Here is a 60,997-nt window from a genome sequence, read left to right as displayed (position 1 = left end):
GAGGATATGAAAAAAAGCATATCAAAGAGGGGTTAAGTATACGGAAACACCATGATGTTGAATAGGCAGAGATTCGAACACATGATATACACGACCTGGCAATATAGTTATTACTTTGTTTTGATTTCACGCATAGGATCAAGTCAAACATCAGTCAATGCTGTTGAGTGAGCCAGAGAGGAGCAATGCTCATTAGCCAAAGGTTAACACATTTTGGGCGGGAACCCCTTTTGGTATTACGTTATGCTTTAGCTATTGAAAAATAGCAGATCTACAAGCTCATAGCGCGCCACCGAGTGGCGCGCTACGAGCTTGTAGGTCTGCTATTTTTGAAAAATCGAAGAACGACTGACATAGAAACATAGGTTTTTCAGAAAACTGTCAGGACGTAGAAGACATTTTTAGAATCTGATCTCAGGTCAGAATGGGATAAAAGTCACCTTGCTCCAACCATCGTCAGGGCCCACTGCCTTATCCTGTCACTTACTGCTAACATGGTGTCAGTTAGCCTTCATGCCGGGTCGCGCTACATTTCCTGGAAGGCCACATTTATGCTGCAAGGCAAGCAGAGATAACTGGTGACAGTGACATGCTGTTCAGGGAATCTTGACAGAATTAGGGTGAAACTGAAACATCTTTTCTGCTCCACTGACTTCACTATGCCATATACCTCTTCTTCTCCTGAAGGCTCATTTATAGCTTCACAACCCAACAAACGAGATATGTGTTTTGTACTGAATTCAATGCACGTCGAGCATCAGTGAGATGATCTATTGCAGGGGTTCTCAACGTTTTTGGCCGGGGACCCCCCGGAAATGCTTTGGCAATGTCTCGGGACCCCCGCCCCGCCCCCTCCCGACCCCCAATATAAATTGACTGCTACAATAACCTTAACCCATTTTGGGCGGGAACCCCTTTTGGTGTTTTAAGCATTGTTATAATTTAGCTATTGAAAAATAGCAGATCTACAAGCTCATAGCGCGCCACCGAGTGGCGCGCTTTGAGCTTGTAGGTCTGCTATTTTTGAAAAAAAGTGAAAATAAAATTTAAAAATCTTTTTTCTTTTTTTCTTTTTTTTTGAAAATAATTTGGGGACCCCCTAAAATAATTTGGCGACCCCCCGAGGGGTCGCGACCCACGGGTTGAGAACCCCTGCGAGTCTATTTGTGATCCTCATCAAAGTGTGCCATGCATCATGCATACCTGCTAATTGTAACCCTGCTCAGCAGGCTGACTCCCGCCTTAACGTGACAGTCTCTGAACAGCATCAAGAGTCCCAGTGGACTTTTCTGACCTATGAATACTAATTATCACAGGCGTAAGTCTTCATAAGAACCCCTCCAGCATCAGGATACTCGCTTTGTTATGCTAATTCAATCCTTGTCCTAAACTTTCATGCCCTAAAGTTTGATAACATCACAGCTTTTTGGTCTCAGGTTACCTATATGCAGTAATACGTGCTTACACACACTTAACTTAAGTCCTGTATTCAACGCACGCACGCACGTCACACACACGTCACACACACATGCACACTCTCATGCACGCACACACACAGCAAGCCAACTCATTCTCACTACAAACACAAAACTTCAACTTCATCACATCCCGGGGCGTCACTTTCTGACACCACCGATGCCCTCTAGTGTCTCTATTTTGATGGCAGCCGTGCCCCAATTCACAATTTATATCCGCTGCCATTTTTTGATGATGAATGACATTCCTGGAAATATTATGAAATTAGAAAAACTGTTTTTTTTATAGGCTTGGAAAAGGTTTGGAATGTTTTGGAAAATATGCATTGTTTTTGGTTATTGATTTTGTTTCTGTGATGTACTATTAGCTTGTTTCTTTCTCGAGTATAAATCAAGCAGTGGGGATGTTTAAAGTTTACAATGATGAGTGAGTGCAAGCAGGGAGCCGGCTAATCCAGTGCACTATGCCAGGGGTTCTCAACCCGTGGGTCGCAACCCCTCGGGGGGTCGCCAAATTATTTTAGGGGGTCCCCAAATTAAAAAAAAATATTTTCACGATTTTTCAAAAATAGCAGACCTACAAGCTCGTAGCGCGCCACTCGGTGGCGCGCTATGAGCTTGTAGATCTGCTATTTTTCAATAGCTAAATTATAACAATGCTTAAAACACCAAAAGGGGTTCCCGCCCAAAATGGTTTAAGGTTATTGTAGCAGTCAATTTATATTGGGGGTCGGGGCGGGGCGGGGGTCCCGAGACATTGCCAAAGCATTTCCGGGGGTCCCCGGCCAAAAACGTTGAGAACCCCTGCACTATGCAATAGAATAGGTTTTGTAATTTATGAAAACGTTTTTTAAAATGCATTGGTAAAAATGTGTGGGAACTCACTGATGATCACAACTTTTGTAGAGCTACTCATCATCTTGGGTTTGCTTTTAGGTTATTTTTTAGAGAAATGCAAAAAAATGATAGATGCTTGATCTCAACTTCAAATCTACTGTAGGCCGAACTTCAAATAAACCACAAAGATTGAGAACTTACGTACAACAGTTTCTTGCTCCTTATTGGACCCCTATACCATTACAGGCGTGGCAGAGGGTTGTGACGCATAATCACCCTCCTCCCTATTGCCATCCATCTGGCCTGCCTGGGGCGATGTACAACCTACTCACACTTACTTACGCTTCTGTCCTATTTGAAAGTCATTGCCGACCCAAGTCAAAGTAAACCACGAATACCCTGTGGCTAAGTGTTATATCAATGCTTACATGTTTCCCAAGCTTCAGTAACTGGATATTATGATGTAACATTAGTATGTGATTATGTGCCATTCTGTGCATGATACATTTCCTTCTGTTAGTGTGCGACGCAGCGCCAGTGGCATCAGGAGTTTCCACATGTCCATACATAGATGTGCACATAGTACTATAGGGCTGGGCGATATGACTTCAAATCAATATCACCTACTTTTACCTCAGATACAATTAATGAACGCACGTTAATGAACATAAATTAATGTAAACTACGATTAATAAATCATGAAAATAGCAGATCTACATCGTGTTGTGAGCATGTAGATTGGCTATTTTCACTATTTTAGTAGGTAAAATACCCGGTTAATTGGTAAATCAGACACATTTAGTCAAATATAAAACAATATAAGAAATTAAAATAATTGTCCCCGTCCCCCCCCCCAAAAAAAAACTGCTTCTGAGCAAGATGAAGCTCTCTTAATTACAACAACATTGTTCACATGAAGCAGTTTGTTTATTTATGCTAAAAAGTGCTATTGTTATTGCTCTGGGTGAGCCCCTCTGGCCAGGCACATACATACATACATACATACATACATACATACATAAATTTATAGTTTGTTTAGAAACAAGCTGCGGCAGTCCTTTCCGCCCCGGAGGTCCCGTGATCTCGGCGGGAAGCAGTTTTCCGCACCCAGGCCGGCCGGGCAGAGACAGCCAATCATTTGATTTGATGCACCTCACCAGCCCGGATCCAACAAACCCCCCGCCCCCGCCCCCATTCCGTTATGACCCTGCACCGTTCGGGCGTTATCGCCATTTTAAACCGAAAGTGGTAGATCTACACCACCTTTTGGGTGGTGCATGTCGTTGATGATACGCTGAGCTTTGACTACACACCGCTTCTTCTATAGCTCCTAGAGACCTGCAGATGGCACTGACCCACTCAGAACGTCTTCAGGTGAAGCTGGAGCTGTTGTAGGCCTAGGGCCTGACTCCTTGAGAATACAGGGGCCCACTCAGAACTTCTTCAGGTGAAGAAACAAGTATAGTTCCTGCTGAACCTTTTTAGTTGACGTTTTAGTTGACGTTGAAGGAAAGGTTGTTCTCCTGGCACCAGTGTGCCAGTGCATGATATGACCTGTAGTTGTAGTAGGCAAACAGACAGAGCTTTCTTATTTACTCATTGGTGTAAATTTTAATCACGCCATGTACTTTGTCATACGACAAATGCAGAAAATAGACAATCTTTGTGAGCTTGTCGATCGGCTATTTTAGCCATATCAGAACATTTGCTTCTGTCCAAAATAAGGACGCCAGTCTGAAAGAATGCCAGGATAAACAGTGAATTGAGAAGCAAAAAGCAGGAGGAAGGAAAGGTGCTGAAAGTAAACTGAAAACTTGCAAATGTAAAATGATAGATGCTTGATGTGTGTGAGTGTGTGAGTGTGTGAGTGTGTGTTGCTTGCACCGCATAAACATGTATTATCAGGGGTATTTTATGTTGTACGACAAGGTAGAAGCTTTATTCAACATAGATTAGTTAGAGTAACTGATTATTCTATTAAAGATTAATTAATAAGCTTTCCCAGTCTAATACAATCATGTGTAAGGTACATCAGGCAGGCTCTGCAATGCACTTCATGGTGCACAAAGATTCACAAAGTAATCAATTTCCCATTCATTGATTTTCAATTGAAGACACATAAACCACACTTGAATTAACAATATCCTGAAATGAATAATGTACTGTGATTGCACCTTATATCCTTTATTTTTAGAAGTGAGTGTCGCTGAGTGCAGTGTGACATCGTAGGCTTCAGGGTGATTGCGAACGAAGTGAGCACTAACTATAGAAGCTGGCCACTTGTCTCTGACTAGTGACTACATTGATTAAGAATATTATTAAAAATGTGATTATGGTTATGGCAAAGATAAAGAGAGGAGAGGATTAAAAATGTGCAAAGATCATTTTATGATGGTGTGCTGAATAGCAGTGTTGTTTTTGGCAGCACATTTCTATTTTTGTTTAGTCATAGTCTTTGGACTGAAACTTCATTTAGTTTTAGTCATATTTTAGTCATCTGGAATGTTTTAGTGATAGTCTAGTTTTAGTCGACTAAGTGTCATGCGATTTTAGTCGACTAAATCTACAGTTGATTTAGTCGACTAAAATGTATTTTGGCGGGCCTTGATGCTGTTTTACACTTGCTGAAAGTAGCCGATCTACAAGCTCACAACGCGTCGCAGCTATTTTCAGCATTGCAACCAAGTGTACAATGACTTATACTGGATATCTTGTCCACTAGTCCCTTCCTAACATTTTAGTCTAGTTTTTATTTGTTGACAAAAGTGTCAATATATTTAGTCTTAGCTTTAGTCACCAGAGCTTAGTTTTCATTTAGTTTCCATTTAGTTTTAGTCAGTTAGTCAGTTAGTCAGTTTTTCCCTTTTTACCTCCATTATGATGAATTCCTGTACTGTTCTTTGTCTATATAGAAGTGTCTATTTGTACGTCTCTAAATGTTTTGATGAATTGAACATGGTGGACCCTGTTGTAAACAAGTGTAATGCTTAATTGGGTCGTCCACTCACAGTTAACAGCCTTTGTATTGAGTTTGTGCTTGAAATGTACTGTAATTCTGCAAACTGTTAATACAAATTTCAATCAATCAAAAAAAAAAGTGAAAAAAGGTAGTCGACGAACATTTTTCGTCTTAGTTTTAGTCGACGAAAACAACACTGCTGAATAGCATCAAGGACATGAATACAATTTGGTGTTGCTTCACTTGAACTTTCTCTTTGACAAAGAACAAATTTGACATGACAATGTATATCACAAGTCTGTGTTGATGTTTCACTCATTAAGACTGTTTTACATGCACACATTGAATCGCTCACAAGCATCACTGATTTCACCACATCTTCAGTGGGCTGCATGCATCCGGTCGGTGTAATCGGAGTGAGCATAACAATAGCAAACACCAAAAAGCAGCGATCTGAAAGGAGTCCTGGGCATAACGTGTAGTGTGAGATTCACAGAAACATGCAGGGCAAAGGTTTCTTGGAAGTTGGACACCAATTATGTCACTATGATAAACATTCTTTTTTTTTTTTAATGTTTTTTTTTGTGGCTTTCACCTTTTATTTCATATATTTTATGGAGGGACAGACAGTAGGCAGGGGAGAGAGATGGGGGGAAGACATGCAGTAAAGGCCGTCGGGATCGGGAGTCGAACCCGCGGCACACTGCCAGACTGGATTACCAGCCAAGGTGCCTGGACCACTGAGCCATGGCCCAGGCCTATGATAAACAGTTTAGGCTTTTGATTGATTGATTGATTGATTGAATAAACACATTGCAAACAGTATGGCTGGTACAATTTAACAAACTATGCTAAAAGGATAAGACAAAAAACCCTGGAGGCTTGTTTCCAATCAAAGTTTGCTCAGCTCTATACTGTAGTAGATCAATCAAGTCAGCTCAGCCATTTCAGATGCACAGAAAAACTAGACGATGATAATATATGTACTGTATGAATCAATGTTCTGTGGGGAACTGAGAGATGCTTGCCCACACTGAGTGGAAGCAAGGGTGATGCCGGAATGCCACTCTTCCCCCCCTATATGGTTATGCAACTTGGATGGCGCTTTAACGATTGTCCCACTGCATGAGCACTCGCTGAGAGCTCTCGCCATTGCCTCACTCTGGTCCGCTTCACGGGGGTCAAGCCAATGTCTGTTGTTCAGTGTTTTTAATGTCAAGTTGTCAACATTGCCTTGTTTTCAATGTTGACTCAGTCTACATTGTCCATAGTCTGTTGTTCCCTGCTGTTGTGAATTAAGCGTAATGCTTCTGTTGAGTCATGGGCGCACAGAACAAGATGTCACCAGGCAGTAAGGAAATGAACAGAACGAGTAGGAACTAAACAAGCATCTTGTATCATTGTGCACGGACGTCAGTCTATCTGATAGTAGCAGTATGTGGCTATGTGCTTGCTTACGCAGATGAGAGGGATTCAACAAGCAGATATGGTCAGTAATCATAACATAATTGGTCAGGTACACCCTGCGTCGGTACGTCAACAGATGAGATGGAGCTGAGATGACTTGATCTCATCAGCATTCCACTGGTCGATAGATGCATCTTAGTGCCACTGACAGGCTAGCCTATAGCTGACTATATTCTAACACTGCATAAGAAACTAGATAAAGTGCCCCTCGTGGCACATGTCTCCACCAGGCCAGGTCAGGTTGTGGCCTCCAAAAATGTGTTTTGCAAACATCCACCTGTTGGTGGCAGTATAACAGGTCAATGTGAAAAGGGTGGGATATATTCCTCAGCCTCGTTACTAGTAGGAAAGTCTGTGAAAGATTTCACGTAAATTGCATACTGCGTTCATGATTTGAGGCTTTTTGTTCAAAATGGGCCAATCCTGCAAACTTTGAAAGCCAATGTTAGCCAATTAGGATGGAATATGAAATATTGGACAGATCCGTCTTGAACACATGACTATAGAGATTGTGTGTAACGATTTGCTGGATTTTTTTAACAGAATCTGGAGGAGTAATATAAAAAAAATGTTATTCAAAAGTCGGCCTCCTGGTGGCGCTATAACAAGCCGTTCTGGAAAATGTGGGCCAGAGGTTCATCGTTGGCATCCAGGGAGTGTGTGTGCAAAATTTGGCATCGACCGGATTAACGGTGCCGGAGATTAGCTGTACACAGACGGACGGACACGCACACACGGACGGACACACGGACGGAGTGCAAAACATACTATCTCCTTCGACCTGGTGGAGACAATAATCAAGTTACATAATAGTAAGGGGAAAGACGCCTTTAATGTGAATATTAGGGATTTTTGTGTAATTGTCATTTTGTTTTCTGTGACCTTGGGTTCTTTATATTTCTAAGCATGTCATCCAATTACTGCTGACACTATGTTTTGATAGAAAAATATCTATACTCCAGGTCCAAGTTCTATTTATTGTGCCTTACCAAAGAGCGGTGAAATTGGTCAGCAATTTTGGTGGAATGACTGTGGCCTAGATTTCTCTTTCGAGTAGTTTTTTCCCCTGTGATTCACCTCACCACTTTCATAATATATGATTTAAATTAAATCTAACTTTTACACAGGCTGTTCAAGGTGTAAATGTTGCCCCATTATTCTGCCTACAACCGGCATAATGGGACAGGGTTTGATTCTAGGGTCTGCCCATCTGTCTGCCTTGAACCACTCCCTGCTTCTCTTCAAATTCTTCTCCAACATAATCCTGATCACACATGCACATGCTATTTTCACAACCCCTTGTCACTAAAGGGGCATGAAACCATAACCCTATACCTCTCGCATCTTCCCTCCCTGTCTCTGTCTCTCCAGGACTCCATCCCCTCGCCCAGGGACATGGGCTACCGTGTGTCCATTGTCCTTTGTCCTGTTTTTGGGTACTACAATAATCTCCTGTGGCGATTTCTCCATGGAGCCAGGCAGCCAGCAAAAAGGCAAAGTTCCGAAAAGTTCAACTTTTCTGCTGACACTCATGAAGAATGGGAGCAGCAGCCAACCCTCTGGTTTCTGTGTTCTGAATTAGACGTGGACTAGGCGTACACACGAAGGCGACATGGGTGTTAGAATTCAGTGTTGGATTTAGGTGAGGAGTTTGCATGTTCTCCCTGTGTCCCCTAGGGTAGGTACCCTCACAAAAACATGCAGTAATCCTGGTCTCTAAACTGCCTCCCCCTGGCCAGCCGGGGCGCCTGATGGAGGGGAAAGGAACTGGTTGGAATAACGTGTTCCTTCCACGCGCTACGTCCAACCAGGGAAACTCCCCTCCTGTAAAGGAGCAACTTGGACACTCAGGCATGAAGGAAGCATGAGTTCAAGTCCGTTGCTCTCCCCATGTCCCCCATATACAGTATGGGGACTAGGTTGGCGGAGGGTGTGTAGAGCCCAGGATCACATTAGATAATTGACACAGGGGTGAAAATGGGTTACAAAATCGTGGGATAAAAATTATATAACAGTTGTGTGTGTGATGGGGGGAGGGGGGCAATCAAACACAAGTGTTTGGTCAAACCACGTGACTTCCATTGGAAAAGGGCGGCCATGAAACACAGGCAGAGCACAGCACAGTTGTTCTTTATGTGTGTACGAAGCCCCAAAGCTACAGTCCGGGACTATTATTAAACTTTACTTTAACCAATCTGTTGGGAGAGTAGACTAGGGTGGAGTATCTGCTGTGGTTGGAGGTCTCCCTACTCGAGTAGGACACCTACTGGTTAACATCCATTATGGACACTAGTGTGCTGAGATATTTAATGTAACGCGAACATCATTGCAATTACCTCTCTCCATTGGGAGAGAGATATATATTTTTTTAAATGTGAATATTAACAGGTTTGAGAATAAATAGCAGAGGTAATGAATTAGTTGCCAAAAGAATACAGCTTTTTGTCACATACTGGCTATCCGTCCATGATATCTACTGTATAGGGGATTAGCAGGCACCAGGGATCAGAATAATATTTGATTTAACAAGTTTATTACACCTGAGCCCAGCTGAGCTGTATTGTAATTGCCAGCATCTGTCGGTTTGTTTTGCTTGTAACATCAGTAACTCATACAGTTTTTATCTCAAACTTAGATACATTTGGGGGTACATTCAGAAATTATTATCAGTTGTACTGATAGTCGAATCGTTCAAAGGTCAAGGGCACAGTGGTAGGTCAAACTTTATCGTTATGTGTTTAATATACACAGCATGTGACGTGGGTGCAGAATCTCTCTGATTGCATTTCTAGTAGATGGCATATGATCTACATTCATATAGACAGATTTGTCCTTGAGGGCTTTTTGGCATCACAGTTACTGTTGCCTCACATACTCTCATACTGGCAAATGAACAGTTCAAGCGCATCCAGCACTCTCACATCTCTTTAATGGCCTTATTTACAGAGTTTGAGATTCTTCTTATTCTTTATTAGGTGCAGATTAATAGAAATATAGTGTGATTCAGACAGTTCGTTCTTTTTTTGGCTCTCATACAGCAGAGAGCAAAGTATTCCGAAGAAAGAAGAGCACAAGTGTGGTAAAGTGTCGCTGTTTTTTTTGTTTAGCAGCTTGTGCCAGCTAAACCAGCTAAATGTTTTTTATTCGTATATATTTATATATATATATATTATTTATATTTATATTGTGCCGCTTCTTGACCAGGTCCCTCTTGTAAAAGAGATTTTATAGCCTATCTCAATGAGGTCTGCCTGGATAATTAAAGGAAACTTCTGGGGGGGCTGGGGGTCCACTAGAGGGGGTGGGTCCCCCTCTAGTGGACGCTTAGCCCCTCCTAAGCCCCCCTCCACACAAAGCCAATTGACTAAACCAAACTTCATTAGCCCCCTCTCTAAATAGCCCCCATAGTCCCCCAGGCCAATTTTCTAGAGCCATTGCTGCTTATAAATAGTTAAACGTGTCACTAATTGAGAGTCCCTGTTGTATGATGGACTAAAGACGTTGGCTTCTACAAACTGTGAAAGTAAGCATCCAACTTTTTTCACGTTCCACTTATTCCTAATTTATGCAATGTTGTATGACAGATGTACGAGGCAGCGGCTCACTATGTGAGCTTGTAGGCCTATACACCTGCTATTTCCGGTGTGTAACACTGTTGTATGGTAAAGTATATGAATCAGGCTTTAATATCACAGTGAGTTAAGCCTTTTCACTGCCAACCTGCGCTTGTAGATGAAACAGTGGCAGGAACTGCCTCAGCTGCCACAGCAGCAACAGAAGAAAAATAAATAATCTTATATTATTCTAGTGAATTAGCTGCCAGATGACAACACGCTCTGTAAAGGTGTGCTCTCTCTCTCTCTCTCTCTCTCTCTCTCTCTTTCACTCGATTGCTCACACAAAAAGTGTAGGTGCGGTCTAGAGACGCCTCCTTCGGCTCTGGGGTGTGTTTCTCGAGAGGAGGCAAGCTTTCCAGAGATTCCTTGCGAAGCATAGCGGAAGCTTAATTGCCAAGCTTCCACGTGCATCACAAAAGGGGACGTTCAGTAGGCAATGTAAACGTTTGTTTTCGACACACATGGCTCCAATGAACTGCATCGGCCAATGAGGCATCTCTTTTTTGAGTGGTGTAAACCACTCCTACAACTGGCTTTGTTAGTGCAGAAAAAATGAGCATGGTTGCTATGTTCACCCTGTTCACCCGGGTGTGATTTCATTACGTCAGACATGATTTCATTACGTCAGACAGGCTATATAAGACCTTACACCACTCAGTTCACACGAGTGTGTTTTTTTATATCTATGGGTATGACTATGGTTCAACTTTTCATATTTGTGGCACCCCCTAGGGGGAGACGTGAAGGCCCTTGCAGATGAGAAATATGCCCCTCTCAGGCTCTCACTGATCAGACATGATGCACATGCTGATCAAGATCGTGGTGTAAATCATTTAGAAAAGATTGAATAGACGAAAACATGTTTCTGCAACAAATAGTGACTGACATTGTTGCAGGGTAAATCTTCCTTGGTCTACTGGCAGTATAACCAGAATCTGAGGGAACAGCTTATGTCTCAGAATGGTGCTCAAAGCCATAGAATTTGTACAATGGCTGTTTCCCCAATTATGGCCAGTTCAATTGCCCCTTGCCACTTCTTCTATGGTAGTAATTTACTGGAGGTATTTTCTCTGTAGACCTTTCAAAGAGAAAACTTCCGCACACCCAATTGTCAGCACGTGCGTTGGCAGCAAAGCAGCAGACGTTAGATAAGGAGGGATACCTGCACACTGCCACTTGCTGGTTCAAGAGGTTTTTTTATTTTAAGAGTCAAGGCAACGTTTCGGTCTTGCGACCTTCTTCAGGAATGGTTTGAAAATAGGCTGACATTGTCACAAAATACATTACAGTAGGTACGGACAACCAATCAAAATGCATGTGCTATCTGGTGAATGATTATCACATGCATTTTGATTGGCTGTTTATACTTACTTCGTGTATATGTCTGTAATCTTGTCATAGACCCCCGTACCTGTAACAGTAATCCTCCTCGGCTCGAATAGACAACACTTTCTTTATTTCGAAGTACGTCCAAATCAAAAGACATCTTTGTGAAATGCAGTATTCACTGTATTTTGCATGCTCTGTTTTCCAAATCCCCACATGCAAGAGATACTGTGCTCACTTTACGAAAGCACCCTAATACATTACAGACATTTGGCGGGAGAAGAGTTATGTAAATTATACGTAAGGTTATACAAGGGCTGAAGTGCCCTTGAACAAGGCATTGAACCACTACGATGAAATGTGTTCTATGAGCAGGGCCTGGCTGGAAACAAGTTCTTGAGCTTAGCCCAGATACCCTGGGTAAATATAGATTTCATTTCATTTCATTCACAAGGTACGGTACGTAACCAAATAAAAACGAAGTTGACACCGACTCCTGTTCCCAAATTACGCCAAAATTAAACATGTGCCAGTGCAGTGGATTAAAGCGCAAATAACATGCATTTTAAAACTGCTTTTAATATTTAATATCATATTGTCTATGTCCCTCAAAGTTATTTCTAATGGTTTGAGCCTCAATCACCACTCTGATATAACCAGCTCTTGTCATTTCTTTCTGGACTTTGAAAGCAGTTTTAGCTGCAGTACCACAATGTCCTGAGGTGGTGGGGGTGCTGATATGCAGTTTATTTAATATTTGAGTCATTATAATACTGATGCTAGATAAAACCAGGCTTGTTTCCATTCCATGCCAGCTTGGAAAATCAACAATGGTGGACATTGTAAACAAAGTGGAAATGCAAATTTGGAACTGAAGACTGAATAAGGAGGAATTATACTCATCACGATGAGGACAAAATCAGTTGAGCTGTTCCTGAGAGCAATTTTCATTAAAGCACCCATATGATATGAAAGCCTGATTGTTCAAAATTGGTTATTTGTGGGGATAGAAAACACATATGGGAGCCCCAAAAACACACAAGAAATTGAAAAAGTTGAATTTTATGGTATAGGTCCTTTAACATCTTTGTGCAAGTAAACTATTCAAATGAATAGTGCAGATAGTGTGTCAGTGTGTAAGGTCATGTTACGGGGCAGGAAGGTCTTTCTAATTGAGGAATGGATGAAGGGCTACAGCCCGGAGCCATTCCGGTCTTTCCCCCGATGAGAGGATTCCTCTCCCCGAGCCATTCCGGTCTTGCCTCGACGAGAGGATTTCTCTTCCAGTGACCAGTTTGGGGACATTGATTTGAAAAGGAGGTGACATGAGTTGACCACAAGCAGTTACTCCCCTCATCTGGCAGAGTTTTCTATTTGTGTCAGCCAACATGTGCTTCTTGTGATGGGACCTGACACCTCGCCTGGAGGAACATGTAAGAAAATGTGATGGGAGAAACTATACAGGAAAACCAATAACATGCTGGCTGACAATTACCTTTTTCATCACCTCAGTCTCAGGATGGATGTTATGAAATGTAATGGTTTTATAACTTTAAGATATTTTGCTGACAAATCCACTGGGTATGAATGAATGAATGAATGAATGAATGAATGAATGAATGGAACACTGGGTGTTCCACTATATACTGTATTTATGGAATCACATTAAACGTCACATTTTCATACCTTACTTCTGAACACAAATTGGTCTTTCTTTTCCTTAACCCATTCTGTACGGGAACCCCTTTTGGTGTTTTAACTAAGCATTATGTTATACTTTAGCTATTGAAAAATAGCAGATCTACAAGCTCATAGCGTGCCACCGAGTGGCGCGCTACGAGCTTGTAGGTCTGCTATTTTTGAAAAATCGTGAAAATGCGGCACAAATATTTGAATATATATTCTTTCAGAAGACTTTTTTATTTATTTCGATGTCAGGTCTAAATGTGCTACGTCAACCTCCCAGTCTATACACATAAGTTCACAACATTCTAAGGATTCTATTACAGGATACTTTATGCTTGCATAAAATTCATTTACTTTTGAAGATTAATTTGAAGTATTATTATTTATTTTTTCATAGATTGTGATGAGCAACAAATATGCAATGCAAAAAGCAGAGACAATCAGGGGTTTCTCCTTTATGTCAGTACTAGTATTCCTTTTGACACAATTTGATATAAAGACAATAATCAAGTGATTCATGTGAGAATTTGCTGCATCTTTTGTCAAAGGGAGGAAGAAAAGGAAAAGCAAGAGCTCCAGTTTGTTGTCCAACTGGTTAAGATTCCAGTGATTTTTGATGACTTTAGATTAAGCACCTCATCTTAGAAGATTCCAGAAGATTCTAGATTCCAGAAGATTCTAGAAGATTCCAGTGATTTTTGATGACTTTAGATTAAGCACCCCATCTTAGAAGATTCCAGAAGATTCTAGATTCCAGAAGATTCCAGAAGATTCTAGAAGATTCCAGTGATTTTGATGAATTTAGATTAAGCACCCCATCTTAGAAGATTCCAGAAGATTCTAGATTCCAGAAGATTCCAGAAGATTCTAGAAGATTCCAGTGATTTTGATGAATTTAGATTAAGCACCTCCTCTTAGAAGATTCCAGAAGATTCTAGATTCCAGAAGATTCCAGAAGATTCCAGAAGATTCCAGAAGATTCCAGTGATTTTGATGAATTTAGATTAAGCACCCCATCTTTAGAAGCGTGACATGGCCGTACTGGGTGAGGAGGCATGGAAGGTCCATTGGACCCTGTGACCGTGTGACGTACATAGATAGCAATACTGATGAATCATTCACAAAAAAGAACACACACACACAGGGCGACAATCTCACCGTGAGATGCTTCAAAATGTGTTCTACCAGAATACAACAGAAATTGGCAGGGAAAAGTACTCTGACATGATTACTTCAGTGGCCAGGTGTGTTGTGTATTTGCAGCAATGGTGGAGAAAGTATAATCCCAGTACTTGTAACTAATAATAGATAGTCTTGGTGAAAGTAGTACTGGAGTGCATGCTTTTACAAACACTTCATGGGTATTCAAAGGTACAAATTACAAAGTAGCCTACCTTTAATATCTTAGCATTACAATACAATTTAGACATTTTCCAAACAACTATATCAATAATAGTGAAAATAGCAGACCTTTATGAGGACCATTTAAGATCTGCTATTTTCACTATTTGAAATACGGTATAGCTGCATGGGCTTAAGCAGTTCCATCCATCCATCTTCAACCGCTTATCCGTAGTCGGGTCGCGGGGGCAACAGCTCCACCAGAGTGCTCCAGACTTCCCTCTCCAGAGCAACATTAGTGACTTCCTCCTGGGGGATTCCGAGATGTTCCAAGGCCAGTGAGTCGATGTATTTCCTCCAACTGCGCCTTGGTCTGCCCCAGGGTTGATTCATCAAAATTTCAACATTTGTCTTTGAAATGTAGTGGAGTGTATCCAAACATACTCAAGTAAAGCACAGATACTAAAAATGTTTTAATTAAATACAGTATACTAAATGTACTTTTTTGTTTATTTTTACTGTGCACCACTACAGTATATAATATACACTGTATAATATACTGCAGTGGTGCACAGTAACTTTTTTTAAAAAAAGTACATATAAGCATCAAGGTCAGTCAGTGACCTTAAACGTTATTCTAACATTTGGAAGGATTATTATATTTGTGTCAATTTTAACATTTTAATATCTGGTGATTTTGAGACCTGATTCTCATTCTAATTCCATTGCTGAACTCACACTCGATGTATTTCCTCCAACTAGACCCCGGGGCAGACCAAGGCGCAGTTGGAGGAAACACATCGACTCACTGGCCTTGGAACGTCTCGGAGTCCCCCAGGAGGAAGTCACTAATGTTGCTCTGGAGAGGGAAGTCTGGAGCACTCTGGTGGAGCTGTTAATTGCCCCCGCGACCCGACTACGGATAAGCGGTTGAAGATGGATGAATGGATGGAACTCAAACTGTATAGAATGTAATGTATTTTGGAAAAATAGAATAACAGGAATTACATGTTTTAAAGTTGTCTTCAAAATTCATTTTTAGATTGAAATAAGCAGCAGGTTGCATTTATAGGCACACACACACACGCACGCACGCACACACACACACAGACACACACACACACACACACTTATGACTCATCTCATCTCTGCTAAACTAAAGCACTTTGTCGTAGGCGTTCATTCAAGTTACACCCTTCCTTCTGTGCACTAACGCGCAGACTCATTCACACTCGGAGCGGGGCACATGGCACATAGTGGGGGTCTTGGCTATAAGTACAGAAGTCCAGTGAATCAAGCCTTAAACTAACTTCTTGAACGGGTGAACGAGGACGACATCTCGCCCTGCAAGGGAACTCTAGGCTATTGGAGTTTTAATAACGATTAAGGTAAGGAAAAATATTAAAATACAAGTAAAAAAATAAAACATATAGGCCTACATTATATATGTTGGCTATACAAACAAATATTTTATCTTACATGTGTAACTTATTATATACGTTACCTATTTAATGAAATTACATTCCCTGCACTCTCCAAAAGATAAAACAATATTCGTTTTTGCTTTTCTGCGTTTCAACAAATCATGATCTATTTGCATAGGAATATAGGCTATATATATATTTGAGAATGCACTTGTTTTTTTTTATTTTATCGTAGAAGTAAAGAATACACAGAAACTATCTAAGACAATAACACATGTATCACCTGAAAATGCGTCTTTTACGCACGGGAGGATTCCACAATATTGGGCAGAATGGGCACTGAATTTATACCGTGCACGCGTGAATGTTCGCCATTAAATTCATTTCATGATAATCTTATGAAATGAATTAAAGTAATCATCATCCTTCTTCTCTCAGATTCTTGCTGATATCCTGACATGAAGCTCAATCTTCTTGGCACCACCGTTATTCTGCTAGTTGCCTTCTTACCGCGCTATGAATGTAGGGCTATTGACAGCCCTGGCGCAGCGCAGCGCACATCATCTCCTCCCCAACGACCCGACCGCCAGCTCCAGCAATCCGTTCCCATCTGGGAGAGGCTTGGAGAGGAATATTTCATCCGACTCGGCATGAACAACGGGAACTCGAACTCTTTAGGGTTGCCGTCGATGTTGCATCCCCGCGGGTCACCTGCTGCAGTCTACAACAGAGCCTCACAGCTCCACCTGACGCAGCGGCTCTTGCAAGGGGAAGCTGGGGGGAGCCTCAAGGCGCTCGTGAGCGGCTTGGTAAACCACCTGAACGACTCAAGGGAGAGGGGAAGGAGGTCCGAGGAGCCGCCGATATCGCTGGATCTCACGTTCCACCTGCTCCGCGAGATGATGGAAATGTCCAGAGCTGAGAATCTGGTCCAGCAGGCGCAGAGCAACAGACGAATGATGGACCTCTTCGGGAAATGATAGGATCTCGTTCCGTCCACCAAAGAGTTATTTTATTTGTTTTATTTTATCATAATTATAAATATAATTTTAGATTACTTATTTTTTACCGTATCTACTTAATCACCACCGTTAATTAACTATTTATTCCATAGCTTTTATGCTTAAACAACAGAGCGTAGATAAGGCATGACTTGTAATTATCCGATTGTAGCTATGATGCCTGAAATATCAGTTTTTATTGTGGTCGGGTTTTTTATATAGGTGACTATTATTTTTCACATTATGTTTCAGTGTATTTATGGTATTTATGTTTGTCAATAAACTTTATGAGCAACCAGCCATTTTCGTTGTTCAAGAGAACGTCTTACTGTATATCTATATTTTTAAATAAAATATGAAAAGCATTGTTTACATTTCTCTGAAAATCATTAAAGTCAATAATGAATTATTGGAAATTTATTTTAAAAAAAAACTAAGATTAATTTCAAGTTATAAGTCATCTGTGTGATTTTTATATATATTTTCCATTCAGAATGTTGGCACAGGAATTTGTCTTGCCAAGTTTTGGCTTAAGGATTAGTGGTTCGTATAGAGATTGCGAAAACATGAAAGGCCATTATCTCACAGCTTACATGAACGTTGCTTAAAAGGGTCTGTCTCTGAATGCACAAACCATGAAATATTATACATTATATAAGAATGTCACAAGTATCTTCCAAATGTGGGACTCCCAGGTTATCTGTTAAAACACTTGAACCCTAAGGCTTCCCTCATGGGGGAACATTTGCCAAAAAAAGAAAGCAGCTCTACTAGCTCATCATAACACAATGTGTTGGAGCTAGATCTGTTATTTTAGGCGAATAGATTTGGTGTATAGGGGGGGAAACGCCGGTCCAGGTTTATACTATATAGGTTTAATAAATGATATGCCCTCTTTACACCACTATCAAGGCTCAAATCATAACCTGCTAAAGAGACACTGCACGTGATAAAATGACAGATAAAGTGTGTGACAATGACAAGTATGTGCAAATGGTGAGTTTTTCCAAAGCATTATTCTCTCTCTTCTGGAGCCCTTGATCACATTACACCTGCAAGGCAACCACTGAGGCCGCTAGAAGAGACACAACTGGCAACTAATAAGTGTGAAAATAAGCGTGTGTGTGTGTGGGTGGGTGTGTGCGTGCGTGTGTGTGCGTGCACGCAAGTACGTATATAGTGTACGTGTGTGTGTGCATGCAGTGCTGATCCTTGACCTCTGGTGTCAGGGAGAACTAAGCGAGTATCAAGGGTGTGAGTCATCCTATTCTGTTTGCCCTACTTAGCAACTGGGGGGCTTAAAACGGCATTGAATCCATCTGTAAAGGATCCGAGCGACTGAGAGATGTTTGGCCAATAATTAGAATTGACTCCATATAGCACACAGAAAGTTGTGAAGGATCTATCAAGCTCCACTGCAGAATAGAAATGAAGACAACATCATAAAAAGGGGGAGTAGAGTAGTGTAGAGTAGAGGGCAATAAACTTTATTCCCTTTCGCTCTCTCACTCATTGACACGCACGCACGCACGCACACGCACGCACGCACGCGCACGCATGCACACACACACACACACACACACACACACACACACACACACACACACACACACACACACACACACACACACACACACACACACACACACACACACACACAGCGAACTGCAGGGTGCAAAAGCAATCATAGCCTTATTATACACGATTCTTTTCATTGTTCCGTCTCTCCATCATGTGAACAATTCCCAATGAGTGTGAAAAAGGTGCTTGTGCAATTAATTTTTAATGGCACAAAGGGGGAAAAAAGTAGAATATGGCACCACAGATGTTCTCCACTCAAAATAATAAAGCAGAGAACGGTGTTCAAGGCTGCCACATATGAGCTGTTGAAATATAGAACACCAGCTTCATGTGTATAAAAATCACATGTATTTTTCTCCCTGTTGACGCAGCATCCTATTTATGAAATAATAACATCAGTGTGTATAAAAAGTAAACAACACGGAGGGGGGAAAAGGAGGCCTTCTCGTTTGAAATACAACAATGTATACTCAAAGCACTCAATAGCTTAAAAAAGACAAAAGGAAAGAATAAAAACACAGGAATTCTTGTCACCCCACAGACACTCCTAGCCAGCCTGTTATCCATCTCCCTGAAGCCATCAACTACTGAAGAACACGTACGTTATCAATTCCTCCGTCATTAACATGATCTTGATAACATTCAACCAGCAACACTGGGGAAAAAAACCAGCACCTTCCATTTCCATGCATCCCATCGCCATTGAATCCCAGCCATCAAAGTGAGAACAAGGGTGAGAACTTGCAACTTCATACTCACCTTAACTCTGACCCGTAAAGGGTCCATTTCCATACAATCATCGTTGCTGTCAGGCAGAAACCTTTTACCCAAATATTACTCGTAAAAGAGTGTTGAGTAAATGGTAAATGGTGCATTTATATAGCGCCTTTATCCAAGGCGCTTTACATAGATTGTGCATTACATTCACCCATTCACACACACATTCACACACCGATGTCGGAGGAAACCATGCAAGGCACCAACCAGCACATCAGGAGCAATTAGGGGTTCAGTGTCTTGCTCAAGGACACTTCGACACTAACTCTGGGGGAGCCCACAGGGTTCGAACTGGCAACCTTGCGGTTACCATCCAGCCACTCTACCCCTGAACCACCGCCGCCCCTGTAAAAGTAAAAAACTAAAAAAAGTTAAAAAGCTTGTAGATCTGCTATTTTCTCTCGTTAGAAACATTTTGAAAATGAAAGTGGTTAAGTCTGTCTGTATGGTTTCTTCATATTGAGCCAAGGTATTAACACGAGCTTGTGAGTAAATAATAACTACAGAGGATCTATTGAAACACGTTTTTCCACTTCCTGAAAAGTAACGGTTTTGGTCAAGGTTCCTGCCCAACAGAAGCGAAGAGTTCAGTGAACATAAGTGACCTGAAAATAAAGATCTTGGAGCAACACACCATTCATCCTGCTTCCATCCAGCGTAAAAAATGTCTGGGCCAACAAAGGCCGACAGCTAAGTTGCGGCAGCGCTCTTGTCCACAGTGGGGGTGGGGTTCATCAGCGTGGGGACACTGGTTTGGACTGAGGTTGCATTGCCCCCACCCAAAGAAGCCTGAATTCCCTCTCCTTCCTCAGCACCTTCCTCTTCGTCCTCATCTTCTTCATCGTCTTCATCGTCTGTGGATGGAAGGACATATGGGCAGAAAATATGTCAGCTGTTTTTTGCTATTCCAATATTTGTTTCAACCTTGTTACCAACCCTGGTCACCAGGTGGGGCCGGTAACCAATTTGTCCACACCTTTGTATCTTTGATATATAAAGATGTAATTTCCTGCTCTTGACCTAACCTGAAAAAGACTGCAAGGTCAAAACGTTTCTACAGTTTTGCTGATGAAGTTGGATCATCTAAAGTGAGTTGCGACTTGCGAGCCCGTTGTTTTGCTTCATGGTTTGGCTGCTTCTGCAGTTTGGCTCAGCACTAGCCTCGATACCCAGGCTTTCATTTCGTCTGCGCGAAAAATGAAAGCCTGGATTTACGCATGGGCTGCACTGGCCTAAACGTGGGAGTCAACCCTTCCGCGTAGGCGTCGCTTCAAATGATATGACGTCAGGGCTCTGAGCGGTGTGCACCCCTCAAAATAACACCGTGAGGAAATCATTACCAGTGGAACTTCAAACGAGGCTATGTGAGGAAAATGAGGAGAATGGCTGAAGAACCCACCACACCGTCTCAGAAAAAACCCAACGTGTGCCGAAGTGGAAATAACTTTGACAGTCCGTTAGAATGGTATACTCCAGCAACCAGTGGTTTCTGCTTCTGGTCGACACAATAACAGTGCTGCACTGGGGGGGGAGGAGAGACCGGGGCTGACGGACAGATCGGTGAACCAATCAGGGTGTGCGTAAATCTGAGCCGCGGCCCTCCCATCTAGGCCAGAAAGGTCTAGCGTTAGCTCAGGCTAGCTCAGCACCAACGACGAAGGATGCCATTGTTTTTGTCTTTGAAAAGCAAAAATGTCAGACCAGATGAGACCACACGAGAGTGTACACACAGTCATGGATTAAGAAATTCCCACGACGGAATCTCTGTGCCGTTTACCTTGGAGGAAGTCGATGGAGCGCAGGGCCCTTCCTTCCCTTGTGAAGTTGACACTGTAGTGATCCATGTTCTCGTAGCCGCGTTCAACCTTGTCCATGTGGGCCGTACTTGACGCTTCCATAATCCTGACAACAGTTTTAGATTAAGAGAAATGCCAGCCTTTTAGATAATAATGTATTTGGTGATACACATTGGTGATACACATTATAAAACACACATACTCACTTTTTGAGGAGAGGCGTTGAGGCCTGTTAGAAAGGTGAAGGAAAGGAGACAAACTCAGGAGAAAGAAAAACATCACAAAGTTGTTTAACAACTCCTTCGCAAAAGCTTGTCTTGTGAGTCAGGCTGTCACGGATGACCGTTTCTGGCTCTACTCACAATTCTACACATACAGTATGTGTAGAATAGTCCTACCTAAAATTCAATAGCCTAATATTTGTCTTGGCCAAGGGAGGATTCACCTTTGGTTGAGCGCGGTATATGCTTGGTTTACCGTGCGGGAGACATGGGTACTTCAAATCAAGGTGGTCATTCACTCACCATTCCCTGGTTCTGCTGACTATACAAGTACAGTCAACAGCACCACATTCTGGGCCCTGTGACAAGGATTCACTGTGGGGCCCCCTATCGATATTCTTTGATAGAGGCGGGGCGCTCAAAGGCCCAGCTTCCGACCTTGGGTCCTAGTAACTCACCCCTCCCCCCCCCTCACACACACACACACACACACACACACACACACACACACACACACTCTCTGGCTTACCTATCTTCTGTAAAACGTGAATGGGTTTTTTTTATTCCAAAAGGGTTTCTAACATTAACACTTAACTTAACTTAATTAACATTAACACTTCAGTCTATAAAATAATGGACGGGTGTTTGTTATTGCTTCCAAATTGAACTTTATCATTTTGTGGGACATAATTTGCTATGTAGTTATTAAAAATCACACCTGTGTGAAGTGAGGGGTGCTCTTATCATCGTACATCATCATGTCGTAAAATAGACACTATGCCTATTTGCTCAGACACTATGACGTACAATTCTCCATTTATTGTCAATGGGAATTTAATGTTTATAATATAGCACTAATAAGCTATAAGCTTCCGCCTATGCCTTTTCAATCACCTTAAAATAATTAGTTTAATTTGTAATGTCTCTCTGAAAAGAGAGACATTACATAATGTAACGTAAAATTGGAATTTAATGTTTGTGTAAGATGGAAATCTACACTAATAGTTGGGGCTATCGCCCCTCAAAAAGTTACATTTTAAGTATTGAAGGATACCAACTCTCACCTGCAGGAAGACGGCCATCTCTGGCTCCTCCATAGTCTGAATTCCTGTCTCCACTGTCTTACAACTCTCCTCTAAATGGTCTCCGTACTTGCTGGTTAGGCCTCGAATGTAGTTGAGCTTCTCTTCCTGTTCATGTGTCACCCGCTGGCCCATCACCCTCTTCTTTTCCTCCAGGACAGCATACAAGTGATCAAACTTCTCACACACCAGGGACTTTTGCCTCCTGCCATTCTCCTGTACAGTAACATGCATGAACATGGTCAGCAGAAACGTTTGAGGAGACGGGTGCACAAATGCATACTCTCAAACACATGCAAACAATATGAGTCATACATTCTGAATCTCTTTAACCCATTTTGGGCGGGAATCCCTTTTGGTGTTAGCATTATGTTATGCTTTAGCTATTGAAAAATAACAGATCTACAAGCTCATAACGAGCTTGTAGGTCTGCTATTTTTGGAAAATCGTGAAAATACGGCACAAATCTTTGAATATATATTCTTTCAGAAGACTTTTTATTTATTTCGATGTCAGACCTTAATGGTTAATCAGTTATCACGACAATGCATGTGAAAGAGTCTCTGCGATGTGTATGCTGAGGAACGTGAAGTAAAAGAGTCAATGTAGTTGATGTAATAGAAGTAATTTCAATGCAAAAGTGGCGTTCATCTGATGATGTCATCCATACGTGCAGGGAGGACATTAGGGCATGTCCTGCTAGTCCATCCTAACCCCAAGCATTGAGTGTGTCCAGTAGGACATAACAAGCCACGTCCTCCAGGCTAAACTGTAGCTTATAAACTCCAGTACAGTATGGACTAAAGCAGTGGTGTAGTGGTGATATTTGAACTAGTGGTAGGCTATTTTAGTGACATCACGCGCACGTCGCTTACACCTACACTGCAGGATTTATCTATTTATAGGTCCATTGATAATATGCATCCAGGGTCATTCCTATATGTTAATAATTCACACTGGTGACACTGAGCAGTCGGAAGCTTTTGTAAGCTTTGTTTAGAGGTGTGAATAGGGTTGTTTTTGATCGATACGCAAGGTAGCAATCACGCAATCACGCGTACGCACGTGCAAAAGAGCGCTGTTCTTGTACCGTCGATTATGCATGTTTTGTAATGTCTGGGCGGGGTAAGGGACAATGGCAGGGCTCTATTCACGGTAGCAGCATACGCGCGTGGTGACTACAGGGGAGAGGGAGATAGACTCAACTCAACTCAAATTTATTTATATAGCACATCTTACATGACCAGGTCAACCAAAGTGCTGTACAGGTTCAGAAACAAAAACAATACAATATAGACAGGCATTTAAAACATGAAAACAAACGAAGAAGAAAGAAATGAAAGCAAGAATATACAATATAAGCAGGCAATACAAAGGAGCAAACAAAGCAAACTATTGCACTAGTGAAGTGGGCTACTTCAACTGTTAAAAGCCAGGGAGAAGAAGTGGGTTTTAAGCAGAGATTTAAAAGTTATGATGGACTGGGCAGCTCTGATATGAAAGGGCAAAGTGTTCCAGAGCCTGGGGGCAGCCGCTGCAAAGGCTCGATCACCCTTGGATAGACAGAGACATTGACAGAGACATTGAAGCGGGTCTTTACTGTCCAACTTCTCTTGCCCTCTTGCACGTCTCACATAAACAGACAGGCTCACTTACAAAAGTGAAACAGACTGTGATTCATGCTATAGGTTAGTTTGGTTGGGTGAGGGCATTTGGGTGCAGGTGGAGGGGCTCTTGCTGTGTGAGTGAATGGCAAGGAGCAGTTGTAGTGGGACACTGACCTCTATGGCCCGACAGGCCTCCTCCAGTTGACTTATGATCCCCTGGATCCTACCATTGCTCCCCACCATCATGGCTATGCCGTCGCTCAGCTCCGTCTGGGTGGACAAGGACACAGGGAAGTTAAAGACCCGAGCATTCATCCACACATGCTCGCTGAGATGTGTGTGTGTGTGTGTGTGTGTGTGTGTGTGTGTGTGTGTGTGTCTCTAAGGAGCGCGCGCACACACACACACACACACACACACACACACACACACACACACACACACACACACACACACACACACACACACACACACACACACACACACCGAAGGATATTCGTCTTCACAGTTTGTTCATTACATTACATTACATTACAGTCATTTAGCAGACGCTTTTATCCAAAGCGACTTACAATAAGTGTATTCAACATAGGTAGGGAACAAAAACTACTAATCACCAGAAGTTTTTAGTGCATTTTCTGCAAAAACAAGCAACCAAGAGTATACCTAGCGCTAAGGTAAAAGTGCAATATATCAGCTACCTATTTCCTTGACCAGATGAGACAAAATAGCTAAATCAAATGAGCATGAGCTAAAACAATTAAGTGTATCGACTAAACAAGATCCAATAAACAATACAACAATAGAAAACAAGCGTTCGTACAACTAGTTAACAACAAGTAGGTCAGGCAGAGAGGAAGGGTAGTGTTTCCTGAAGAGGTGGGTTTTCAACCTGCGGCGAAATATGGGCAGTGACTCTGCTGTCCTAACATCAGTGGGGAGTTCATTCCACCACTGTGGGGCCAGAACAGAAAAGAGTCGTGACCGTGTGGATCGGCCAGAAGGACCCTTGAGTGACGAGGCAATCAGTCGCCCCGAGGTGGCAGACCGAAGTGGTCGGGCAGGGGTGTAGGCATCGACCATAGCCCGGAGATAGGAAGGAGCTGTTCCTTTCACTGCCCTATAGGCTAACACCAGGGTTTTGAACTGGATGCGGGCCGCTACGGGGAGCCAGTGTAGAGAACGGAGAAGGATGGTTGTGTGGGAGAACTTGGGGCGGTTGAACACCAGACGAGCCGCAGCTTTCTGAACAAGCTCCAGAGGTCTGATGGCAGATGCCGGAGCACCAGCAAGGAGGGAGTTGCAGTAGTCCAGGCGGGAGATGACGAGAGCCTGGATGAGCACCTGGGCTGCCTTCTCCGTGAGGAAGGGGCGAATCCTCCTGATGTTGTAGAGGAGGAATCTGCAGGACCTTGTCACTGATGCGATGTTTGCCGAGAACGTCAGTTGATCGTCCAGGGTCACACCCAGATTTTTCGCAGTCCGAGTTGAGGTCACCACAGCATTATCAATGGTGATGGCCATGTCTCGGTGCGGACAGCCCTTCCCCGGGAGGAACATCAGCTCGGTCTTGTCCAGGTTGAGCTTCAGGTGGTTTGTCGACATCCACGCCGAGATGTCAGCCAGACAAGCAGCAATGCGTGCCTCCACTTGGGTATCAGAGGGGGGGAATGAGAGGATCAGCTGGGTGTCATCGGCATAGCAGTGGTAGGAAAAGCCATGGGAGTGGATGACAGCACCCAGAGATGTAGTGTAGAGAGAGAAAAGAAGAGGACCCAGAACCGAGCCTTGGGGAACCCCAGTTGTGAGCCTGTGTGGTTCTGACACAGACCCTCTCAGCATCACCTGGTAGGAGCGACCCGTCAGGTAGGATGCAAACAGGGAGAGTGCAGAGCCTGAGACACCCATCCCCTCGAGGGTGGAGAGGAGGATCTGATGGTTCACCGTGTCGAACGCTGCAGACAGGTCCAGGAGTATCAGGACGGAGGAGAGAGAGTTCGCTCTAGCGGCATGGAGCGACTCCGTCACTGCCAGCAGGGCAGTCTCTGTCGAGTGACCCACTTTGAAACCAGACTGGTTGGAGTCCAGGAGGTTGTTCTGGTGGAGATAGGAGGACAATTGTTTAAAGACAGCACGTTCGAGAGTTTTAGATAGGAAGGATAGAAGGGAAACCGGTCTGTAGTTCTTGATCTCAGAGGGGTCAAGTGTCGGTTTCTTCAGGAGGGGGGTGACTCTGGCAGTCTTGAAAGTAGAGGGAAAGTAGCCAGATGTCAGAGAGGTGTTAATAAGGTGGGTTAAGAAGGGAAGAAGTTCAGGTGCAATAGACTGCAACAGAGTGGATGGGACCGGGTCCAGAGAGCATGAGGTGGGGCGACTAGAGGTAACAAGGAGAAGGACCTCGTTAGGGGAGAGGGGAGAGAAGTGGGATAGAGAGGGGATGGGGGGGGGAAGAGGAGTAGATGAAGGTAGAGAGGGGGGGGTGGCAGGCAGACGGGTGTGGGCAGTGCGCAGGGCACCAGCCGGGGGAGGAGGGAAGGAGGATCGGATATCGTTCACCTTCTTGTCAAAGAAGTTGGCGAAATCGTCAGGGAGGAGGGACGAGGAGGGAGGAGGGGGTGGTGGTTGTAGGAGAGAGGAGAAAGTTTCAAAGAGTTTTTTAGGGTTGGAAGCAGAAGCCTGAATTTTAGTGCAGAAAAAAGCAGCTTTAGCAGCTGATAGAGAGGAGGAAAAAGTAGAAATGAGAGATTGGAAGGTGAGAAGGTCCTCCGGGAGGTTGCCCTTTCTCCATTTGCGCTCAGCCGCTCGCAGGCTCCGTCTCTCAGTCCGCACTGAGTCCGACAACCAGGGGGCAGGTGGAGTTTGGCGTGCAGGCCTGGTGGTGAGGGGACAGAGATGGTCGAGAGAAGAGGATAGAGTGGAGAAAAGAAGATCTGTGGCGGTATCAGGGGATAGAAGAGCAAAGGATTCAGGGGCAGGGAGAGCAGAGAGAACAGAAGAGGAAAGATCAGTGGAGGAAAGTGAGCGAAGATTGTGACGTGAGGAAATCATGTGGGTAGGGAGGGGCTGTGAGGGGGGAGAGGAGAGAGAGAGAGAGTAGGACATGAAGTAGTGATCAGAGAGTTTCTTACCCTTTTCACTGGAAAGAGGAGTGACAGACAGGTTAGCAATAGAGCAGCCTCTGGTGAAGATCAGGTCCAGTTGGTTGCCCGCCTCATGGGTAGGAGGAGATGGGGAAAGAACTAGGTCAAAGGCGGCGAGAAACGAAAGTAGTGGGTCTAGCTGCTTCTCAGTCGGGAGGTTGAAGTCACCCAGAAGGATGAATCCAGAGCCATCGACAGGGAAGTGGGAGACTAGATGGTCCAGCTCCTCCAGGAAGCCACCAGCAGGGCCCGGTGGGCGATAAACAGCTGCAATGGTGAGCTTGACTGGATGAGAAACAGTGACCACATGAAATTCAAATGAGGTAGGAGAGAATAGTGACAGTGAAACAGGAGAGTATTTCCATTTTCTGGAAATGAGCAGACCAACCCCACCACCTGTCCGCACGGCTCTGGGAGTGTGAGAGAAAGAGTACACATCTGACAGAGCCGCGGGCGTAGCTGTGTTTTCTGGTCGGATCCAGGTCTCAGTCAGAGCAAGGAAGTTAAGGGAGAGCAAGGATGCGTAGGCTGAGATGAAAGCAGATTTGCCTTCCACCACAGCCGAGTGGCAATTCCAAAGCCCTCCCGTTACCACTTGCTCGACGTGAGTTGAAAGAGTAGGATAGATGAGATTAGTTGTGTCGCGACATCTGGGTGGAACCCAGTGTTTGTGCGACCGCCAGGAAGAAGAGAGGACAGGAATAGGAAGAAAACACATTGTAGATCACTAAACATATACTACAATACACTACTATATCTAGCACACTACTATATATGTCACTAATCAATGCTACAGCTTATCGTTCAGTGACGAAGTCGGACTTTGACAAAGTCGCCTGTCGCCTTTGTTCGCCTGGCCTTGACAAAGTCGCCTGTCGCCTTTGTTCGCCTGGCCTTGACAAAGTCGCCTGTCGCCTTTGTTCGCCTGGCCTTGACAAAGTCGCCTGTCGCCTTTGTTCGCCTGGCCGCCGCTTAACAGCTGACGCTTTCACCTGGTGGTATAAGGCCAATCCAACTGATTGCTAATCGTCTGCCAGGAGTGCTGGCTAAAGCACTCACTTCACACTTCACAAGGAAATCAAGTGGCCTATACTACTTATCAAGTGGCCTATTACAGGGTGAAACTAGTTACACTAGTCCAAAGTGTCCAAAGCCTACTGCTTGAACACAAACAATACAACTATAAACTACTGACTACCACACAAGCTAATAATATAATACTAATACAAAAGTACTTAGAGTAACACTAACAGCAGTTTGCTAAAATACAAAAGAATGCTACTTACTCAACTAGACAGGGGCCAGGAGCTCCGTTCACTTCAAATGTTGGTTTACACACTGAATTGAATACTCCCAACCTGGCTACTTAACCCTAGAGCTGTGCTGGCTAAAGCACTCACTTCACACTTCACAAGGAAATCAAGTGGCCTATACTACTTATCAAGTGGCCTATTACAGGGTGAAACTAGTTACACTAGTCCAAAGTGTCCAAAGCCTACTGCTTGAACACAAACAATACAACTATAAACTACTGACTACCACACAAGCTAATAATATAATACTAATACAAAAGTACTTAGAGTAACACTAACAGCAGTTTGCTAAAATACAAAAGAATGCTACTTACTCAACTAGACAGGGGCCAGGAGCTCCGTTCACTTCAAATGTTGGTTTACACACCCACATCAAACACCCACATCAAAAACAACACAGAGCACATAACACCAAGACAATACAAAAACACGAGGTCCCCACTGTGTACAGAACCATCCTATCGGCGGGGCAGTTTGTTTAATGCAGCGATGGCCGAGGGGACAAAACTCCTACTAAAACGGACCTTTTTCCATGGCAAGGTTCTGTATGTTTGTCCAGATGGCATGAGGTTAAAGAAGCGATACAGGGGGTGATCAGTGTCATTGATTTGATATTGAAAGTGTTAAGGCCTATTCATAGTCTGGATTTTCGGTGGTGAGGTGACCACCGGAGCTGAAATAACGTTGAGCGGTGGTGAGTAAAAACAGAGAGAAGGGCTGGAGCGGTGGTGGTGGTTTGCTCTTCACCGCGGCTCATGACGTCATGTTGTAGTTCGGTGGTCACCTAACCACCAAAAATCCAGACTATGTATGAGCCTTTAGACATGTGAAGGCCTTATTGTTCATATCAGAAAGTGTGGGTGTAGGAAGTCCGATGATCTTGGAAGCAATACGGGGTAATACTGAAAAGTTTGTTCCTGTTAGGCATGGACAGTATGGTGTAGAAACATGCAGAAGAGTACAACAGAACAGGTTGAATAATGCTGGTACAATAATAGCAGAAGATGAGGAGCAACAGATAATGATCTTAATTTACCGATTACGTGGAGAGATTTTGAGTCTCGGTTCTCACCTTTTGCGTCTGGTAGATGCTCGTGAGTGGTGCCACCTCGCAGTCTTTGTGAGCTCCAAATACTTTGCACATGGAGCACGTGGGAACACTGTGGGTCACGCAATAGATGTTGATCTTTTCTTCCGCATGAACCTCACACATGGGTGACTCCTCCTTTCTCTCTGGTGCTGCTGGCTTACTGCTGCTGCTAACAAAAAAAAGCAGGTTTAAAGAAAACAGTCGCAAGGTGGGGCGACTGAGTTACGATAGGGCCCAAGGTCGGAAGCTGGGCCTTTGAGCGCCCCGCTTCTATCAAAGAATATTGATAGGGGGCCGGGGCCCCACAGTGAATCCTTGTCACAGGGCCCAGAATTTGGTGCTGTTGACTGTACTTGTATAGCCAGCAGAACCAGGGAATGGTGAGTGAATGACCACCTTGATTTGAAGTACCCATGTCTCCCGCACGGTAAACCAAGCATATACCGCGCTCAACCAAAGGTGAATATTAGGCTATTGGATTTTAGGTAGGACTATTCTACACATACTGTATGTGTAGAATTGTGAGTACTGAGTATAGACTGATTTGATTTGATTTTTATTTGGATCTCTTTTAGCCTTTCGGCTAATCTTCCAAGAGTCCAGAAATACATTACAGAATACATTATATTACATTACAAAATAGTACATTGCATTTTAAAAATACATTTCAAATACCTAATCCTCAACTCATACAACCGCACACACTCACGCACACACAGGCACAGAATATGCCTGCCAACAGACAGATACAGTTCATTCACCTATCTATAGTGGACAATGCATGGCAGGGTCGTCCTCTTCCCTGAGCCAGCTGAAAACCTGACCGCATACCAACACAGAAACTAGAACTAAAAAAACAAAGCTAAACAGAAATCACAACATAATAGTGAATCAATAAAAGCAATCCCAGCTATAATGATGACTCACAAGACAAGCTTTTGTGAAGGCACTGTGGCCCCAACTAGATTTGATGAGACAGGGACAATCCACCAATACATTTACAATTTCTGTGTCCATCTTTGTATCCATTGCTCTAAAGCAGGAGTTCCCAAACTGTGGTGCGTGTACCCCTTGTTGTGCGCGAAAGCCTTCTAGGGGGTGTATGACATGAAAAGGGTAATGGCGGTTTCATGGTGTTATTTAACACAAACAGCAAAATCCAGTACACTGTTGGTGTACGGGAGTATACAGCAGCTTCATGGCTCTGAGTGCAGTGACTTTCTGTGATTATTTGGCATAATTTTTGGCCAAATACAACAAGACTGAGTGTTGGGGGGTGTGTCAGCTAGGTCAGACAGGAGGTAACACAGGGTGCACGGCCCAAAAGGTTTGGAGACCGCTGCTCTAAAGTTTCTAAACACAGAGACTACTATTTAAAAACTACGCCTGAGGAATGGGGAGATTATACTAATAGTAAAGCAAAGCTCTTATGAACTAATTGTACAGGGATAATAACCCAGAGAGTACAAAGGAATGTTTACATTTGTTCTGAGAACTAGTTGGATAATTTTGGAGAAATGTAACTACATTTCTCCAAAATTATCCAACCAACAGTACATCAACGAGCAATGTATTCATTCAAAGTAGACCGACATGTGCATATGCAAGTGGGACACAGCCATTCTGCATCATTAAATTCTCAGGTTAAATCATGAAACTTATAGAGACGTACAGGTGTATAGTAAATGGTAAATGGTGCATTTATATAGCACCTTTATCCAAGGCGCTTTACATAGATTGTGCATTACATTCACCCATTCACACACACATTTATACACCGATTGCGGCGGAAGCCATGCAAGGTACCAACCAGCACATCGGGAGCAATTTGGGGTTCAGTGTCTTGCCCAAGGACACTTCGACATGTAGCCAGGAGGAGCCGGGATTCAAACCGCCGACCCATGGATCATTGGACGACCTGCTCTACCTCTTGAGCCACAGTCGCCCCTATAGTGATCACTGATCAATGATCATACACATTTGAGTTTTAATTCCAGGTTAAAATGGGTGAATATGGTTCACTACACCAGTCATACTATTATCTTACAAGAAGTACTGTATGAACATATTTTAGGAAATCCAGAATATGATTTCATTCTTCTTTGATTTGATTTAGCTCATATGGAGAAAGAAGGTGATGGCTGGGACGCCAGTTTCACATCTGTCTCACCTGCTGGACTCCTGTTTGAACATGTCGATTATGTTCTCCACCAGGAGGTTCCTCTGGAGCCCGTAGACTCCATGCCTGTCCAGAACCACCTCATGCCTGCAAGACGGACATCTGAAGCGGCCACCGGATGTCACTGACCCGCCCCTTGCAGGAAGGTATGGGTTTGACGCCTGTAAACGGACACAGACAAAGTCACAAATCAAAATCTTAAATTAGTGCTCACTGCTCATGGAATGGGGCTGTAATGAATAGGCTCATCTCATCTTTGCCAAGAGGTTATTATTTTTAAATGAGTTGGTTTAAGAAGCAGTAGCAGAAATTCATTCTATAAGCTTCAACAATCAATAAAGACTTAAAGGTCTATATGCAGATAACAATCATTTCTATAGTCCTATATTCAGTCTATATAGAAATTATTGTTTTTTCTCAATATAGACTGTGGTATCAGTGGTATAGACTATAGAGCGTCGCAGTCCCGCCCCCTTTCATGACAACGCCAGGCCCAGGAAATGAATCCAATGCATTTCAAAAAGTATTTTAAGCCTCGTACGAAGCCAACTCGAGTCGTGACAAATCATGACAACAAACACAATGTTTTGGACCAAACAAATAATTACAAAGAAGAAAAACAACAAAAAAAGTGTTGTAACCTGCCGTTTTTTTCTACTTTCTAATTCTTTGTTTGGCCCAAAACATTGTGTTTATTGTCATGATTTGTCATGACAAGAGTTGGCTTTAAAGATGCCGTAAACATCTTTAAATAAATACTTTCTGAAAAGTCTATGAGAAAAATGAACGGGATTTCTTTTCCGGGTCTCTCGAGGGGGCGGGACTGCGACGCTCTATAGTGGTATAACTAAGAGTGGTATCCATCTCTCCAGCTCTTTACAGAAAATTGATTTTCAGGTGGTTTGCCAGTTCAATCAATCAAGATATAATAGCCAACCTATTTATCAGCTTCAATTATATAGTGTTCCAATTCCAAATTTGGCTGCTCATTTCTTTGTGTCATCACTTCCAATTTCACTTAATTAGATAAAATTGGTATCCTGTAATCCTGACTCGAACATGCATTTTGTGTTTACTAAAGAGCTGGAGAGACAGACTCCTCTTACTGAATAAACACTACGGCAAGGGCTATATTTAACACTTACTTTTAACAGAAAATATCTCTTGCACTTTTAATACACAAGCAAGTCCTGTTATGTAATGTTATGGTGACTCGTGCTTTGATGTTGTTAATAAAATAAAATAAAATGTAAAGATTCTTACCTGGAAAACGTCATTGGCACACTTTCTGCAGAGGTTGTGCTGGCAAGGAAGGATAACCACAGGCTTTGTAAACATTTCCAAGCAAATGGGGCAAATGAGCTGTTTCTCCAAGTCCTGCATGGCATTCATATTGAGACAAAAGCAATGAATACGACATAAAACACTAACTAATGTCCAACTTCTTAGCCTGAGCTAAATAAGCATTAATTTCTTAAAGGAATGTAAAGTAAGGCCCTCATGGGCTAAAGCTAAAGAATAGGCCTGTTGCTCGCTCCCAGTGGGTGTATGGTCCTCCTAATCTAGCAGACGCTGGTGTGTCAGTTCTTTTTTTAGACTCTAGCTGTCACGTCAAAGGTTGGCTGCCATTTACTTGTCCATATTTGAAAGTGATACTATGGGCCGGTCTAGCAGGGCAGAGCTAAAACAGCTGCTGCCAATGCCTGGGGCGGCCTGTGACTGTGGGTCTCACTCTCATCTCAGACACGCTGACTAATTGGCTTATTCCTTTATGCTAAATTCACAGGTGGAATCAGGCCTGTTTTGCAATTTATGGGATGATGCCATCTCACCATTTTAATCACACAATAAATAACGTATCCTCTTAAACACATCCCCTTGTTAAACAGACTGACATCATGCCACTAGCCTAGTGGCCCCTTACACTGAGCCAGGGGCCTACTTCAATTCCTTAGCTACACCTGGCCGGTTCCCTGTGTAATGATATTTAAGGGCGACCATCTCTAAGGCAGTGGTTCCCAAAGTGGGGTCCGGGCCCCCCAGGGGTACTTGAGGGAGTTCCAGGGGGGACCCAGCTAAATGATAATTTGGAACCAAATGGACCCTTTGGGTCTGTAACTCAGAGAGTGTACAAATGGAACCAAATGGACCCTAATGGGTCCATTTGGTTCCATTTCTACGCTCTCAGTTAAATTAGCATTGATTTTACAATATAAATTGGGGGTCTCAGAGATAGAAATGCTATTAAATGGGTAGCCTTAATGCATGTCAAACTGGGGGTCCTTCAAATTAAACAGGTTGAAAATCACTGCTAGAGCCATACAAATCTTCTCTTATTGGGGTCCCTGGTGTAGGAGCCAAAGAGTGCTTAGGTATAGAAACTTTCACTTGGTTGGTGATGGGTGTGGGCACCGCATTGACGCTCCATTATTGGTGGGAGCGTCTCTGTGGGTGGCCACCTGGAGTTGACAAATATGGGTATCTGTACCAGCTCACTCCAAGGCTGTTGGAACTTGGAGGCAGGGTGAGCTGGGAGGATACGTATATTTTGTTGACCGCACTCGCACTTTAGTATATTGATTCATTCACGTTTGTTTTGCTCACTGTTTAATAGTTTTGGATTCTTTGCACATATTTATATATTACATATATATTTATTAATTGTATTGTGATATTTGGTGCACTGAAATACTATAAACATTTTAAACTTATGAGCTCGTTTCTATGAATCATTTTATCATTGTGTTTGATGGCGCGTCATACAGATTGGTTTTATCTCCCATGTTTAGCCTGCCGGTTGAATAATTGAAATGGAAATTATCAGCCACAACATTGTCATAATAATAATAATAATAAATAGACATACAAAACAGTGAGGATGGCTTCTACACCTGGCATATATTTTCAAATGGGGGGTCCGTGGGCTATTTAGTGTCAATTTGGGGGTCCTTGACATGAGAAAGTTTGGGAACCACTGCTCTAAGGCATCTAGAAGTCTCATATAATCCCTTTGGGTGGTGGGTGAAGATCCATTGCGAGGTAGGACTTGGATGTGCTTGACTTATTGATTGATTGATTGATTGATTGAAATATGTATTAACAGTTTGCAGAATTACAGTACATTTCAAGCACAAACTCAATACAAAGACTGTTAACTGTGAGTGGACGACCCAATTAAGCATTACACTTGTTTACAAGAGGGTCCACCATGTTCAATTCATCAAAACATTTAGAGACGTACAAATAGACACTTCTATATAGTCAAAGAACAGAACAGAACATAAACAAAAACACTTAATCAGGTAGCCTTGGTTGTATTAATGCAAATATTTGCTGTTACAGTGCATGTGTGTCACTGTCACATACCATGGCAGTTTTCAAGATTTCGAAAACTGCCATATTTGTCAGATGGGGCAGCTCTGCTGCCCCATCTGGCGGAGTCAGGTTATAGTTGACTAGGCCTACCATCAAAATTATAAAGGTTGCGGAATTTATGGAAACAAGTTATCCACTAGTTTGTAATGTAAATAAGTGCAGATTCTGCGCATTTGACAGAAAAATGATTATGGTAACGGTTTCTAAAGCTTGAATTATGTTCTTCGTGTCCGCACTCCGCAGGCTCCGAGTCTGCATCGTATGACTGAGTAGGCCTATTTAATTACAACCAGTGCCATCGAAGCTTCAATCAAAATGCATTGAACCTGCATGCTGTGTGTAGGCAGTTGTTATTAACTTGTTGGTCTATTGCAATAATTTGAACAAACTGGTCAGAGGCGCTATTAAACAGCTAAAAAGAGGACACAAGAAGCTGTTTTATTTGTAACTGGGCCGCGGGTGTTTAGATTGGCAAGAAGTGGAGACTGGATTGTGGCAGTGCTGTGAGTGGTGAGAAAATTGACTGAACGAGGTAAGTAAATTAGTCACAGACACTTTAAAAAATATAAAAATCATTGGAGAATGCGGGCATCGATCCCGCTACTTCTCGCATGCTAAGCGAGCGCTCTACCATTTGAGCTAATTCCCCGTTGTTCAGCACTATGTTGAACATCCTTTATATAGCAGCGTTCGTTCGCCGTCCGTCCTTTTTCTTGGGTTCTAAAGTTTAAGTGCCTGGCCCCGGTCGAAAGGGAAAGTTAACCGTGGTTCAAACTTCAGTCACCTAACCTAGCGAAATCAAGTATTTTCGTAGGAAAATAATAAATGAAACAAGCCTAGCTCCAGGCCATAGACCCCGCCCACTCCACACGGAGCGTTAATTCCGATAAACAGGATAAACGGAAACGCACATTTGTCCACGAAAACGCTGAAATAAACTAAACCCAAGGTTTTCGGGAACGGTTGATTGATATACATTTTAATAGAATAATGGGTTATAAATGTTCTTAGCTCCCTTCGATAGCTCAGTTGGTAGAGCGGAGGACTGTAGCGGTTGCACTGTTATCCTTAGGTCGCTGGTTCAAATCCGGCTCGAAGGAGGGACCATACTTTTTCCAACATTGTCATGTTCTGTCTCTCCACTGTGTATTTCTTTCCGTGTATTTCTTGTATTTCTTTCCGCCTGCTTTCTGTCTTTCTACTCTGGCCACTCCCACATTGCAATCTCATTCCAGTTACACAGCTGTCTCCACTACCTCATCAACTCATCAGTGTATATCTCCCACTCTTGTACTATGGTGGCTCCGACTGCGATGCACATGCAGCCAGACAGAAATCATCTATTCTCCATGCACTCACAATTATGGCTTTCATCTCTTCCATGATGAAACTAGAATCACCACTACAAAACAGCTACATGGTTTAGACCAGTGAAACACCAGGGAAGCCTGTCTGTTAAATGTAAAATGTTTGTTTAGTCTATGAGCAAAGGTGCTTGTGAGGTGCCAGCCAATTAATGGGAAAAATACTGTAATGAAAACATGTATAGCCGCACACTAATAGCTGGCTGCCAATGCCAAACGTTTATTGTGGTCGTTGACACAGAGAAGAAACGTTTTGGACAGATGTAGGCTACTGCCGACTTCAGGTGTTTAGTATCTTCAGATGGCAAAAACAAAAACTGGTGTTTTGTTATATTGTTCAGTTCTTATACTTACTAGCTGTAACTTATACCCCTTATTTGAGCCTGGTTTCTGTGCTGACATTTTTACATTTGAGCTAAAGCCTGCCTGCTTGCTCAGGGGATCAATTTAATCTTTAATCAGGTCAAATGTTGTGTAACTTGTGTCAGACCTTTGACACAATCTAATTTACGGGTGATTCAGGGTGCAGTACTTAGTTTAGACAGTTTTTGGTTTAGACTAACATTCCAATCGGACTCTAGCTTGTTTCATTTTCTAAAGTAGCATTCCTTGTCGAGTGGCAACAAGGATCTGTGCCTGTGATCTGGCAAGCCATGACGCATACTTTTAAATTAGTAGTATTTAAAGCATCTGCGTTTGAAAACCCAACACGCCACTGTTTATTCCGGTTGGGAGAACTCTGAACTTTCCCCCGGCTCCACCCCCAGCTATATTGACGCCCCTGATGACAAAAGTCTGTGTGAATGAATGTATATTGTGCGCCATTATGTTCCGATCTGCCTCTGACAATTAAGGATTTTTGTAAGAGACTAGACCAGAGACAGAAAGAGTACACCACTTGTTTATTTTGAAAAAGAAAATCAAGAATATTGGTGGTGTTTACATTAAAATGTGAAACTGAAAATCAGTAAATATATTGTATAATAATATGTTATAAATAGAAAAAGGGAAAAGAAAGAGATAGACAGAAAGTATCACCACCACATATCACTTAGTTTTAACACAACAAAACTTAAACTTGCTGTGAGTTTGAACCGGTTACTGTGTAACCAGTAAGACGCTCTGAGTGCGAGAAGCGCGCTGAAACAACAAAGCTTTTTAATACGGCACAGTTCAGAAGCAGGAGTTAAACTATTAATCTGGTGTCAGTGAGGTCAGATGTAGAGTTTCTGGCCGGCTCCATATATACAGTGTCTGATGTGTGTGTGTGTGATCTTCATATATGGAGATCCAGGTGATGATAGTCAGCTCCACATATGGAGATCCATGTGTGCCGTGACGTAAGCAGCTCTTCTAGAGTCACTTCCGGGTCCTAGTATTTGTGTCTCCATATCATATATTTTCTTTGTCATGGACACTTTTTTTTTAAATGTTTTTTTTTGTATAGAGGGACAGACAGTAGGCTGACAGGAAATGAGGGAGAGAGATGGGGGAGTGACATGCAGTAAAGGCCATCGGGATCGGGAGTCGAGCCCGCGGCACACTGCCGGATTCGGACTACCGGCCAAGGTGCCTGGACCGCTGAGCCACGGCCCAGGTCCAGTTACATTATTAATTCTACTCGAGTTGGAAGCATTAAAGACCCATTTTAACCTTCAATGGCTTCCTTTCTGAAAAATAACGTTATTGTTAAAGATTCACACGTTCAGATATTGCTATTTACAATGATGAGAAGCGGACGGGAGCTGGTGTCTTCTAGGACCCGGATGTAACGTAGGACTACAAAATGACGTCGGGACTTAAATACCGCATTGCGTCACAATATGGCCATATATTGACATTCCCATATATGGGCTTAATATTGATTACATCAGGGATCTCCATATATGGACATAACAGGGATTGTATTAGGGCATCGTCTTGGAATGCCCATATATGGACGTCTTCAGGCCTGAAACAACAGAGCTTCTTAATACACAGCTGAGAAGCACGAGTTATTAATCTGGTGTCCGTGAGGTCAGATGTAGATTTTCTGGCCGGCTCCATACTGTATATTATATGCAGATGTAGGTGATGATCCAGTCCTCTCCATGTATGGCTATTCAGGGTTTGATGAGGTCAGTGTCATGATCTTCATATATGGAGATCCAGGTGATGAAAGTCAGCTCCACATATGGAGATCCATGCGTTGTACCAACTTGGTTCATTTGCAAGTCTTGAGTTGCGTCGTGGCAACCACACTGGTTATCATGAGACTGTCACAATATGGTCATATATTGACATTCCCATACATGGGCTTAATATTGAAAACGGGTATGGCCAGGGTTCATGGCCATAGCGTGTCTCCATATATGGAGTGTGTCACGAGGCGTGATGTCACGAGGCGTGACTCACGAGTCACGACATTCCCATATGGGCTTAATATTGATGACACCAGGGATCTCCAGAGCCATAAAACAGAGTTACGACAACTCTGTTCACTTCATGGGGCCAGTCCAATGGCGGCTCTTCTACATAGACTTCTATTGTAGAATATGGACACCGGAAGTTTACGGAATGCAGTCTATGCGCTCGCGCCTTGTACATGAACCACATGACCGGACTGTTTTCTGCCCCCTCAATGTCGCAACTCTGTCTATACTCTATGGCTCTGATGGAGGCGTGCCTGACCGAACGACTGACGGGTTTTGCAAGTTTTCATAGTAATCTGCGACCTTCGGTAGCAATAATGCTCGTTTTAACCAAGCTGATTAAAACAAAAAATAGTGTTAAACATTTTGATAAGTTGCCCTACTGCTCCTTGTAGCGGACCCAGCTGGCCATGAAAGGTTGAAGACTGAACTGATGATTTTGAAGTTTTTATTGGTAATCAACGTAGAACTGTACAAGAAACAGGCATAAAATGTATCATAAATCAGACAATAATCAATAGACAACATATCAAAAATCTTAATATCAGCAACAAACATTCCCATAAACCATAATTACATAACCAATAAAAGCCATACAGTGCATAGCTTAAAACTACCATATCAAAATGCAATATGAAAACCACAACAATAAACCTCAGACAACAAACCACAAGAATAAGACCCAGTCAGACCAAATAACCATTAAAGAAATTCACCTTGTCCCCTTTCCAGCTGGGTGCTAAAGTGGCGTGTGCTTCATTGCATGGCGTCCATTTGTTTCATAAAGTTTGGCCGTGAGTCCTTTCCATAGAGTATATAAAAGGATAGAGACTGAACTGGCGCGAAGCTCCGCCCCCCCAGCTATTCATGTCAGTGGAAGTTGCTCAGTGGCGTTTTGAAGCACCCGGAAGACTGCCGGAAGTCCCTCCTCCGGACCTCAAATTTGAGGTCCGGGGTGACGTTGGAGTGATGGTCCTACGTCACGACACAATGTTAAAGCCCAGCTGCACGGGGTTTCCCGGTCATGAATCCACGGGTCCGCCTGTAGTCCCTCCTCCTACCACTAGGGCCCAGCCAGAGCTTCAACGTTGAATAGCCTCACTGGCCCCTTGGTCCTTTCCTTAGGCCTTTCCATCCGGTGACGGTCCATGGTCCACAAACCATTTGAACACTTCTGTTCTGTTACTCTGCTGCCATATCTGCTGCCATAGTGTCCCTTCCTCAACCTGAGGCAGCATTTAAACCCCAGCACCACAGCTGAGCCTAATTCCCCATCACCAGATTCTCTGCAGCTGGCCCAATCATGACAAGATTGGGCCAGTTTGGGCTCCATGTTTTTGCATATATGACACCACCAAGAAAAGCACCTTCACATTAAAAGTCTCGACTGCGGGTCCGTTACACTCCCACCAAAAATAAGTGATTTTTAAAACCCTTTAGATCAAGTTAAAAAATACAAATTATTTGTACATAAAATCATGTGACCCCAGACGCATTTAAGATTTTCACAATAGGTAGCAATAATCTGAACCACCCTTCTCCCACCATGATTCCTCCTCCCACCTTGGGTACGGATGCCTGTACTTCATCTGGTCGTCGTCCTTGTTGCAGTGGTGCTCCTCTAGCTGCTCGTGTCGCTACTAAAGCAGCCAGGGTGTCTTCCTTGGCAGCCACTGCTTTGGGGGCCTGGCCCTCAGCTTGAACTTGATTCTAAAGGGATGGCATGAGGCTCGGCCCCTCCGACCTGCAGAACACCAGCTCCAACTGAATCCCCTGGCCTCTTGGGATCTGAGGCTACGGCCGTTGCACCCTGCTGGGCTGAGTCTTTGGGCTTCACTGCTGCCACTCCCTCATTCACCTCCAGCTGTTCCTCGGTGCCCTTTTCCTCTTTGCGATCCGGAGCACCCGACCTAGCTGTTGTGTCTGGCAGTGGTGGATCTCCTTTTGTTGCTCCTCTGACAGCCAGGAGCTTCCTCTGCTGCTCCCGCTCCTGTGCGGCAGCCTGGAGCTTCCTCTGCTGCTCCCGTTCCTGTGCGGCAGCCTGGAGCTTCCTCTGCTGCTCCCGCTCCTGTGCGGCAGCCTGGAGCTTCCTCTGCTGCTCCCGCTCCTGTGCGGCAGCCTGGAGCTTTCTCTGCTGCTCCCGCTCCTGTGCGGCAGCCTGGAGCTTCCTCTGCTGCTCCCGTTCCTCCTCAAACTGCTCTGTCCATGTCTTCTGCTTCTTCTGTCCAGCTTCAATCTGCTCCGTCCAGCTCATCTGCTCCTTCCGTTTCTTTACTTCTGCTTCCCTTGCAGCAAGCTCTGCTGCCTCCACATGGCTGGCTACCACCAAAGCCGGTGTAGAATGACAGCCATATCTGGAATTGATTTGTGTTGGAGGGCCAAAGGAGTGAGGCTCACAGTCAAGCAGTTCTTTAAACCGTTTTTGCACTAAGATTCCATTAAATTCATCCTCTAGAAACCTCTTGTATTCTATTTTAAAAATGTCCTCTGAAATACATTTACATGCCTCAACTCGTCGTTTTATCACAATATCAGGTGTGATGTATTCTCTGATTTCATCATATAGTCTCGAAATGTCTTCTTTACTCTTAACTCATCCATCGCCAAGGACTTATTTAACTTCTTTTTCATGATGTCCTGGAGCGCCAAGGACGTGTTTTTCGTGTTTTATAACATGACATAGACTTTTTTTTTTTTTTAAATAAAAATATATAAAATAAAATAAAAGATATATGGTGGCGGTCAGGGCCTTTTGGCGCCCCCTAGTGGCGATGGATGAGTTTTAACCAGTGTTTCAATTAGAATTCCTAGGTCGCTCTCAGCATTGGACTTTGACTTTAACTGCGTTCTTGCTGTGCCTACAATGACCTTCCACTCATCATATAATCAGAGAAGCCTTTTTACCATATTATCAACCTTTCCTGAGTCCATCTCTGAATCCTTTGCAGCCATGCTAATAATGGCCCATGTGAAATTACAATAATAAACCTGGCTATGAGAGCAAGTAAATAAAGACCTTAATTATAACACCGTAAACAAATGTACCTTTAACTTGTATTGTAAATTCAACACCGTAAATTATACAAAACCTTTGGCAAAATATGTATCTTCACTGGCGTGTACATCATAGAACCACAAACTAAAATTGAATTCAGCTAATGCATATTGTAGCAGTCCTTGTTTCGTAACGTTCCATTCTGTTGTGCGTGTTTGTGTTAATGCACTTGTTCACCGGATCCATACAACAGGGTTAGTTGAGTTTGGTTGATGGCAGCCCCAGAGTGAGAGAAGTCCATTTTCTTGCAGGTGGATGTAGAGATGAGTGATGAGTCCATTCCGGGTAAAGTTCTACTGTAGCGGACCCAGCTGGCCATGAAAGGTTGATTACCAATAAAAACTTCAAAATCATCAGTTCAGTCTTCAACCTTTCATGGCCAGCTGGGTCCGCTACACTCCTGGCTATGAACATTTATTGGTTTTCCTGGGTTCGACTACTCCATTGTGATGCGAAGCTCTAGTATTTTACATAATCTATTGTTTCTAAGAGTATTTTGTTTTAGCACAAAGCATTAGCCTATAAGTAATATGGTTTCTCATCAACATTTTCTGATGCTGCTGTATGACAATTTATTCATTTGTTGAACAGGCTCTTAAAAAGACTGAGCTATTACCAGTAGTATGATTACATATTCATTAACGACAAACAATGCTCAAATGTTAATTACTTGGATGGCTCCTAAAAGTGTATTCAATAATTAACACTAATTAATGAATGCTTTATTGCTTGCCTACGTCTTTGTATAGTAGAAGAGAAATAGAATACATCAATTTCAATCCAATACATTCTTACTCAAATAATATTGTAGTGGCTGTTGTTGAAATGCAAATAAAGAGTTGACCAATTATATTTTTTCACAGAAAATGTTGCTATAGCCTATACTTAGAAACATATTTACAATAGTGTAACAATCTATTCATGGTTACATTTTTGATTAGCATTGTGTGTTCTCTGTTCCCTGGCCCCTTAATTCTGATTTAGTTTCGAAGGATATTGGGCAGGATACTTAAACCATTTTGGGTGGGAACCCCTGTTGGTGTTTTAAGCATTATGTTCTACTTTAGCTATTGAAAAATAGCAGATCTACAAGCTTGTAGTGCGCCACCGAGTGGCGCGCTACGAGCTTGTAGGTCTGCTATTTTTGAAAAGTCGTGAAAATGTGGCGCAAATCTTTGAATATATATTTCAGAGCGAACATTTTTAACTAAAATATTGGCTTCTGGGGAGTCCCTGGAAGTACATATTTTCAGTTGGGGGTCTGCGGCCAAATCCAGATCATTCTGGGGGTCCTTGACATGAAAAAGGTTGAGCACCACTGACATAGAAACATGGGTTTTTCAGAAAAATGTTTAGAGGCCTTTTTTTAATCGGCTTCAGTCCAAAATGGGTTAAACCTCTTGCTGCTCCCGATGACCAGATTGGTCTCTTGCCAATTCAACTATATCCACTATATTTGAAATATGGCTTAAGTGGTTAATTCATAATGTACCTGTTTCTCTCTCTCTCTCTCTCTCTCTCTCTCTCTCTCTCTCTCTCTCTCATATTAGTGGAGTCAAAAGTAAAAATTCTCTTTGAAATGTATAGTAGAGTGAAAGTAATAATTATTCAAAACACAAATATGGTACTCAAGTAAAGTACAGATACTCAAAAAGATAAGTACAGCTAGTACCCAAGTAAATGTAGCTACTTGTAGCTATACACTGAACATGACATGTTCTAGTTTTACACCAAGATCACGCAGACAGGGGCATGAGGCAGACCAGGATCCAGCTGGGGGTATCGGGGTCGTTGGCATTTCAGAATATTTTATTTAAGCGACATCCTCTGATGTTCTCTATTCATCGCTACATTCTGTGACCTGTAACAGGAAACCTGGTTGAAGATGTTGCACATTGAGCAGGTCAGGTCAGGTCAGGTCCAACAGGAGGTGTTTATGACTTAATATACATACGCACGCACGCACGCACGCACGCGCACACACACACACACACACACACACACACACACACACACACACAGTCCACAGGCAGGACACGTCATGAAAGCCAAACATCTTGGGGTGGCAGGGGGGGGGGGCAAGTTCAGAGCAGGGGTCAAGGGGGTCAGCTGTATTTTCAAACACAATGCTTATTATAGGAAACTTCACCAGTACATTGATCTGTGTTGACATCACATACATATCACTGTCTGCTCCGTTGCTCCAAAGGTCAGACTGGCCAGTAATAATCTATTTTCCAGCCTCCTTGAAATCACTATTCATGAATCTCTTAAACTGTCAATCTTTTATTCATGAGATTCATGAATAGAAGAATTACACTATCAATCTTTTTTTTTTTTAATGAATGAGGAGATTTTTCCTCCACATCTTGACTAGGATATAAAATATAACACATGATAGTGGTGGTAAACATGATTAATCCACTACCATATGATACAAAAACTAGAAAAAGTGCCCTTCTGGGCACAGGTAAAAAAAAAAAAAAATGTTGTGCACAAAGCAGCCTCCTGGTGGCGCTATAAGAGGCCAATGTGAAAACCTTGGGGCAGAGGTTCAGCTGTGACATCCAGGGAGTGTGTGTGCAGTGTGGCTGCGATCAAGACAGCAGTGCCGGAGATTAGCTGTCCACAGAGGCACAGACGGACGGACGGACGGACACACGGACGGACGGAGAGCAAAACATACTCTCTCCCCATGCCTTTGGCCTGGTGGAGACAACAACTGTTATAGCATAGGATGCTATGCTATAACAAATCACAGCTACCTAGAGGGAGCCAGAAGGCTTGTCGTGGACCAAGCAGTCAAGGCAAACAACCAGACTGACCGATGGCTATTAACTTTGGTACTATCCTATGCTCTACTAACTACTTCCACAACACACCGTTAAGTTGTAACCATAATTCAAGGCAATAATATTGTAGTGTGTACGGTGCCAGCCGCGTCCCCGTTTTTACTACCCACTTTCGCACCAGTGAGGGGTGAGAGGGGCTAGCCCACACCGGGCCCGTAGCAGTCAGCACACAGAAGTCAAGGCAGAGGCTGTGTGGAACGTGATAAGCACAACGGAGCTGCGCTTATGAGAAATACACAAATAAAAACTATAAAAAAAAATGTCATTGTTCCGACAACCCCTAAACCCTAACCCTAACCGCAAGTGGAAGCCATGGGATGACTGACTGAGCTAGAGTGATGGGGAGACTCCTGTTACTGAACAAACTGTGGAAACTGAACAACACCAGAGCACTCAGTCAGGTAGCGGATATCGCCAATACAGCTTTTTATTATTCACAGACCCGTGGGCATGGGCTGGGTGGTGGGCGAAATCATAAAGCAGCGTGACAACTTAAATGTTCTCCCTTTTCACGGGGTTTTAAACAGTCCTTCCTCTCCATGAGAGGAAGGCCACAGTGGGTGGCTGCTTTGTCTGAATACAATTCCGCCTTGGCTGTGACGGGTACTTCGTTCCCCGTCGTTTCCAGCCAGGCGGGGTTCGTATGATCACAGGTTTGATCGCGAGCGGGTTACCTATGAGAGAGAGATAAATGCGAGTATTAGCGCTGTTCTGCATAGACAACATCACTCTACAAGTGTGTGTGTGTGAGTGCGTGTGTGGGAATTTGCTTACCGCCAGAGCATGGCCCGATCTATCCCGAATTTCCCAATGGCCAGCACGTCTCTGATCCTGTCGGAGAGTCAGTGAGGAAGTGAGAGCAAGAGCAGCCTCGTCTGCATTTGAGCTCTTTGTCTGGCCGCGCAGGTGGGCCTGATGAGTAGCCTTGAACTTGAGACAGCACATAGGCGGGGACGTAACGGGCGTTGATCACCTGGACCAGCGGTGGGCGTGGTCTTCTCGGCTGCTCTCTGCTCCTTCCCCACTGGCTCTCTCGGGTCCCATGCTTACCTGGCGGCTGGTTGCCTAGCGAGTAGCGACATCCCACAAAACACTCACTATCACTTACCCGGCCATCATACGTCTCTGATACCTCTCCGTCAAGCCCTCCAGCTACTGTCATCCACAAGGGGTTCATGTGTTTGGTCCAACGGACGACAACCTACCTCAAACCCTCACCCTAACCCTAACCTCCCACGGGGCAGCACACCTAAACCTAACCCCAACCCTCTCCCGACCCCCAACGCACCTCGGACCAATGCTCCTTCGAACCAATGCTCCGTCGGACCATAGTATGCCTCCCATCCACAAGCCCCAGAGCACACACAGCTCAGGGTTTCAGGGGGCAATCTGTCACCTCCAAATGGAGCTACAGACCATTGGTGCTTAAAGAATAAAACATTCTCACAGTTGTGCCCCCTGCTTTAGCTGGTAAGAGCCCACTGAGCCCAGTTAGAATTACAAGATGTATAGCCATGTCAATCAGGTTTGTTGTTTCTTAAATAATAGTAATTTAATGGTTTTAAGGTAATGAGGGTTTTCCCTTTAAACACGGTTTACATTTATGCGCTGCTTGATATTATTAGAATATATGATCTGTACTTAATTAAAATTAAAGTGTATGAGCAAATTTGATGGTAAAGCTACAGGGCTTTCAGTGTGGTAAATGTGATGGTAAAGCTACAGGGCTTTCAGTGTGGTAAATGTGATGGTAAAGCTACAGGGCTTTCAGTGTGGTAAATGTGATGGTAAAGCTACAGGGCTTTCAGTGTGGTAAATGTGATGGTAAAGCTACAGGGCTTTCAGTGTGGTAAATGTGATGGTAAAGCTACAGGGCTTTCAGTGTGGTAAAAGCCTGCCATCTTATGGTAGAAACAGACCATGCTTTGTCCATGAAAATAAAAAGCCCTGATCATGACTTCAGTTGTGCAGTGCCCTCAGTTTTCATTCAAAATGAGGTGTTTACAAGCAGGACATTGTCCTGCTCCTGTGATGCAGCGGACCTGCCTAACTTTACTTAGTTGTTCTATGGAGAAAGGGTCTGTCCTGGAGTCTGAAGGCTGAGAGCGTAGTCTGGCGTGTAGCTGTGCGTTCGTTCGCCGTTTGGTGGAGGGAGCATATCCTGGAGGTCAGAGGACAGTATGCAATGTCCTGGACTCCTGGTCCATGCCAATTATTTTCAGGGCCTTCTTTTGGATGTGTAGGTGGAGCACTCATTCAGCTGAGTTAGTGAGGTGTATTCCATGACACTGCAAACCTGTAGCTTGTAGACAGTTGCTTGACTCTCTGTGGTGAGTTTACTGGCCACTCTCCTCAGTGCTCCCAGTTTCAACCATGACAGCGTGGTCTATTGTGACGCCTTGGATGTCCAGTTTGGTGGCTAGCTGGTGACCATCAAAGTGCAGGTCCAGCTGTGATTGGAATCCTCTTTATAGAGGATGAAACAGCACTTTGATGGTTTGAATGGCTATTTGCTGGAGGTCAAGTCAGACCTAGGGACAGTGGCACAGTCGGTAGTGCTGTCGCCTCACAGCTAGAAGGTCCTGGGTTTGATTCCCGCTGGGGACGCTGGGGGCGTGTTCTCTCCTCCGCGTCATCAGTGCTCATAGGCGAGGCAGGCTTGGCGAAAGGGCCTTTCTGTGTGGAGTTTGCATGTTCTCCCCGTGTCCCCTAGGGTAATCCTGGCCTCTAAACTACCTCCCCCTGGCCAGCCGGGGCGCCTGATGGAGGGGAAAGGAACTGGTCGGAATAACGTGTTCCTTCCACACGCTACGTCCGGGTGGGGAAACTCCCCCCTGTCAGGTGAAAAGAAGCAGCTCATGCATAGAAGGAAGTATGAGGTCAGTCCGCTGACCCCCCAGGTTGGCAGAGGAAGTGTAGCGCCCAGGATTACATTATAGATAATTGACACTGGGTGAAAAAAAATGTTTGCAAAATCGTGGGATAAGTAAAAAAAAAAAAAAAGTCAGACCTGGCCTAATCTCTCAAGAGTCAAGACAGATTGACAGCTCAGCAGCTGAATCTGTCGGTAAATCAAATTTCAACATGTAGATTTGTTATTAGGAATGTAAATAAAGGACCCCCACCGGCTCCATGTGATCATTATTTTCTGTATCTCTACTCAGCACCTGGCCTTTTAACTTTGGGTGTGATCTTTATTTACTTGTTTGCTAGACTATAAAGCTTGATTAGATCTTTATTTAGGTAAACAAGGCAAGTTACAGTTCATACACAAGGACAGTTCGTTCAAAGAGATAGAAGGCATTTTGATGCATAAAATACAGGTAGATGACTAGAATTTCAGAAAATGAATTGAAAATGTAGATTGAGATTTAATATATTTATATAGAGAGTATGCACATGCTTAAAGTGAATGGCACATCGAGTGGCAAATCGAGTGGCAAAGCAACAGGCAAAGTGAGTTTAACATTGTTTAATGTTGTTTAATGCAATCAGATATGACATTTCTGTTTGGATGTATGGGCTGTCAAGGCCAGAAAGTAGTTTTTTGCCACTCAGTAGGCGTTCCTGCATAACTTCCTGGTTTGATGATGATGTCATGCGCATACCCTCTATTGTATGTGCATATAATCTTGGAATATTGTATACACCAACAGCATTTATTTCTCAGTAGCTGCCAGATAACCTTGTGTAAACTAGTATATTCTTATTATTCTATATATAAAAGATTAGGTATCAGTTCAGGCGTAATAGTGCAAGAAAAGGACGGAGGTGTGGCCCTAAACAGAGAATACACCGTGGCAGAATACCTGAGAATTGTGACCGATCCGAAACAAAGAAAATCTTAGGTACAGACTCAGTGAGCACAGTCTTGCGGTCGAGAAAGGACGTCATAGGCAGCCCTGGCTCAAAATGAAGTGGGAACTGAGCTACATTAACTGCCTGTCCACTGTACCAAAAGACATCAGAGGAGACACATATACTTCCCACAGATTACAATCACCCAAGAAGAGTTTGTAAACAAATGACAAAAAGAAACTCCCATATCTGCTGGGCAAGGTACAACAATGTGCAGCATTGCACAGCAGCAAGATTTGTGAGCTGCTGTGATAGGAGAAGGATATCAAATGGAACACAACCACCTTAAAGACTACTACTAATCATTGTGTGTATTCCTGCACTATCTGCATTAAGTGACCTAGAACAACAAATATGTATTGGATATTGTACTGATACTGTTGTCTAGACTAGAGACTGATGATTAGTTTACCCTATGATCCTAGACCTAGATTACTATTTTACACTGTAGGCTACATTTAGAGTTAGACACATTGGGATTTTTCTTTCTTTCTTTCTTTCTTTCTTTCTTTCTTTCTTTCTTTGTCTTTCTTTTCTTTTAGAAATGACCTTTTAAACACTTTTGGAAGGGGAAAAACACATTTTGGGGGGGAAAAAGTAAAGTTTTGAAACACTGTATACACAAACAGAGCAACTACCTTTAAACACTTTTGAAAAACAACTGCTATTTGTGCACAACCTTGCAAAAGCTTACCCCGAGCTAACCTTTCCTATGTGGATATATAGGCCAACTATTTCTGACAGCAAATGCACAAATCTTATGGTTTTGTAAGTTAGATTTCCATTGGTTGCAATGTAATAGCTTTGTGTACACATCATTTCTATTCCATTTCAATTGTACATACCGGTACATTATTTTGTTTTGATTGCATTGTATTGTTCCACTTTTGCTTTGGCAACTGTTTACATGCCAATAAGACCCATTGAATTTTGAGAGATGCACGGGGGTAGCGTTTTCCTTTGCCCTGGTTCATTCTGGTTCTTTTCAGTTCGTTCATGTACCCGATTGTTCGAGGAAAAAGGTCTGTGGTTGGGATGGCTTGAATCCTTGATGATTCCGCGAGCTTTGCTAACACGTTCATCATCGTACAGGGCTTGGATGTCAGGGATCACATCCACTGAGGCATTCGGCTGTCCGCTCAACCCTCTGCATTGCCTTGCGGTTGAGGTCGGTGCAGCTGCCATACTGCAGGGGTTCTCAACGTTTTTGGCCGTGGACCCCCGAAAATGCTTTGGCAACGTCTCGGGACCCCCGCCCCGCCCCCTCCCGACCCCCAATATAAATTGACTGCTACAATAACCTTAATAATAGAGACAATACACCATAAATAAATACTGAAACCAGATATAATCAGTAGGGAAGGTGTATGCATGTACTATGTGTACTATATGTAAACTCTTCATTTCCATTTTCCAGCCATTCAGTTGCATAAAAAAAAGTTTATTTTATTTTATTTGGGGACCCCCCAAAATAATTTGGCGACCCCCCCCGAGGGGTCGCGACCCACGGGTTGAAAACCCCTGCCATACTGTACCAGGCAGTGATACAGCCAGTCATGATGCTCTCTGTGGGGCCTCTACTATAGAAAGCTATTAGGACTTTGGGACCCATGCCAGCTTTCTTCAGTTTCCTGAGAAAGTAGAGGTGTTTTCGGGCTTTCTTCACCAACTGCTCTGTCTGCACTGCCCAGGTGAGATCTTCAGTGATGTGCACCCTCAGGAATTTGAACTCTCTGACCCTCTCCACTGCAGCACCCCCGATCTGGATGGGAGAGTGATCTCTAGGCCGCCTCCTGTAGTCGAAGATTGCTCTTTTGTTTTTGAGTGGTGCAGCCACTCCCTTACGGAGCTATGTGTGTGGCTGGGTGCCTGGGTGTGGCTGAGCACGAAAATAGCATGGTTGTTTTTCACCACCTGTGCGCAACCTAACACACACACAAACACACACGCACATATTAACTGTATATATGATGATTTCGGGTGTGCCAGTACAGTACAGTGACAGTACAGTAGAGGGTAGAGTAGAGGGACCCCCACACGGTAACTCTCTCATTTCTCTACCGTTTCGGACGTGGGGCGGCTTGCCGGAACCGGGCCGGCACCCTGCCTGTGGTCCTGTGGGTCTGGAACTTCTGGGGACCCCCCGGGGACCCCCACACGGAGTTGCACCACTCACTTCACACGGGTGTTCTTTTTTTAACATTGAGAGCCAGATATAATACCTTCTCTCTCAGCTTTCCAACCATCTCCATAAAAGCAAATACTACAATGGGAGAAGTGACCACTGTCCATCTTTAAAAACACAGCATTTGCTCTCCAATGTCTCCATTGTGCTTAGGGTGCCAGAATGACTAGAAACACCACTGCTAATGTACATACAATGGTTTGACAGGGACAATCTCTGCTAATAGTACAGGAAATCTATGGAAAATACAGGATCAACCTCTAACTAATTGCAAAAAAAACGAACTCAGCTGATTTTGCATCTTCAATATATCCTGAATAACAGAAAAGAAGTTGCCTGGAATTGTCTGAGGGGAAAGTGTTGAAAATGTGCTGACATCATCACATTTTGGCAAGTTGCTATGGCCAAATATAGCCCAATGAGTTTTTTTATGCAAAACTAATGCTTGGAATGGATTCAGCATCATGAAAACCCCCTAGTTTGATATGTCACATGCTACTTAAAGCATAAGGAAATTTAGAAAATATTGCCTTATAATAGGATGGCAATGGTGGCCATACTGTACAGGTCATTTTCAACACTTTCCCCTCAGACAATTCCAGGCAATAAAATCAGTTGAGTTTGTTTTTTTTGCAATTAGTTAGAGGTCAAATTACATTATTACTGGACTATAATGATAGGAGTAAGGGAATGCTGTCCCTGTAATGTCTCTCTTCCGCCACCAGATGACTGTACACGCCGCAGTGTACTGACTGGTCTAATCTTGGCACACAGTGAAATTGCAAAACGTCTATTCTATTGCAACATACAGTATATTGCAAGGACAATTTAGACAAATGCGTCATATAGTACTGTAAGAAACCTATTACCGGTATTTATTAACCTAGTAACCCATCTTGGATACAAGATACAAGACATTTTTTATTGAATTCACTTAGCTTTCAATGTCACAATGAATGCAATGGACATTAACCGAGACAAACCGGATATCGGATGTAGTAATGAAATTATTCGACAACTGAAAATGTATTATATATATACATTTCACAACTATATCAAGTACAGAATCATAGTTTATTGGGCGTGTGCGTGTGTCACACAGATGCAAGCACATGAACCTGTCAGTTAACTTGTGTCGCAACAGTCGCATGTATGTGCATCTGCATATGCGTCAGTACTAGTGAGTGCCAGAGTGTTTGATGCTGCTTGAGCAGTGAAGCAACAGATCATCACTCCTGTGACGTTCAGATGATAACAGGTAAAACAATTACGGTAGGAGCTCTCTCTGAGGAAAAGAGAGATGAGGGGAAGACGAGTGCAGGAGAGGGGGATGGCACTGCAAGCAAAGCCCTGTGACCCCTGGGGGAATCAGCAGGTATGCAGCTCACCTGTTTCTCACACCACAGGGGACCAAGGGGTGTGTGTGTGTGTGTGTGTGTGTGTGTGTGTGTGTGTGTGTGTGTGTGTGTGTGTGTGTGCACGCGCGTGTGTGTGTGTGTGTGTGTGTGTGTGTGTGTGTGTGTGTGTGTTTTGCAGTGTTTACTGCAAAAGAGCAAACAGAAGAAATTAATTAAGGGAAATGTACCTCTGTGGGCCCAGACGATTAGCTCAACCGTCTGGGCACCTAGGCTGCTGAGCCAGCCTGACGGCATGCCGCGGGTTCGACTCCCGATCCCGACGGGTCTTCCCCCCCCATCTCTCTCCCCATTTCCTGTCAATCTACTTTCAACCTATCAATAAAGGCAGAAAAAGCCCCAAAAATACATCTTAAAAAGAAAAGAATGTGTCTTGTGTAGACACACATGATATACTGTAGTGTAGCCACTGTATGTCCACAGGTCAAATCTTCTTGTGGCCCCTGGAACACATTCTATATTCCAATGTAAAAAAAACAAAAAACAAATTATTATTGGATGGTTGGTTGTACAGAATGACAATTGGTAATGGTTTTCATAACTGAAGCTTGATAATGGTTAAGCAACCATTAACTGATAAGAATAAAATGTAGGCTACTGCTTAGAATGGATTGATTGATTGATTTATTAATAGTTTGCAGAATTACAGTACATTTGAAATGAAATGAAATGAAATGAAATCTATATTTACCCAGGGTATCTGGGCTAAGCTCAAGTACAACTCAATACAAAAACTGTTAACAGTGAGTGGACGACACCATAAAGCATTACACTTGATTACAATAGGGCCCACCATTTTCAATTCATCAAAACATTTAAAGACGTATGCATATACACAACTCAAGTCAAAAAGAAATCATCATAGGAGGTAAAAAGGGAAAATAAATATATACAGTGAGGGGAAACAGGGGTGGGTGGGGGATTGTATTGCTGTATTGTTGTATTGTGCTTTCTGCTTTGGCAATGTAAACGTATGTTTTCTCATGCCAATAAAGCCCTTTGAATTGAAATTGAATTGGATTCAATTGGGGCCAGTTTCGAATTGCAGCTGTCCGTAGGTGCCCTTTGAGAGCCGTTTTGAAGGAGTCAAGGGATTTGCATGTCTTAATGACTGTTGGTAGGAGGAGGAATGTTTGTGACTCAGGGTCCTGAATGAACACCATCTCCAGTACTGCATTTACAAATGTGGGTAATTGTAATCTATACAATTGTTATACAACAATTACTTGAAGTTGGGGGCCACAAGACTGACTGTCAACACAATTAACAAAATGTTCATAGTTAATCGTTTAACTGAAAACCATAAAATGTGTAACTGGTGCGGTTGAAGGCTTCATTTATTATGCTATTATTGTATCATTTGTTTGGTGCAAGGGTAGTCTCGCGTTGCCAGACTGTTGCCTCTCGCAATTTCCAAATGCTCGGAGATTGTGGAATAGTTGCTACGCGAGACTAGTGCAAGCCAAGGGTAGCTGTCGAGCAGCTATGTTACTAAGCTGATTTCTTCACAATATAGGGTATGCGCATGCTTAAAGTGAATGGCACATCGAGTGGCAAATCGAGTGGCAAAGCAACAGGCAAAGTGAGTTTAACATTATTTAATGTTGTTTAATGCAATCAGATAGGACTTTTCTGTTTAGATGCATGGGCTGTCAAGGCCAGAAAGTAGTTTTTTGCCACTCAGTAGGCATTCCTGCATAACTTCCGGGTTTGATGATGATGTCACGCGCATACGCTCTATTCTGCCTTACATGTAAAACATGAAGAAATGAAAATGACTTGAAAGTCATACTTGGGTAAATATACTTTCCTTACTTACTTACTTTACTTACTGTAGTGTAAAATATACTTTTACTCCAGTGAAAGTTAGGTAGGGTAAGTGATTTTCTTTGGTTAAATAAAGTGTTAAACTAGCTCTGTATTCTGTACTCATTGCTATATAGAGTGTTCAGTCTCCATGTCTCTCTCTCCAGCTCATTATTAAACAGAAAATGCATTTTCAGGTCAGGATACCAATTTTATCCAATCAGGTTAGAGAAATCAGACAGTATGCAGATTAAACAAGTGAAAATGGAAGTGATGACATGACAAATCACGACACAAAGAAATGAGCTGACGAAATTGGAACTGGAACACTATAAAAGTTAAGCTGATAAATGGGTACTCTCTCCTGATTGGTTGACATTTTGCCAGCCATCTGAAAATGTATTTTCTGTTTTACTAAAGAGCTTGAAAGGTGTCCTGTTACTGAACAAACACGCGTATAGCAATTATTACTATCATAATATAGTCATAGTGATTAACCTTTTAACAAAACACAAAAATAACTAACCAAATATATCATTTACCCTAGGCCTACCTTTAACCCATTTTGGGGCGGGAACCCCTTTTGGTGTTAGCATTATGTTATGCTTTAGCTATTGAAAAATAGCAGATCTACAAGCTCGTAGCACGCCACTCTAGTAGGTCTGCTATTTTTGAAAAATCTAAGAACGACTGACATAGAACCATAGCTTTTTCAGAAAACTGTCAGGATGTAGAAGACATTTTTAGAATCTGATCTCAGGTCAAAATGGGTTAAAGTTACCCACAAGAAAATCATGTGGGTCAAAGTGTTAAAGTAGCTCACATGATACTGTATGTACTTAAAAGTACAGTAAAAGTATCTGGTGTTAAGAAAATAAGATGTATTTAAGTATCAAAAGTAAAAGTACAAGTATCAAAAGTAGACCTAATGGTAGGTACAAAGAAACAAAACAGACAGAAATGTAGTACTTCTCAGCTACTTTCAGAATAATGTAGCCTTCAAGCTGTTTTTTCACCATGAACTGCAGACTCACTCCCAATCTTCTGTCATAATCTGCAAACTCACCTATTCAGACTCCACCTTAGCCCGCAGCACTTCTTGCCCTAGCCTGGACGACCTTGCAGGCTTATGCAAAGGCTAAAATGTAATTTAGATAGCATGTTATGTAGACAGATGCCAGTGCAGGCTGTTGTCCATTAGTAGCCGAAAGTGTGTTTTGAAGAAAGAACACTATGGCAATTGGCAGAAAATATAATGTGGCAGGACCTATAAATTAGGATTCATTTTTGTCTTACCTGCTATGTCCTAATAAAATATTGGCACTCTGGCTATTGGCGTGTGCGGCCGCCGGCCACCCTCTTGTTTGTGCGTTAGCATTTTTGTACACAGGACCTATAAATTCCAAGGAATCCAGGGGAAAACAGATGTGGATTGTACATGTACAGCCTATAAATCAGAACGGTGCCGGAGATTAGGTGTAATCAGATGGACACACACGCGCACACACACACACACACACACACACACACACACACACACACACACACACACACACACACACACACACACACACACACACACACACACACACACACAGATGGACGGACAGGGGCAAAAACATAGTCTCAACCACGCCTTCAGACAACTAAACAAGCCCTCTGGGATTTCTGTGTCCTCCTTTCAGTTGTTTTCTTGACTGTGTTGTTATCATGACATGATAACAACACATGTTAATTACTGAGGTTATATGATATCAGCTTGCAGTTTGTTTTTGCCCCCAATCAACCAAAATAAACCGGGGTTCATCAATAGCATAGATAGTACTCAAGTAATACAATGAGTCGATTTGTTCACTCCGCAAGATGGGGGCGGTATTGATTCACAAGTTCACAACACACTCCATCACATTGCGGCTCAGATTATGGGTTTTTATGCCGTTCAGACTATGGGTTTTATGGGTAACCAAGTCTCCCATTGGTTTAGAGGCAGCCTAGAGGCAGCATGTGAAACAGGGTCTACTAAGGTTGTCTTTCCAGTCGTTAGTAAATGTAGATCAGCTCTGCAAGCTGATAAAAATAAGTCTGTAATACAAACTGCAGGAACCCCAACCCCACCCATGATGACTGACACAGCCTTGTATATGCAACCCTACTGGCGGAGATCTACTTTCAGAGGAGCACACTTTCCTAGTTTCTCTTGGAATATGCCTTTAACACTAAAGTTATGGACATGTAGGCCTACTGTGAGTGTAACGCATTCTCAAATCTCCAAAGGCCCCATTTACACTGGCAGACAAATCTAGCCTGAATCAGATCTGTGCAACATCAACATTGAAATCCGATTGGTTTAAATGGTCACATGACTCATTTAAACAAATCAGATTCCAATCTGGATGTGGCACAGATCTGATTCAGGCTGGATTTGGCTGCCAGTGTAAATAGGGCCAAAGACTGAATGATAATTCCGGTTTGAGAGAATGACCTGACCTTCACTGAATTGGTGATAGGGTCTGATTAGATAGGTCTATTTGTCGGCATTGCCTTTGCTGGGGACTTTTGACAGGTCGTCGGAGCAAGGATCTCATGGCAGGGGGTATGATTGTGGGTAATTGCGTTCAGTGCCATGGGGGCGGGGTTTACTGATTATGCCTTTCATTGGCACAGTGCCTGGCTCTGGCTGTTTCCATGGCATAGCTCGCCAATTAAGTCGTCATTGTCCCCAACCAGAACCCCTGCATTTCACAAAAACTTACTGGGAAAAAGAATGTGCAAACTCATATGCAATGTGCATCTATACGTTTTGAATGCCTGTTACTTAATATTGGTAAATCTATTGGTAGAGTAAATTTAATCAAAATGTCTTTCTTCTCATGAGGCTGCCTTTTATTAGAAATTATTACCAAGATAATTACCCCATTTGCTATTGTTAATAGACTTAGAAATATGGATATAGGCTACAGAGTATCTCATGAATATGATTTTAATGAATAATTCGTAGACATACAGGCGGTGGGGGAGGCGGTGGCTCAGGGGTAGAGCGTCTGGATGGTAACCGTAAGGTTGCCAGTTCGAACCCGGGCTCCCCCAGAGTTACTGTCGAAGTGTCCTTGAGCAAGACACTGAACCCCTAATTGCTCCCGATGTGCTAGTTGGTGCCTTGCATGGTTTCCGCTGCCATCGGTGTATGAATGTGTGTTTGAATGGGTGAATGTAATGCACAATCTCTGTAAAGCGCCTTGGATAAAGGCGCTATATAAATGCACCATTTACCATTTATAATACAATAATACATATGTGCTGTGATTCATCAAAGGCAGCAAAAAGGCACATAATGCATACAAATAGTTGAAAGAACTTCAATTGCAACAGTTTTATGTTATTCCCCAGGCTAATTCAAAGTCTAGGTGAGGCCAGTAGGCCTACCATACGTCATGCAAGGAAGGTAGTCACAAGCATTGGCACTGGCAGTGCTTGTGACTACCTACTTCTGAAGACCCTTACAGGAGCCCTCGTACAAGGTTTCTTCGACTATGCACGCACCTCTTGGTACCACAGCACCTCAAAGGCCGTTTCGCACAAGCTGTTTTCTTACCGTATATGAAGACACATAGGCCTATCCATTCGTCATTGAAAAAAAACAACAACAAAAAACATGCAGAGTGTTCCATACCAAATTAGCGGATTTACCGTCCGGGTGGATCAACCGCTAGAACTCTTATTCAATCGCGCGATTTGTTTTAGTTTTTTGTTTACATCTGTTGTAGATGATATGACAGGTTAGTCCATGCAGTGTTGTTGCTGCACTCTTCCTGTTCTACGTAGGCTGACGTTAGACCCCTCCTACGCTTTTCTTAAAGGACCAGCGGCTATAGGCCTATGTTTATTTATTTTTTAATATACTTTTTTTGGTCAACATGATTTTGTAAAAGAACGGTTAGGAAGAAATTCCCCTTTAAACAAGGCTCCAGACTTCCCAAAACAAACTGGTCAGGCTACTACTTGGCCTCACTCCCCGAACCCACCTCACCCCTGCCCACTTTGACAGGCTGGAATGGCTTAAGGTTGACGACAGAGTACAGCATCTTGCAATGGGTCTGGTCCACAAGATTCGATACACCACCAAGATACCCATGTAGGCTACCTGTCTAAATAGCCTAGGCCTACTTCCTTAATGTCAACGAAGTCCACACCCATAACACCAGAGGGAGTTCAACAAACCATGTGTGCAACCCAGATTTGGCACAAACAAGGGACTAAATTATTTTCACTCCTATGCCACCAAAATGTGGAACGCCCTACCAACAGTCATTAAGACATGCAAATCCATTGACTCCTTCAAATGCACTCTCAAAGGGCACCTACGGACGGCTGCAATGCGAAACTGGCCAACGTAAAATCTGATTCCCCCACCCACCCCTTTTCCCCCCTCACTGTATATGTTTTTTTCCCTTAACCTTCTCTAAATGCTATGATGAATTGAACATGGTGAATGGCTGGTTCCCAAACTGTGGTGCGTGCACCCCTTGTGGTGCGTGAGCAACTTCTAGGGGGTGCGCGCGACATGAAAAGTCTAATGGTGGTGCTATGGTTTTATTTTAAATATATTAACATATATTATGCCAATATATGGCAAGTAATGCAGAATATACTAGCCTATGCTGCATATATTCAGGTTCATATATGTGCATATATGTGGATAAAAAGGAAATATATGTCTCTATATAGCTTATGCAATTTATATTTCCATGTCGGGGGGTGCATCAGCTAGGTCGGTAGGTAACAGGGGGTGTATGGCCAAAAAGGTTTGGGAACCTCTGCCCGGGGTGTTGTTGTCCAACAGTTTTGTATTGAGTTGTGCTTGAAATGTACTGTAATTCTCCAACATCTTTCAATCAATCAATCAATCAATCAAACCTTCCTTGAATGCACTGCCAGTGGCCAGTGCCAAATTGCCAATCATTATTTCCCGAACCTTGATATAATTTTGTATTATTATTATTGTATTGTTATTGTATTGTCTTTCTGTTTTTTTGTCGTTTATTTTCTGTTCTTGTTTGTTTGTGCTGTGTTTTTCTACCTGAATTGTTTGTAATATTTCTCAATAATAAAAAATAAAAAAGCGAGAAAAAAAGGCACTGGCAGTGATGTGAACTGTGGACCGCTGCATAGCAGGGCAAGCCCCTTTGTGGAGGAATACATGATGGAGGAATACCCATCCGAATTTCCACATCGTCTGCAAACGACTGCTCATATCGGCTTCAACGGCTTGGGATCGCCTCGGTAGCCAATTGCGTGCTTCGTTTCAATCGCGGCACATGGCGTCACCCAATGGCTCCAGAGTTTACATCAGGTACCTCGTTGCCATTGGATGAATTCGCTCAAGGGCGTTCAGGTTCGCCCCAACAGCACCATCTCTGGCAGGTGGTGTGTGCTTTAAAATCAAGCTGTAGGCTAATGGTTAGGACGTCAGACGATAGATTAGGTTGTTGCAGGCAAATCTACACGTATTGGTTAATATTCTGTTATTTTTGGTTGATCGTGTTGCGTTTTATTTGCCATTTTAAACGGTTGGATTAGCGACCAGGAAGAATGAGCGTCTGGGTTCCCTGCGTCTGAGCCAGAAGAACACTTCATGTTTCGCGGTGTGCGCGGCGGGTCCGATATGTAGTGAAATTAGACAACTGGTTCTTTATGCAGCTTTAGAAAAAAGACGGTAGTTTCTTGGAGCACAGCCGCCTAAAGTCCGAATGAAAAACCTCACAGCCACGTTAGAAAAGGTCTCTCGTCCCGGAGCTCTCTCACTTCATCTACCGGTGTTGCAACGTCGGATGGTTGATAACGTTTTTGGAAGTGGAGGTCCTGCCTTTTGTTTTGATTTGGGGATACATGATAGGCGGATCTATAACACAATGAAGCGCATATGAACGGACCTTTTTGGCACAAAATGAGGAAGCGTTTTCATAAAGACTCAGAAAATGCTACGGCCTCGTCGTCTATGGGTCCCGGATTTGTTTGAAATGAGGAGGAAAGAAAAAGCAGCATGCGAATTGGACTAGAATGACATCAAACGAGATTGCGATCCTACAAAAAAAATACACATCATCAATGAAGGCGATCTGGGGGCACGATTTGAGTCGCTCACAATGAACAGAAATACTTTGCAGAAGAACAAAAACGGATTATTTCCACAATATTGAAACCCTCGCCGACTTTGCAAGATTTACCATTTTTCTCGCATTTATCGCCATCATTTGTGTATTTTGTGATTCCACAATTTCTTTGTGTACATTTGATTTTTTTGATCCGGACACAGTGCTGACCCTGACTGTTCAATGGAAGTATGTTATCAGCTGCCGGTTTTGCCTCTAGACAGGCCGGTTCCCAAGCATGTCCTCAGCCGGAGGGGAGCCATTAGTTTCAGCTCCAGCTCATCTCTGTTTGGGGCCCCAGATCCGAGACAGCTGTCACAGGTAAAAAACCCGCAAAGCATTTGCGTTCTTGTGTGTTTTTTTTGTTTAATTTAATTTGTATTTATTTAGTGGTCATAGTGGCACTGGAATCACACAGGCCTGCTACCTTCAGACGTGAATGATTATTCGCTGGAATCTTGCAGGTGGTTGTTCTTTCTGAACACACACACACACACACACACACCTTCTCCACAAACGCTTTTCATTTGTGCATGTTCCTTCATGGTCTACATTGCGTATACAGTAGCCTAGCCTAAAGACAAGTATCACATTTTACAACGGTTAAT

General features: G+C 43.1%; 3 protein-coding genes across 7 annotated transcripts in view; 2 read left to right on the top strand and 1 right to left on the bottom strand.

Annotated features, from left to right (window-relative positions):
- The first annotated feature begins 16,576 nt into the window (after positions 1-16,576).
- Positions 16,577-17,427, top strand: crhb (corticotropin releasing hormone b). Its single transcript, XM_079490043.1, has one exon. The coding sequence runs from the start codon at positions 16,591-16,593 to the stop codon at positions 17,110-17,112; it is 522 nt and encodes a 173-aa protein (XP_079346169.1). The 5' UTR covers positions 16,577-16,590; the 3' UTR covers positions 17,113-17,427.
- Positions 17,428-19,820: 2,393 nt separating this feature from the next.
- On the bottom strand, positions 19,821-33,347 carry trim55b (tripartite motif containing 55b). 2 transcript variants are annotated; one of them, XM_079490021.1, is made up of 8 exons: positions 33,183-33,347; positions 31,911-32,080; positions 29,723-29,909; positions 24,372-24,467; positions 22,573-22,806; positions 21,494-21,516; positions 21,269-21,393; positions 19,821-20,345 (listed from the first exon to the last, which is right to left on the bottom strand). In XM_079490021.1, the coding sequence occupies exons 1-8, from the start codon at positions 33,309-33,311 to the stop codon at positions 20,182-20,184; spliced, it is 1,128 nt and encodes a 375-aa protein (XP_079346147.1). In that variant the 5' UTR covers positions 33,312-33,347; the 3' UTR covers positions 19,821-20,181. The 2 variants fall into 2 exon arrangements, with proteins under 2 accessions (XP_079346147.1, XP_079346148.1); XM_079490022.1 differs by having other exon boundaries at positions 29,723-29,906.
- Positions 33,348-59,660: 26,313 nt separating this feature from the next.
- pde7a (phosphodiesterase 7A) overlaps positions 59,661-60,997 on the top strand; it is a 33,949-nt gene continuing 32,612 nt past the window's right edge. For 2 of the 4 annotated variants that reach the window (XM_079490018.1, XM_079490015.1), the window contains exon 1: positions 59,661-60,710. In XM_079490018.1, coding sequence (XP_079346144.1) covers positions 60,573-60,710 — 138 coding nt within the window. In that variant the 5' untranslated portion in view covers positions 59,661-60,572. The remainder of the gene's footprint in view (positions 60,711-60,997) is intronic. The other 2 variants (XM_079490017.1, XM_079490016.1) reach the window with 1 other exon arrangement.

The sequence above is a fragment of the Electrona antarctica genome, assembly GCF_951216825.1.
Source record: "Electrona antarctica genome assembly, chromosome: 20".
Classification (NCBI taxonomy): domain Eukaryota; kingdom Metazoa; phylum Chordata; class Actinopteri; order Myctophiformes; family Myctophidae; genus Electrona; species Electrona antarctica.
The sequence above is the reverse complement of the archived record's forward strand: the minus strand, read 5'-3'. Positions and strand labels throughout refer to the sequence as shown.

What these genes read in the sequence shown, in the direction of transcription:
- crhb (XM_079490043.1), top strand. Translation starts at nt 16,591, where the DNA reads ATGAAGCTCAATCTTCTTGGCACCACCGTTATTCTGCTAGTTGCCTTC.
- trim55b (XM_079490021.1), bottom strand. Translation starts at nt 33,311, where the DNA reads ATGAATGCCATGCAGGACTTGGAGAAACAGCTCATTTGCCCCATTTGC. An exon ending in TTCAAACAGGAGTCCAGCAG is followed by an intron (nt 29,910 to 31,910) that starts GTGAGACAGATG and finishes TTTTTTTGTTAG; the next exon opens with CAGCAGCAGTAAGCCAGCAG. An exon ending in TCAACGCCTCTCCTCAAAAA is followed by an intron (nt 21,394 to 21,493) that starts GTGAGTATGTGT and finishes AACTGTTGTCAG; the next exon opens with GATTATGGAAGCGTCAAGTA.